This window comes from Pipistrellus hanaki, assembly GCF_964339955.1.
Source record: "Pipistrellus hanaki genome assembly, chromosome: 10".
In the NCBI taxonomy this organism is placed as follows: domain Eukaryota; kingdom Metazoa; phylum Chordata; class Mammalia; order Chiroptera; family Vespertilionidae; genus Pipistrellus; species Pipistrellus hanaki.
Window position 1 is genome coordinate 51,538,016 of NC_140512.1, and position 63,936 is coordinate 51,601,951.

The 63,936-nt window shown below is 42.7% G+C and overlaps 1 protein-coding gene across 1 annotated transcript; it reads left to right on the top strand.

Annotated features, from left to right (window-relative positions):
* Positions 1 to 9,719: 9,719 nt before the first annotated feature.
* On the top strand, positions 9,720 to 55,625 carry SLC35B4 (solute carrier family 35 member B4). The gene is made up of 10 exons (XM_084896601.1): positions 9,720 to 10,058; positions 21,137 to 21,250; positions 37,811 to 37,913; positions 39,728 to 39,777; positions 40,644 to 40,725; positions 40,902 to 40,962; positions 43,224 to 43,333; positions 44,731 to 44,806; positions 47,056 to 47,131; positions 47,936 to 55,625. Exons 1-10 carry the CDS (start codon positions 9,982 to 9,984, stop codon positions 48,180 to 48,182), a joined length of 996 nt encoding a protein of 331 aa, XP_084752727.1. The 5' UTR covers positions 9,720 to 9,981; the 3' UTR covers positions 48,183 to 55,625.
* The last annotated feature ends 8,311 nt before the right edge of the window (positions 55,626 to 63,936 follow it).

Genomic DNA, 63,936 nt, shown 5'->3' on the forward strand with positions numbered 1-63,936 from the left:
AGTTCCACCTTTTCCACTAAGTGGCAGAGCATACAAGTGTCCACAAGGGGGAGCCCTCAGTCCTTTTTTTCCTTTCACTTTTCCTTTCCTTTAATGGTTTTTGTTTTCTGGCTCTGAAGGAATTGTGCAAGGCAGGCTTCATGGGCATATAATGATATCCCTTCTGGATGTGGCCTTGCTAAAGAACCCGAGATCCAAGCTTAATTGTGTTGAGTCAGTGTGAGAAATAATAGCAGTAATAGTAATAACGGCATGATTGGAACAATCTTCTTGTGAGTGATGAGAAGGAATACGTCCAGCTTCCTAATGACTCTCCGTGCGTTCTCACACCGCTGATGGCTCTAACCCTGCAAGCCTACTTCTTCTCGGTTCACTCAGTGTCTTCCAACATTTGCATTTTCTCTCAGCCTGTCAGCATGACAAACTCTGGTGTACGATACCTTCAAGGCCAGCCTGGTACCTGCACAAAAACCGGTAAGACTGTTGTCTGTTGTATTACACTCAGTGGCAGACTCTTTCTCCCCTTGCGACAAGGCCCACTGCCCTGGCTGGGCGGACAGCCCTGCCCGTGGTCCATGTCCTCCCTCACGTCTGCAACCGCCAGAACCACACGTCTTCCCATTCCCAGTTGGTCTCCCCTGCCTGATACCCCCCGGACTTGTCTTTTCATAGATCACGTATCTGGGAAGCCTTAGAGAGATGGTGGAGGCTCTGTGGTGTTAACAACTCCCCATCGATCCCCATCTTCCTTAACGACCTTCTGTGACACGGCTTACAAACTAAGACACTACCAGACAGTCTTCGAGTCTTCTGTCAGGATTACTTTTGCCCGCTTCTTCTCTTTCCTTAGATCAGTGGTTGGCAAACTGTGGCTCTAGAGTAGGGGTGTCGAACTCAATCAGAGAAGGGGCCAAAATCTAAAATCCAGCCTAAATCGCGGGCCGAATGGTTTACTGAACAGTCATAAACTGACAATGTCATAAACTGACAGCAGAGTGCAGTGATGACAGCGCGGTGCGGGCCACATTGCAAGGCCTGGCGGGCTGGATTTGGCCCGCGGGCCTTGTGTTTGACACATGTGCTCTAGAGCCACCTTGAGTGTGGCTCTTCCACAAAATACCACGGCCTGGGCAAGTCTATTTTGAAAAAAGTGATGTTAGAAGAAGTTTAAAAAATGTGGCTCTCAAAAGAAATTTCAATCGTTGTACTGTTGATATTTGGTTCTGTGGACTAATGAGTTTGCCGACCCCTGTTAGATTGTTTCAAAGCAACCCACAAACAGTGCGTTCGCTCCAGGCCAGCTGCAGCCCCTCTGCTCTCTTCCCTGCCTCTCAGCGCATCCCAATTCTGCTGCCCCGGCTCAGGCGTCCGGCCGCACAGGCCAGTCCACCTGCAGGTTGCGCGCACCCACTGGGAAGTGGGTTGAGGGGCAGATCTTTGGAAAACAGACTCCACCGGCACGTGTTTGCCCTGGCAGGTGATGAATGAGGGTGATTAAACTTCCAGCGAGTGAGAGTGGTTAACACCACAGAGCCTCCCCCCAAAAAGAGGTTACTGCCTGGTTTTCCCCGGGGGTTTTCAAAAACAAAATGAACCTGCCTCAGATGACTTATGGGGATGGACAAGAAAACTTGGAAGTTCCTCCCCGACCAGAGTTTCTGCTGTTGGCCTCTCCGTGACTCTGTCTCTGGTGTCGTAAGCGGGAGTGTGTGACGTTGTGACAGTCGCACCCACCTGCGTTCTCTGTTGCCCCAGTTTTATCCGTGGGGTGAGGTGGGCTTCTTGTCCGAAGCACACTCTGCTGTGCATAGTCAATCTAGGAACCTGCTGGCCTTTTACGTCTTGTCCCTGAATAACCATTAGGCACCCGTGTCCTGGATTTGCTGATTTGCTGATTTGCTGATTTGCTTTGCCCACGTGCACCTTTCCACATTTTGCGTGAGTGGGCGCGCCTCGGAGGCACTGAACGTCTCCGGAGGAAGCATAAAGCCTGGAAGCTGTTTGCTGCAGACGGGAACCGAGCCCGGAAGCGTATTCCTGGGAAGCCTCCTGAGTTTAAAAGCCGAGGAGGGCTGACTCTCAGCAGCCCGCTCAGCACAGGTGTGCTGTGTGGGTTCTCTGCTCTTTTTCAGCAGGGCGACCAGGCACCGCCTCTGCCACTTGGCATTTAGGCGGAATCCTGAATGAGATGAGGCAGCCAAGTGGCTATGTGAGGAAGGAGCATTCCCTGCAGAAGGGAACGGGGCCATGCGAGGCTCACCATCACTCAGCATCCCACCATCGCTCAGCATCCCAGTCAGAGAGACAAAGACTTGGCTCTCGGGTAGAGGCTGAGAAAGCGGAGGGCCAGGGAGGTGGAGACCCCACCAGACTCCCGGGCTTTCGGGACGGGGACAGGAGCAGGAGGCCTGGCTATGGTCCCAGGGACTCTGATCAGGGAGCTGACAGCCCCAGACAAAGCTGTTGCCGCCTTCAGGGCTTTCTGAGACTTGCATTTCTCCGGCTGTGAAGATCCTTTGGCCTTTGCCTGTCAAATGGGCTTGGATTGTGTGTATGCACCTGGGAAATGTCTTCTCCGCCTACCCGGTGCCTGGGAGGGGGCCCCACCTTGGTGCACAGAGGGCCCGCTTCCCCGCACTAAGTACTGTTTTTGCACCGGCGTTCGCTGAATTGCAGGCCACTTTACAGCGTGCGGACGCCCCGCCGCAGTGTGTGTTTTCTACGGAGCCATAAAATGTTTTGAAGTTCCTGGGGATGGGAATAGGTATGAAATTACAGCCCATTATTATTATATATTTCTTTTCATTACTCTCCGTTATATTTCTCAGGTCTCGCCGAAATAACTCTTACTCCGCTGACTGTTTACAACCCGCAGCTGTAAGGAGCGGTCCCCGCGTTCCCTGCGGTCATCATTCACGGAGCTCCCCTTATCCAGCTCCTTCTTCTCTCTCCGTACATCCAGCTCCTCCTCCGTCGCTGTGGCTGCTTTTCCCCCAATGCTCCCTCCGTGTGTGTGTGTGTGTGTGTGTCTATGGCTGGAGGTGATTAGATGCTCGGAGCCCAGCACTGCCCCGCAGGTGGGGCTCAGCAGGGCTGTCCGCTCCTCCAGGTGCTGCTTAGCTGATCCTGCTTCCTCTGGGGACCCCATTTCACTCCAAACGGGAAGGAGAGCACGGATGGGGGGACAGCTCACATGTCACCCAGACCCCAAACACACCTCCTGGGAGGCAGGTGACAAAGCCCAGGAGCAGCCCCGAAAAGGTGGTGCGGCGAAGGCGGGGTCATTTTCTCCTCTCCGTCAGTGCCAAGGACCGAATGGGTCTTATTTACACCGCAGGAACATGTTGTCTTTAAATGGCATTAAAGCCGAAACCGGTTTGGCTCAGTGGATAGAGCATTGGCCTACGAACTCAAGAGTCCCAGGTTCAATTCTGGTCAAGGGCATGTACCTTGGTTGCGGGCACATCCCCAGTAGGGGCATCTCCTCCCATGTCACGCTGAGGACACAGCCTGCAATTGGCAGTTGCTCTAGCCCAGTGGTCGGCAAACTCATTAGTCAACAGAGCCAAATATCATCAGTACAACGACTGAAATTTCTTTTGGGAGCCACATTTTTTAAACTTAAACTTCTGCTAATGCCACGTCTTCAAAATAGACTCGCCCAGGCCATGGCATTTTGTGGAGGAGCCACACTCAAGGGGCCAAAGAGCCGCATGTGGCTTGTGAGCTGCAGTTTGCCAGCCAGGGCTCTAGCCTTGCTCCCCTCTGCACAGGCTCCTCCCTCCTCTGAGTTGCATTCAGCGCATTTCCTAGCGACTCACCGACCATGATGTGGGATTAATTCCTCTTTTCACAAGCCCATGTAGGGGAGGGTGGAAACCACCTCGCCAGATAGCTCCTATGAGCTCACCTGCACCAGGCACACTGCCTGTGCGGCGGTTCTGTTAGCTTCTCCGCATCTTGCATGCCCTCCCCACCATGTCCCACATTCATACGGAGTAGGCATCTGACAGACTTGGGAAATGGCCCACACAGTGCATTAGGGCCTGTTTTTATACAGCCCTGGGCTTGTTGCCTTGTTCTCCTATCAGCCATGTAATTCTGGGGAGGTTACTTGGCCATCCCGGGCCTCAGCTCTTCCTCAAACACAAGACAGAAGCATCTCATTGGGGGTTTGTGAAGCACAGTGAGAGTGGAGAGCATAAGCAAAATCCGAGGTACAGCATGCGATTATACAAGGTTAGTGTTCCTCCCCAGGAGGGAAAACCCTGTATGGTGCTGGCCTGGTAGACCTCACCGTCTCTCCTGCCACAAAGCTCCCGGTACCATCGCTATTGAGGGAAAGTTAGTGTTCGGAGGGAGGAAAATAAGTCCACATACACTTTAATCCGTTAGCGAGACAGCGCAGAAGTTTACAGCCTACCTTTGATTTGCAATTTGGAGAAGGCGGTCCCCAATACTTGAGGGATCATCTCTCCCCTTGATGTGATGTTGGAATTTAACTCCCATTAACGGTTACAGGCATAACAAGCCGGCATCCGGGGGGAAACATACCCTCTCGTGCTTAATGAACACAAAATAAAACAGTTCCTTTTATCTCCCACATCTACCAGGCTAATTTGAATAATGATATTCATATGCATGACTCATAAGACCCTTCCGCCAGCTCAGTGTTGTCACGAAGGCCCCTATGAAATGACGACAACTTCGCCGAGATCTTTTTGATGATATTGTGTTATGGAAGCTGCAGCTGTGGATGACTCCTGGGGTCACAGGTCAATAGGAGGCAAAGAACATTCTACAGTCCAGTTAGCTGATAGAGCACAGATCACCTTTGAGTGAGCAGAGACCCTCTGCCGCCGGATAGGATGAAAACAGGGCAGTGGCCATAATGAAGGCCGAAGGGTCTGCAGGGGCCCGGCTGGGGCTGGAAGGACACCTTGGGAGTGTAAAAAAAGACTGAGGCTGAAACCGGTTTGGCTCAGTGGATAGAGCGTCAGCCTGCAGAATGAAAGATCCCAGGTTCGATTCCGGTCAAGGGCATGTACCTTGGTTGCGGGCACCATCCCCAGTAGGGGGTGTGCAAGAGGCAGCTGATCGATGTTTCTAACACTCTATCCCTCTCAATTCCTCTCTGTAAAAATAAATCAATAAAATATATTTTAAAAAAGAAAGAAAACCTGTCTTTTGATGACACCCTTGAAGAAGCTAGATTTTACAAACCTATCCGTACACTGACTGGGGCGCTGCTTGAACATGACCCATGAAACAAGCAACAACCACCTTTGGCTTTGTCAGTACCGTCAGCTGTTCAGAGTGTTCCCTCCTTGTGCACAGCTCCAAGCACTTCACGGTTTATGCGACAGAGGGAGGAGAAAACCACCCTCATGTGATCGGTAAGGAAAACAAGTTTACAAACCTTAAATGACAGGTCTCTGTAGGGTTGTCAACATGAGGAGCCCTTTTAAGAGGTAACCCACGGGAGTCATCTCACTGAATTTTTTGGTCTGCAGCTTGGCTAGGTGGATTTTATAAACGATTCAAAATATGTCTCCGGGGCGAGAAGGAGAAGCAAGAAACCTTCACCGCGCCAGCTCGGGGCAAAGAGGAGGAACACTCTCAGAGCGATGGGTCCCTCCTCACGAGCAAAGGGCCCGTGCGAAGGTGTAAGCAGGGTGAGCCTGGCTGCTGTCTAAGGTGGTATTCACTCAAAGATGCTAGACGTTGGAGCTCAGGGAGAGGAGAAAGAACAAAGATGCCTGGGAGCTGAAGCCGTGCCTGTACTTCATAACGTTGGTTTTATGGAGAAACAAACTGCCGAAGTTGAAATGACCCCTCAAAACTGGCGTGTAAATTGACAACCGGGGTCTTCCAGTTTGCAGCCTTTCAGCTCCAGATCCACCCTTCACGGCCCTGCTTGGGATGCTGGAGCCGGACCCTGTGGACGCCTCCTCCGTCAGGGCGTGGTGTCAGGGAGCCGCGCTGCAGGAGCAGGACAGGAGGCGGCTTCTCTTCTGGGTTCTGGCGTGTTTCCTCTCTTCCTGTTGCTGCAGCACAGATGACCTGCTGTGGTGCTCACCTGAGTCAGCTCAGCAGCACCCTCACAGGTGGTTCCCAGGAGGGTCTAGAGCCCCAGCCAGCTTCCTACAGAGAAAGCACAAGGCCCCCCTCCGCCCCCCAGCAGCTTTCTGACAAGGTGGCCAGTGTCCCAGCTGGACCCCAAAGGTTCTCCTAGAGTTTGTCAGCACCTCATTGCTAGCAGAGGGCTATAGCCAGGCTGAATCTCCACTTTAAGGGGAGAAGATCCTTGTCCACATGTGTTCCTTCCCTGGGAGGTCTGTCTCAGTTCTAGGCAGTAGCTGCTCCTTGTGTCTGCTCTCCCTGTAATCTTGGGACTTTCTTAACCCCTCATAGTAACGAATCCTCTGCTACTAGTTAATAGTTCTTCCTATTATATTCTTCAAATTACTGGTCATTTCTGTTTTCAGTATCTTTTTAAAAAATATATTTTATTATTTTTTTTTACAGAGAGGAAGGGAGAGGGATAGTTAGAAACATCAAGGAGAAACATTGATCAGCTGCCTCCTGCACGCCCCCTACTGGGGATGTGCCCGCAACCAAGGTACATGCCCTTGACCAGAATAGAACCTGGGACCCTTCAGTCCACAGGTCGATGCTCTATCCACTGAGCCAAACCAGTCAGGGCTGTTTTTAGTATCTTGTCATTGATTGCAATACTCATATCCAACATGGATATGTTCACCAAAAAGCAAGTACAAGAAATTTCTTAGCCCTAGCTGGGTTGGCTCAGAGGATAGAGTATTGGCCTGTGGACCAAAGGGCCCTAGGTTCAATTCCAGTCAAGGGCAGGTACTTTGATTGCAGGCTACTCCCCAGCCCATGCCCTGGTAGGGGCTCATATAGGAGGCAACCAACTGATGTGTTTCTCTCACATTGATGCTACTCTCTTTCTTCCCCTCTCTCTTCCAATCTCCCTAAAAGTCAATGAAAAAATATTCTTGGGTGACACTTAACAAAGAAATTTCTTAGTGGCATTATTCATAAGAGCCCAAATCTCCATCACCAGAAGAAGTGACAAATAAAGTGAGGTGCATTCATACAAGGTACATTCATGTTAGTGCTATACAGCAATGCCAATGAATGAACTACAAATACATGTAACAACACAGATGAGCTGACAAATATAATGCTGAGTGAAAGCAGGAACCAAAGAAAACACTCTGTATGATTCCATTTATATAAAACTGCCCAAACAGGAAACACTAATCTCTAGTGCTAGAAGCAAAAAGCACTTACTCCCAGAGGGGATAGTGACTGGAAGGGACAAAGGCATTCTGAGAGGCTGGTAATGTTCTGTTTCCCGCCAGTGCCTTTTTGATGTTTGGATTAAAAAAAAAAAATCATCAGACTGAAAAATACTACACATTTATTGACTTTGTGAGGTGTGAATTATTTTACTCAAATAAGAAGACAAGCTCATTTATTTACTCAACAAAAAGTGTCTGTACATATTAGATACCAGTCACCATATATGATGCTAAGGATCTAGAGATGAATTAGTTATTCTTGATTCTGGTCCACCAAGGGGCTCGAGGGAGAGGAAGACTGACATGAAAACAGATAACTACAATGCAACCTGGTTCCTGGAATGGTTTAGGGGTGGATGGAGCGCTGGAGCTATAGAGGAAGAAACTGTGAACTGAAAAGCTACACACAGAAAGCTTTTGTGAGCAGACAGTTCTTCTCTTCAGACATCCCATTGTCGAAGATGTCAAATAGGCAGTTGGAAACTTTGATTTAAGATATGAGGAACATTGGGGCTGTACATATATGTGTGTATGTGTAGGTTCACAGTTACATATGGTGATGGTTGAAGTTGCAGAGATGAGATCACCAATAGACTGTGTTTGGGTTAAATAGGAAGGGACAGATGATAGAACTCTGAAAGGTGAATTCGAGTGGACAAAGAAGGAAAAGCCTTAAAAGAAAACTGAATAAAAGGTAAGTCAGAGAAGTAGAAAGAGAAAAAGGAGACTCGTGTCTTATGAGCAGAAGGACAAGAGAATGTCAGAGCATTGACTTTCATTGTCAAAAGCCATTTGCGAGACCAAGTAAGACTGGTACGGTACGTTCTCACTTAACATCATTGATAGGTTCTTGGAAACTGTGACTTTAAATGAAACAATGTATGTAATGGCACACACAAGCTAATTGGTAAAATTCTGTGGCACACCAAAAATATATATATATTTGCCAATCTGAGAAAAAAAGTATAATTTTGACTCATTCACATCACACAGCTATTGTGTTGGCTGTTGTCACTTTTTAAATTTTATAATCTGAAGGAAAAGAGGTGAGTGTCCTGACTAAATAGTCAGGTGTTGCACATTTTAAAAATTCTTGCAGCACACCAGTGTGCTTCTTGTGGCAAGTGGGCTGAAAATCGCTGCCCTAGGCCAGGGTCAGCAAACTCATTAGTCAACAGAGCCTAATATCAACAGTACAATGATTGACATTTCTTTCGAGAGCCAAATTTTTTAAACTTAAACTTCTTCTAATGCCACTTCTTCAAAATAGATTCGCCCAGGCTGAAAACCGACTTCTGCTCATTGGCCACGAAATTTCAATCACACTGTACGTGCGCGCCCACATGTGGTGTTATGTGGAAGAGCCTCACTCAAGGGGCCAAAGAGCCGCATGTGGCTTGCAAGCTGCAGTTTGCCGACCAGTACCCTAGGCTGATACAAGCAAGAAGTTGTAATGGCATCTTATAAACATTATAATTAAAAGACATTAAATGAAACAGTACTCGAAAAATTGCTGTATATGGTTTTGACAATTAAGAGGTCAGTATAACTCAAAATGAAACTATTTTAGAAAATCTGGCTGCTTTGATCAGAAAAGGCTGCGAATATAGATTAGTCTTTAAAGATATTTGGTAAAGTGAAGGAGAAAGAGAAATTACTTTGAGCATGACTGTAGGCTAAGGGGAAGGAGAAAAGGAACAGTAGGGTGGCAGGAGGTCCCAAAGTCAATGGGGTGGGGTAGAGAAGTCTCCAGAAACATTGTTTTGTAGGTATCTGCTCTTCTAAGTGAGGACCTCAGACGGGCAGCATCAGCAGCACCTGGGAACTTGTTAGCTATGCAGAATCTCAAGGCAAATTGCAGGTGTAATGGATCAGAATCCACATTTTAACAAGATCCCCGAGTGATCATAGCTTGTAATCCTCACAAGAGGTAAGATTGGCATTATTGCTAACTGGGCATTATTGCCCCCGTTTGTTTTTTTTTTGTTTGTTTTTTTTTTAGCAATAATGAGACTAAGGCTCGAAGAAGCTACCTGAGATAGCAGAGCTGATTAGCAGCTGAGCCAACATTCAATTCCAGCACTTTCTGATTCCAATGCTCCTTTCTAAAGGTAGAAAAGTAAGTTCAGAGGAATTTTTGCTTTCACTCAATTGTTTCAGATGCTAGAACGCCGCCAGCGACCAATCACCGGTCTGCAGCTCTCGTGCCGCCCCCTGTGTTTGTTGAGACAGTGACGCTCGCACCCCTCCCTGGGCCCTTGGCATACTCCCCGGAAACCACCTCGGCTGGGTTGGGAACTACACTTCCCAACAAACCCTGCGGCTTCCTATCGCGAGAGGCGTGACGATAACCTCGCTTCTCTCTCTCCTCTCTAGTGGAGGGTCCCAGCAGCGGCGGGGCACGTCCCAGCATGACGTAAGGGCGCGCGGCATCCTGGGATATGTAGTCTGGCTGGGACCAGAGCGCCCCCTCGAATGAATGGGGCCGGGGCTGGCAGTGAACTACAGCGCCTCTATCCCGGAGCGTTGGTGGCGGCGCCGCCGGGGAAGAGCCGCGCTCCGGGAAGGGACGATGTTCTGGGCCGCCGCCGCCGAGGTAGTGGTCTAGGCGGGCGCTTCCTCCGCGCGCTCGCTCCCCTTCCCAGCGCTGACCATGCGCCCGCTCTTCGCGGTGGGCCTGGTGTTCGCCGGCTGCTGCAGTAACGTGATCTTCCTGGAGCTGCTGGTCAGGTGAGTGACCCCGCGGCTCCCTGGGCTGCACCGAGGAAGCCGGAGGGGCGTCCCCACGCGTCACCCCCACGCCCCGCGGGTTCGGCCCTGCGCCGCCTGGGACCCTGAGAGCCCACTCCTCCATCCTGCGGAGGCTCCGTCCGCTGCCCCAGCAAATAGTTTCACAGCATCCCTCGCAGGAAACACTCGGGGTGTTGCTGGCATCACCCCTTTTTCACACACTTGAGCAATTGAGTCCGGGAGAATTTCTCACGTGACTGGGCAGAATCTTGTGGCCGCAGAACCCAAGGTTCCTCTAGCTCTTTTCTCCAACCGGGTAGTAATTAATGCCACGTTTGACTGGAGCACTGGACCAAAGCTTTTCGACTTATAATAATGCAGTCTGATTTTGTACACGCTGCAAAGAAAGAGTCACGTGTGTTAAAGTGCCTGCAGAGCATTTGTTTGTTACCGTTATAGAGGAGATGGCCATGGGTACTTTGCCCAAACATTACCTCTCAGTGATGTAGGTGAATCAGTTCTTATTTATGTATAAGGTCCGTCTAATGGACCCAAGAGAGCATTTCCAGCTTTAAGGCATTAGTCTTTAAACTGGGAGGCATGTGTTTTGGGACGTAACTTCGTGAATTTAAGATTGGGGGGCGTGGATAAAAACAGCTGTGGTGCATTTATATAATGGAATACTACTTGGCTGTAAAAAAAGAAAATCTTACCTTTTGCAACAGCATAGATGGACCTGGAGAGTATTATGCTAAGTCAAATGAGCCAGTCAGAGAGAGAGAAATACCATCTGATCTCAGGTGTATGTGGAATGGAATCAACGCAATCATTTGACAAACAAAATAGAAACAGAAGCATAGGTACATAACAGATTGACAGCTGTCAGAGGGAAGGAGAGTTGGGGGCTGGGTGAAAAAAGGTGAAGGGATTAAGAAAAACATAAATATATATGACACATAGGCAGGGTCAACAGTATGGTGATAGCCAGGTGGGATCCTAGGAGGGGTTTGGGAGGTGGAAGTGGGCAAAGAAGAGGTAAGTGGGAACAAATATACTGGGTGGTGAGCGCAGGGTGCAGATGATGTTTTTATTGAGTTGTACACTTGAAACCTGTATGGTTTTATTATATTAACCAGAGTCACCCCAATAAATTCAATAAAAGAAAAGAAAAGAATGGGGGTGACAAATGGAAGCTTCCAGTGGTGAGCAGGAGGTATTACACACAGATGTCAAATTTCATTGTTGCACACTTGAAACTTATGCAATGTTAGCTAAAAAAAAAAAAAAAAAAAAAAAAAAAAGAATGGCTTTACCGAAGTGAAACTAGGATGGCATGCAGATGATGTTGAGTAATAATGTGCAGCGTTCAATGGCTGCAAATTTACAGAAAAAACAACAGGTGTCCTGAAAAAGGCTCAGGACTGAAAATCTTGAAATTATGAACTTCAGCTGAAACCGTTTTGGCTCAGTGGATAGAGTATCGGCCTGTGGCCTGAAAGGTCCCAGGTTTGATTCTGGTCAAGGGCATGTACCTTGGTTGCGGGCACATCCCTAGTGCGGGGTGTGCAGGAGGCAGCTGATCGATGTTTCTGTCATCGATGTTTCTAGGTCTCTATCCCTCTCCCTTCCTCTCTTTAAAAAAATCAATAGAATATATATTTTTAAAAAATTATGAACTTCATTCTTGGCTTTGTCATATCCTGGTTTGGTGAGCTATTCAAATCATTTCTCTTCTCTGGACCTCCTCCTCCTGCTGTAAAACGCTATTTATGGCGCTATCTACCATCATGTTCCCAAGTCTACACGTTATCTCCATGGGTCATCAGGACAATCTGTGTCCAATATAGGTCAAGAATTAGAATATCTGTTTTCATGAAAATTGAATAGTTCCCAAGAAGTCAGATGTTCTTTTACTTCTTGTAAGTGGCAGAGACAAGACCAGAATCTAGGATATCTAAACTCCTGGTCTAATAACTCTTTTCAACCTCCCTGTTAATTTTGAACTTGAGCAGGTTATCGGTTTTGGTCACCCAGTTTCTCATGTGGTGCCCACTAGAAATGCCTTTTATTTTCCTGATCCCATGGGTTAAAGTCATTTTGAATCAACCAGTTTATTTAAGGTAAACTCTGGGTGGGGTTCATTTTTGCAGTAACTGAGCTTGAAATTTTGTTATACAGACAGTGTTGATAAAGATCTGTCATTTGTCATTCTTTTTTTTTTTTTTAAAGGATAAAGAACTTTTTTTTTTTTAAAGAATAGTTTATTGATTTTTAGAGAGAAAGGAAGAGAGAGGAACATCGATATGAAAGTGCAACATCGATCAGCTGCCTCTTGCATGCTCCCCACCGGGCATCCAGCCCGAAACCTGGGCATGTGCCTTGACCTAGAATCCAACGGGCAGCTTTGTGGTGCACACAGGGGAAGGCCCAACGAACTGAGCCACACTGGCCAGGGCCATTTGTCCTTCTTGAGAGCAGGTGGAGAGGGATATAGCAATGTATCCTGCTGTAAGCTGGTACGTTTTAAAGGAAGGTTACTTTAGAAATCTAATGATTTCTGTTCTTTTATTTATTTTTTTAAATTTACAGTTGAAAGTATTACACATGTCCCTCTTTTTTCCTCATGGACCCCCACCCCTATCTTCCTCTCCAGGCCTCCTCTGCACTATTGTCTGTGTCCATGGGTTATGCAGATATGCACAGAAGTTCTTTGGTTAATCTCTTCCCACCCCTAACCCCCTCTACCACCCAGCCTTCCTTCTGAGATTAGTCAGTCTGTTCATGCTTCTATGCCTCTGGATCTGTTTTGTTCATCAGTTTATTTTGTTCATTAGATTCCACATATGAGTGAGATCATGTGATGCTTGTCTTTCTCTGACTGGCTTATTTGGCTTAGTATCATACTCTCCAGGTCCCTCCATGCTATCTCAAAGGGTAAGAAATCTTTCTTTTTTACTGCTGCATAGTATTAGTATTCCATGGTGTAAATGTAATGAGTGGATAAAAAAAAGCTTTTTTTTTTTTTTATCCGCTCATCTAACTTGGGCTGTTTTCCAGATCTTAAGCTATTGTAAATTGTGCTGCTATAACAAAGGGGTACGTAAATTCTTTCTGATTGGTGTTCTGGGTTTCTAGGATATATTCCTAAAAGTAGGATCACTGGGTCAAATGGCAGTTCCATTTTTAATTTTTTTGAGGAAACTCCATACTGTTTTCCACAGTGGCTGCACCAGTCTGCATTCCCACCAGCAGTGTATTAGGGCCATAGTCGGCAAACTGCCACATGCGGCTCTTTGGCCCCTTGAGTAGGGCTCTTCCACAAAATACCATGGCCTGGGCGAGTCTATTTTAAAGAAGTGGCGTTAGAAGGGGTTTAAGGTTAAAAAATTTGGCTCTCCAAAGAAATTTCAATCGTTGTACTGTTGATATTTGGCTCTGTGGACTAAAGAGTTTGCCAACCACTGTACTAGGGGTCCCTTTTTCTCCCATCCTCAGCACCACTTGTTCTTTGTTGATTTGTTAATGATAGCCATTCTGACAGGTGTGAGGTGATACCTCATTCTCATTTTAATTTGCATCTCTCTGATGATTAGTGACTAGCATTTTTTCGTATGTCTCTTAGCCAGCTGTATGTCCTTTTTGGAGAAGTGTCTATTTAGGTCTTTGCCCATTTTTTATTTTATTTTATTATTATTATTTTTTAAAAATATATTTTATTGATTTTGTACAGAGAGGAAGGGAGAGAGATAGAAAGCTAGAAACATCGATGAGAGAGAGTCATCGATCAGCTGCCTCTTGCACACCCCCTACTGGGGATATGCCCGCAACCAAGGTACATGCCCTTGACCGGAATCGAACCCTGGTCCCTTCAGTCCCCAAGCCGACGCTCTATCCATTGAGCCAAACCGGTCTCGGCATCTTTGCCCATTTTTAAATCGGATTGTTTGTAAGCAATTTATGAATTTAATGCAATTCTTTCAAAATCCCAATGGCATATTTCACTGATCCAGAACAAATATTTTGAAATTTATATGGAACCAACCATATAAATTTATATGGCAGCAATCTTGAGAAAGAAGAACAAAGTGGTAGGGATCACAGTACCAGATATCAAGTTATATTACAGAGCCACCTAATCAGAACAGCCTGGTCCCGGCACAAGAACAGGTATATAGATTAGTGGAACAGAACAGAGAACCCAGAGATTGACCCAAGCCATTATGCTCGATTCATAATTGACAAAGGAGACAAGAGCATACAGTAGAGTAACAGTCTCTTTAATAATTGGTGTTGGAAAAATTGGACAAATACATGCAAAAAAAATGAAACTAGGCCACTAACTTACACCATACACAAGAATAAACTCAAAATGGATAAAAAAACTTAAATGTAAGTCATAGAACCATAAAAATTCCACAAGAATCCATAGGCAGCAAAATCCAAGACACCTCTCATAGCAGTATGTTTGCTGATAGATCTCTTAAGGCAAGGGAAACATGGGAAAAAATAAACAAATGGGACTACATCAAAATAAAAAGCTTCTTATACAACTAAATAAAAGGAAGATGAATGATCCAATTAAAAAATGGGCAATGGACCTAAATAGAATATTTTCAAAAGAAGACAGAAGGAAGGCCAAAAAGCACATGAAAACATGCTCAAAGTCACTAATTATCCGAGAGATACAAATCAAAACAACAATGCGGTATCATCTCACACCTGTCAGAATGGCCAACATCAACAAATCAACAAACGACAAGTGTTGGCGAGGTTGCGGAGAAAAAGGAACCCTCGTGCACTGCTGGTGGGAGTGCAGACTGGTGCAACCACTGTGGAGAACAGTGTGGAGTTTCCTCAAAAAACTGAAAATGGAACTCCCATTCGACCCAGTAATCCCACTTCTAGGAATATATCCCAAGAAACTAGAAACACCAATCAGAAAGGATATATGCACCCCTATGTTCATAGCAGCACAATCTACAATAGCCAGAATTTGGAAACAGCCGAAGTGTCCGTCAGCAGATGATTGGATCCAAAAACTATGGTACATCTACACAATGGAATACTATGCTGCCATAAAAAAGAAGGATTTCTCATCATTTGCAGCAACCTGGATGGAATTGGAGAACATCATGCTGAGTGAAACAAGCCAATCAATGAAAGAGAAACACCACAGGACCTCACTCATTTGTGGATAATAAAGAACATTATAAACTGATGATCCATAAGATAGATATAGTGACAGTATATCAACAAGTAGACTGTCAAATTACAGTGGGGAGGGGAGGAAGATCTGGGGGAGATAATAGATCAACGAAGGACTTGTATACATGCATATAAGTGCAACCAATGGACACAAAACTCTGGGGAGGGAGGGGATGTGTGGGAGGGAGGAAGGGGGGCAAAAAAAAATCAATAAAATATATTTAAAAAAAAATAATTTAAACAGAAAAAAAAATAAAAAAAATAAAAAAATAAAAAAATAAAAAGCTTCTGCCCAGTAAAAGAAACCATCAACAAATGAAAAGGGAGCCCACTGTATGGGAGAGCATATTTGCCACAGATATATCTAATAAAGGGTTAATTTTCAAAATATATAAGGACTCAACTAATACAACTTAAGAAATGAAAATTGACTTTAAAATATAAAAACGTGATAAAATCAGGCCAGCCAAATAGAGGTCAGAGAATAATAGTGTCTCATTTGTGTTGAATATACCATTACATCAAATCTTCTGAAAGGTGGTGTGATGTCTGTTATGCTGGCAGCTGAAGGCCCTCTTACTAGTTATGAGCACTCAGCTAAATTTCTTTCTTGATCTCCCCAGTCTGTTTGCTCAACAGTAAAAGTGGGGCGGGCGGTGATAGTGCCACTTGCCTCACGCGGATCTGAAGGAGATTCGTGTGCAAAGCCTGACACACATTCAGGCTTCCCCTCCCCTCTGACAACTTCTATTTCAGTGCAGGTCTGCCTTGTTTTATGGGTTCGTTCCTGAGAGGTTGTGGATAAATGTAACTTTACAGAACGTTTTCATGCATTATGGAAGCTTCTCCTTAGAAGGCTTTGAATAATGTGTAAATAAATCGTCGCTCATTTATCCTTTTTGGTGAATCTAGATTTTTGCATACAGCAATGGGTTTCATAAGGAGAGGAGTACATTTATGGCTTAAATGAATGGGACAGCAGATGAATAGCAGCTTTTTCCTGATTTGCTTGGGCAACTCACCACTTCTCATGTTATAATAAAATAAGAGCTGGTTGGACTGGATGGTCTTTACAGTTCTTTCTAGTTTTGGCCTTCTCGGAATTTGTGACTCTGTCTTGGGACATCGCAGCTCATAAATCCTCATAGAGCAGGAACTGTGCGTTTTATATGGCTTCCTTGGAACCACTGGGTGCCGTCATAAGTGGCAAGTAGAAAAATGGAAATACTTAAGTGAATTGCAGGGAGAAGCGAACATTTTAAATCACTTTTCCCAAATTAGAAAACAAATTTAGGTTTTTGTTTCTGATGCTTATATCTATATTTAGGATCTAAGATGAAATCCAGGCCACAATGCAGTGCAAAGAGCAGATGTGAATGACAGGGGATAGGCATCAGCTAACTGATTAGGCAAGGTATTGTGTGTCTTACACGTTTACAATCTGAAACATTTTCTTTCTCCCATTTTATTCCAATCAAGTGCCTAGTACTGAATCAGATAGAATCGTTTCCTAAATCTAGAATATGAGATAGCAAAAGGCATGAAATATATGTCCAATTCTTTCTCTTCAAAGTTGCCTTTTAAAAAAACCAAAAATTTGTCCTGGCCAGTACAGCTTGGTTGGTAGGAGTGTTGTTCCATGCACTGAAGGGTTGTGGATCCAAGTCCTGGTCAGACACATACCCAGGTTGTGGGTTCGATCCCCAGTCAGGGGAGAGGCAACCAATAGATGTTTCTCTCTCATGTGTATGTCTCTTTCTAAAATTGATAAAAGTATATCCTCTGGTGAGGATTTTTAAAAATACTATATATTTTATTGATTTTTTTACAGAGAGGAAGAGAGAGGGATAGAGAGTTGGAAACATTGATGTGAGAGAATCATCATCAGCTGCCTCCTGCACACCCCATACTGGGGATGTGCCCGCAACCAAGGTACATGCCCTTGACCGGAATTGAACCTGGGACCTTTCAGTCCGCAGGCGGATGCTCTATCCACTGAGCCAAACCGGTTTCAGCTCTGGTGAGGATTTAAAAAAAAATTATATAAAAAATTAAAATGAAATGAAAAATTGATTCTTGCCAAAGAAACTTCAAAGTCAAAGAAATTGTTTTCAGTTATGATTATAAATCATATTTATAAATTATAAATGAATTTCAACAAAACAAGCGATTTAGGGAAAACGCTCTTAAGTTTTTAATGAATTATTTAAGTTAAAATAAATAATTGGTATCTACACAACAGTATAGATAATGTTCCTAAAAAGCTCTGTCAGCTCATTTTTTTTTTTTTTTAAGAAGAGGCAACCCTGCCTGGAGGAGTTGCCCTTCTGTTAAACTTTCTTTTCTTTTCTTTTTTAATATACTTTTATTGATTTTTTACAGAGAGGAAGGGAGAGAGATAGAGAGCTAGAAATGTCGATGAGAGAGAAACACCGACCAGCTGCCTCTTGCACACCCCCTACCGGAGATGTGCCCGCAACCAACGTACATGCCCCTGACTGGAATCAAACCTGGGACCTATCAGTCCGCAGGCCGACGCTCTACCACTGAGCCAAACCGGTTTCGGCATCATTTTTTTTTTTTTTTTTTTAATGGAATCATGTGAGTGCAGCAGGGACATTTAACAACCCTATGGAAATAGAGAACGGAGATTAGGGTTGTCAAGGGGCCAATAGGAAGTGACTCCTGATGGGTATGGGATTTCTCAGAGAATTCCTAAATCTAGGTCGTTGTTGCTTAAAGTGAGGCATCCCCACATTCATTCAGGTGCCTGAGTGAAGGCCAGACACTGCCCGGAGCGTGGGGGCACCTTCCTCTAGCCATCCCTCTGTGGCACTGAGTCCTTACTCTCTCCTACTCCTTCATCCTGTCATCCGGGGCAGGGATCTCATTCACATGGGCGTTTCCTGGCAGCTAGCCCCTAACTTTATGCACAGTAGGTGCTCCCTAATTTTTTTTTTTAATTCCTTTATTGATTATGGTATCACATAATTGTCCTCATCCCCCCATTCCCATCCCAAACCCCTTTCCACGTATGCCCTCCCCTGTTGTCCATGACCACTGGTTAGGCTTATATGCATGCGCACAAGTCCTTTGGTTGATCTCTGCCCTTTGCCCCCACCCTCCCCTACCTTCCCTCTGAGGTTTGACAGCTGCTTCTCTGTCTCCAGGTCTGTTTCTGTTCATCAATTTATTCCCTAATTGTTCTTTAGTTGAATTGGCCTAAGTTTTTGCAAAGAGAAATGGGAGGGAAAGCAAGGGAGTTTCTTGAGCCCTCAGGCTAAATCTTGGGTTTGGCATGTTATATATATTTTTTTCATCACATCCTCAGGACAAGGTTAAAAGCATGTCCCTTTTGATTTATAGGTGAGAAAAAAACGGTCAATATAAATAAATTTTAAAAGGTCACTATATTCAATTGAAGACCTTCTGGTATGCAAGATGTGACATTTTGGCATCCTAGAGTCCTCCTCTGCCTTTTTCCCTGCTTGGCAGAGGAAGTGGGAAGTGTGTTTAAGGGACTGGCTTATTTGCTCTGCAATAAAACCAGTGGGCTAGGCACACATACTGTTCCCATTTGAAAGATAAGGAAACTAGATGCAATCAACTTCCATGCCTCAGGGTGATGACAGCTGCCTCTTGCACCTCACTGTGAATTTTTAGCCGCTGGAGCGCAGTAATTCTCAACCCTGTGTCAGCACATAAAGATCACCTGTGCCTCTTAACGCCCACCCTCACCCCTCCCGGCCTTTCCCCCAGACCTACCTTAGGGTTCTCGGCCTTTGCACTTGAGACTCAAGTGGGAAGCTTTCAACAGTGCAGGACCCTACCCCAGGCCAATCCACTCGGAGCCGGGAGGGGACGCTCCCAGGGCACCTGGCTGTAACGAGCAGAGCAGCGAGGTGTGTAGACTGTGCCAAGAGCTGTCTAGAGCTCAGGTTCCTTCTCCTCTACACTCACAGTGAGGGCAATGGCTTTAATTGCTCCTTCAATGAGGTGCATGCCTTACATGATTATTTATGGGTTCCTGCAACCTTTAGCCCTGTCCCTGGAACAGAAGAGGGGCTAAAAGAAATCACTGAACTGAATATATAGCAGTAGTTTTTATAGGCAGTGGAGCCTAAAGAGTAGCAACAGTTCCGCCTCAGGTGTAAGCGTAGCTCCGGACAGGAAAGGCCTGTGCTCGGAGCTGTTTATTTTTATGCCTGATGCGTGTATTTTGGAATTTATGTACTTGTTACTGCTACTTAATATTAAAACCACTAACAGCCAAAACCTGTTTGGCTCAGTGGATGGAGCATCGGCCTGTGGACTGAAAGGTCCCAGGTTCGACTCTGGTCAAGGGCATGTACCTTGGTTGCGGCACATCTCCATTGGGGGTGTGCAAGAGGCAGCTGATTGATGTTTCTAACTCTATTCCTTTCTCTTCCTCTCTGTAAAAAATCAATAAAATATACTTAAAAAAAAATAAAACCACTAACAGAGGATGGAGTTTATTTTAATAAATAGCATTGTGCCCTGACTGGTTTAGCTCAGTGGATAGAGCGTCAGCCTGCAGACCGAAAGGTCCCAGGTTTGATTCCTGTCAAGGGCATGTACCTTGGTTGCAGGCACAACCCCAGTGGGAGGTGTGCAGGAGGCAGCTGATTGGTGTTTCTCTCTCATCAATGTTTCTAACTCTCTATTCCTCTCCCTTCCCCTCTGTAAAAAAAATTAAAAAAAAAAAATTAAATATCAATAATAAATAAATAAATAAATAAGTAGCATTGTATTAATACTTAGTAATATAATTACATTCCTCTATTCATTAGCCGTGGGTAAATGTGTTGGGTGAAGGTGCAGGATACGAAGGCTGAGTTTTGTAATGTGGGGATATGGATAGTATGGGTATCCGGGAAGTTCAGGAAAACAAAGGCAGCGAGCTGCTCACTGTGACCTTCCTCCAGTGACTGAGCAGAGCCTCATGGAGGACAAGCTCAAGAAAACCACAAACGGTTTTGGTAACTCCTTTTCAGAGTGCCGCAGGAGGGATGCCAGAAAGAATTCTCCTCTTGTTACACTTTCCCTAAGTCACCATGAAAGATTCCCCATCCCCTACGTAGATCACCGAAGAGCTTCGATGGAATTTCATAAGCATTCATTGAGTGCCTGATATATTTGTGTTAACGGTTGTGGAGAATAGTAGACTATAGCAGTGTAGACTATAGACTATAGCCCTCATTCTTTTCATTATTGCTTCTTACCCCTCCTCCTACCCCCATCTAAAACCCCTTTTTAGACGTTTTTTTCCCTAGTCATCCACCCCCAGACACACTATATATGGGTTTATGTGCTGTACATATATCTGTGCTCTATCATTACAAAATAATAAGCTTTCCATACCCTGAGAACCAGTTTTTGCCCCTGTGAGGGAGCTAAGGCAATGTCCCCGGGTATGGGTCTGGTTGACAGTAGTCTTGAAGATTCCTGGTCAGGAGGATATATGGACATTTCTAGGAGACCTGAGCATACGCTGCGTAGGCTGACTAGGATCCTGAATAAAGTCCTCTTGGTTAAATGAAGATCTCAAAAAGAACATCTCACCGTCCAGTTCCTACAGTTTACCAGGAAGGTTGTGTCATAGTTCCAGGGAGCGTGTATCAGAGTGGTCCTTCCTGATGGCCTGCTGTACCTACAGAGGAGTGAAATAAGGCTTGGCATTCTTCTCTGTGAGGTATATTGCTAAATGTATGTGATCCGTGGGACATGGGAACTGAGAGGACAGTGGGTGATGGAAATCTATCTCCCTGTTACTCTGAACTGTCAATATAACAAGTCATAGTGCCTTTATCTCAGTTTTTTGTGCCTTTTTCTTTTTGTCCCCCACTATGCAGGAAGCATCCAGGATGTGGGAACATTGTGACATTTGCACAATTTTTCTTTATTGCTGTGGAAGGCTTCCTCTTTGAAGTCAATTTTGGGAGGAAGCAGCCAGCTATCCCAATAAGGTATGTACACTGAAGTATCTTTTAGACTTTCTTTGTCTTTTAAAATAACATCTCCTAAGAATCCAGAAACACCAGTCGGAAAGACTATATCTACCCATTTGTTCATAGCAGTGCAATTTACAGTAGCTAAGATTTGGAAACAGCCCAAGTGCCCATCAGTGAATGAGTGGATAAAAAAGCTGTGATACCTTTACACAATGGAATGCTACACAGTTGTAAAACAAACAAACACAACTCACCATTTGCAATAGTGGGCATGAACCTGAAGAGTATTATGCTAATCTAAATAAGCCAGTCAGAGAAAGATAAGTATCAAATTATCTCACTGATTTGTGGGATCTAATGATCAAAATAAACTGATGAATAAAATAGATTCAGAGGCAAAGCATGCAACAGGCTGAAAGGGGAAGGTTATGGGGTGGGAGGGGAGGATTAACGGGAACTTATATGCATAACCCTATATGTATTACCCAAGAACACAGGCAATAGGGGTGGTGAAAACCTGGGAGAGATGGGTACCAGTTGGAGGGAGTCAATGGGGAAAACAAAAAAACACAAACAGGACATCTGTAATACTTTTAACGATAGATAAATATTTTTAAAAATTAAGAGTTTTTCTGGTACTTATGCAAAAGGAATATGAGACATCCAATTATAAGATTTGTATCAAAGATATAGTAGAGTTTATATTCATTTTCTAAATTTAATATGTTGTGAAACTCCAGGAGTCTGTCCTAATATATAAAAAGCCAGGGACCGTCACAACCAAACAACCTGATGGATGACCAAACAGTAGGCTGTCAGGGGGGTTAGTGAGGGATGATCAAATGACTGAACAGAAGGCTGTGTGGGGCGACCAGGCCGGTGGGGGCGGTGGGCAGTTGGGGGCGACCAGGCTGAGGGGGGAGGCAGTTGGGAGTGATCCGGCCAGCAGGCAGAGACGGTTAGGTGTGATCAGGCTGGTGGGTGGGGGTAGTGGGGCATTAGGGGTGATCAGGCAGGCCAGCAGGTGAGCAGTTAGGAACGTTTTCCCAGATTGTGAGAGGGATGTCCGACTGCTGGCAGGATTGTGCCTAAACCAGCATTTGCACATCCCCCGCGGGGTCCTGGATTGGAGAGGGTGCAGGCTGGGCTGAGGGATGACCACCACCCCCATGCATGAATTTCATGCACTGGGTCTCTAGTATTTAGAATAAAATTCCCATCGCAACACTTTAAATAACTGTGATGGAGACAACAGTGTGTGTGTGTGTGTGTGTGTGTTTGTCTGAGTCTGAGTGGTAGGTGATCAGTTAAAGGCCTAGTGTGATCTCACCAATTTTTTAAATAGTTATGTGTGCTATCCTCATGTTATCACATACAGTAAGAGTGTTATCATTTTTCCTTTTAAGAAATGAATTCCTTTTGGAAATAGAGGTGGTAGTTGTGCAATATTGAGAATGAACTAAGTGCCCCTGAATTGTTCACTTTTTTAAAAATGGTTGATTTTATGTTATGTGAATTCCACCTCAATTAAAAGAAAGTGATTGGCAAACTAAGGCAAAATTGTTGATTCCAAACCTCTATCCATTAGTCTATATTTACATAGTTGTACTCATCGGGCCAAATAGCAATTCTTATAATAAACAATGTATTGAAAATGTATTCTTGCTGTCAGAGATCTGAAATAAATATGTAATCCACCTAGTATTTAATAGGATAGTGTCACTTCTTCCCTTTGAGGGGGTCCTTCTGGTATGAATGTATGCGGGGACTGGTTAAGGCTTGTTGTTGGCATTATTTTGCAGCATTCCTGAGTAATCTTACTATAGAAAACCTAGCCGAATTTTGTTATTAATATCGTATTTTAAAATTCCCAATGTGAAGCTAAATATTTTGAATACATTTTTGTTTGTTTTTGTTGGCTTTCAAATCTGCATAAAATTCTTTGCTCTCAAGTCCAGTATGACATCATGGGGAGCTCCAGCATTTTTTATTTCTTTGACCCTTTCTCTGTTTCCATTCTGGCTGCCAGCGTAGTTCAGGAACCTATTCATTTTCCTCATAACTTTTATAACAGTTCTAGATTTTAGAGGCCCAATGCACAACATTCGTGCACTTGAGGGGGTGCTCCCTTAGCCCAGCCTGCACCCTTTTGCAGTCTGAGAGCCCTTGAGGGATGGCAGTTGGACATCCTTATTGCTGCCACGAGGTGGGAGCGGCTCCCACCACCACTGCTGCGCTTGCCAGCTGTGAGCCCGGCTTCTGGCTGAGCGGCACTCCCCTGTGGAGCCCACTGACCACCAGGGGGTAGCTCCTGTGGTGAGCGTCTGCCCCCTGGTGGTCATTGTGCGACATAGTGACTGGTTGTTCCTGTTCGGTCGATTTGCATATTACCCTTTTATTATATAGAATCCTTCTTGCACGGCCTTTGGCCAGTTACCTCCTCATCTCACATGTCAGCTTCTTACCTTTGTAGTGTGGCACCCTCTCTCACAAGTGCTCAGGGGTCACCATTAGGGTCAGAATAAAGCCCAAACTCCCTAACCTGCCCTTGGAGGCTCACCATAACCCTTCCCTAACAACCATGCTCCATGTGTCCCATTTGTGCTGGCTTTTTATTTCCTACCTATGACGCTTTAATGAAAATCTTGCTCCTGTCATTCATTCCTGTGAACGATTTCTGGGCAGTGCTATGTTGGCAACAATGTGGAATATAGTTGGAATTAGTTTCCTGAAAGACCTTAATGAACTCATTTTATCTTTAGACGGCATCTTTTCAAGACAGGGACTAAGAAAATTTGGCAAGTCACCAGTGGTATATGACTTAAAGCAGGGACACAGCTATTGCCAGTAGTTTTTTCATAGGTGTGATACTGTTTTTGCATTGATAGGGAAGATAGCTCAGACTTGGTGCCGTCGCATTCTTCAGACGCGCAAAGATGAAGGATGAGATCCCGTCCTTCAAAGATGAGGATTTTGTGACGAACACGGAACTCCTTATTTACCTTTCCCCTGCATTCTTTAGCCATTTATTTTAAACTAGAGGTCTGGTGCATGGGGGAGAGTAGGAAATACCTCAGCCTGGTTTGCGCCCTCTTGCAATCCAGGACAACTTGGGGGATGTCCCGACTGCCGGTTTAGGCCCAATCCCCGCAGGAGGCCTATGGGGATCGGGCCTAAACCGGCAGTCAGACATCCCCCGAGGGATGTAGCAGTGTGCCAAGCGGCCGGTGGCCAGGGAGGAGCTCGAGCCAGGGCCTGGCGCCATTCGCGCCCATCCCAGCCCGCTGTGCCTGCCTCTGCCTCTTGGTAGTGCTGCCACGGAGTCGGGAGATTCTCCTGCCGTCGTAGCTGTGCTTGCCAGCGGTGAGCCTGGCTTCTGGCTGAGCGGCCCTACCCCTGTGGGAACACACTGACCACCAGGGGGCAGCTCCTACATTGAGTGTCTGCCCCCTGCTGGACGGTGTGCTTCATATAGCGACTGGTCGACCAGTCGTTCTGGTCATTTGGTCATAATGGTTCCTTAGGCTTTTATATATATACTAGGGGTCCAGTGCGTGAAATCGCATGAGACCCAGGACTCAGAATCTCGTGGCTCAGCGGGACCCAGAAAGAGTCCTGCGGCTGTGCCACTGCCACCACCGTGGGAGGCAGGACCCAGATAGAGTCCCTCTGCCTCTGCCACCGCAGCCACCACAGGAGGCGGGACCCAGAAACCTGCCTGCCACCCTGGTGGGACCCAGAACCCACCCGCTCCTCCGGTCAAGTCCTCCAGAGTCAGGTTCCCCCCACCTGCATGGGCCTCTGGTGTACACAGCCCCGCCAGCCCCGAGCACGCACCTCCTGCTGATCAGTCATTACAGCATGATGGCATGACGACCCCAGGCTTTTTATATAATAGATGTGTGTGTGTGTGTGTGTGTGTGTGTGTGTCTGTGTATTGCTTTTTCTCCTATTGAATGTATTAGATTGAATAAGATGAAATTACTGACCTATAAACTTTTTGACCTATAAAAGTATGGTAGTTTCATGTGGTTGAATGTGATATGTATCAAAGGCATCTTAATTTTATTTGGCTCAACCTGGTATGTGTGAGAGGCATTGTAAAAGTATTTTGTAGTTCAAAGTGGGGGCATATGAATGTAAAATCAATTCATTTGTTCATTTGTATTTATTTCTTTATCTAAGGTACTAGGGTTACTGCATTTTTTTTTAAATTTTTTATTTTTTGTGTTGTTTTTTATTTAAAGACCCTGGGGCCCTGGTTTTTAAATACAAATTTGTACAAGTTAAATGATGTCCTCATTAATCGGGAGGCCAATCCAAGTGTGGGATAATTATTAACAGTTGCTAGGCTGAAAGTAACCTTGGACTTAGCAAATATTTTCTTTAGAAATAGTGAAAATTAATAGTATAAACAAGTGTATAGATGTAGTATTTGAGAGAATTGACCATTTTTAAGTTCTTTAGAGGTATATGAAAATTAAAGAACTGATACAATAATAAAAATTCACTTTTGTTTTATTTTAAAAATGAAATATATTGAGGTAGCAATAAATTTGTTATTAATTAACTAGAGGCCCGGTACATGAAATTCGTGGACGGAGGCGGGGGTGTGTCCCTCAGCCCAGCCTGCACTCTCCAATCTGGGATCCCTCTCACAATCTAGGACTGCTGGCTCCCAACTGCTTGCCTGCCTTCCTGATTGCCCCTAACCGCGTCTGCCTGCCAGCCTGATCACTCTAACCACTCCCATGCCAGCCTGATTGATGTCTAACTGCTCCCCTGCCAGCCTGTTTGCCCCCAACTTCCCTCCTCTGCTGGCCTGATTACCCCTAACTGCCCTCCCCTACAGGCTTGATCACCCCCACTGCCCTCCCTTGCAGGCCTGGTCCCTCTCAACTGCCCTCCTCTTCAGTTTTTTGGAACAGGTTGAGAAGGATTAGTAGTAAATCTTTGAGTGTTACTGTTTCATTTCCCTTACTAGTGTTCACTCTTTCAGGTTTTCCAATTCATGGTTCAGTCTATATTGGTTGTATAATATATTTCTAAGAACTTTACCATTTTTTTCTAGGTTTATAGAATTTGTTGGTGTGTAGGCTTTCATAGTGTTTTTGTGTAATGATTTATATTTCTGTGATGTCCACTGTAACTTCTCTTTCATTTCTGATTTTGAGTCTGTTTTCATTTTTTGGTTAGTGCGTCTAACCAGAAGTTTGTTGGTTTTGTTTATCTTTTCAACATACCAGCTGTTTGTTTCATTAATTTTTTTTCTGTGTTTTTTTGTTCTGTTTCATTTATTTCTGCTCTGGCTATTATTTTTGTCCTTCTAATGACTTTGAGCTTTATTTGTTCTTTTTCTAAATGTTTTTCCTACTTGTTGAGATAAATTTAATTTTTATTTTGAGATAGGCCTGTAATGTTCTAAACTTCTCTCTTAATATTGCTTTTGCTGCATCCCCAAAATTTTGGTATGTTGAATTTTCATTTTAATTTGTCTCTGTGCATCTTCTGATCTCTTGCTTTTTCTTTCTTTGACCCAGTAGTTGTTCAATAGCATGTTGGTTTTTTTTAATTTAGTTTTTAAAAATTATTTATATCCCCCTCCCACCACTACTCCAAACCCCATTTGATAACTATCAGCTTGTTCTCTATATTTATAGGTCTGTTTGTATTGTTTTGTTCATTCATTTGGTGTTGTTTGTTTTTAGATTTCACGTACAAGCGAAGTGATACAGTATTTGTCTTTCTCTTATTTTACTTAGCATAGTACATTCTGGGTTCCTCTATGTTGTTGAAATGGCAAGATGTTATTTTTTATTGCCGACTAATATATCATTGTATATATTCACTATGTATTTTTTTTTTGGTCCATTCATCTATTGATGGCCATCTAGGTTGCTTCTATATTGGCTGTTACTAATAATGCTGCAGTGAACATAGAGGTGCATATGTCTTTAAAATTAGTGATATTGTTTTCTTTGGATAAATGACTCCCCCCCAAAAAGCAATTTATAAGTCTTATGGCAGTTCTACTTTTAATCTCCTGAGGAATTGCCATACCATTTTTTATATTGTTTACATTAATTTATAATCCCACCAGCAGTGCATCTCCACATCGTCACTAGTACTTATTTGTTGATTTATTGATGATAGCCATTCTAATAGGTGTGAGGTGGTATTTCATTGTGGTTTTAATTTGCATTTCCCTGATTGGTGGGTTTTTGAGCATCTTTCCATATATCTGTTGGCCATCTATCTGTATGTCCTCTTTGGAGAAATGTCTTCAGGTCCTCTGCCCATTTTTAAATTGGATTAGGGCTTTTTCTGTTTGTTTGTTTGTTTTGTTTTGGTGCTATGAGTTCCTTATGGACAGTATTTTGGATATTAATTTCTGATAGGATGTATCACTTGCGAATATCTTCCTCCATTCAGTAGGTTGCCTTTTTGTTTTGTGGATGGTTTCCTTCTCTGTGCATACATTTTTAGTTTGATGTAGTCATATTTGTTTATTGTTTATTTTGTTTTCCTTGCCTGAGGAAACACATCTAAAAAGAAATTGCTAAAATAAATGTTAAAGCGTTCCCTGCCTATGTTTTCTTCTAGCGTTTCATTGTTTCAGGACTGATAGCTAAATCTTTAATCCATTTTGAGTTATTTTTGTATATGGTATAAAGAAGTGGTTTAGGGTGTGGGTTTTTTTTGTTTGTTTGTTTTTATGTGTTCAGTTTTCCTGATAACTTATTGAAGTGACTGTCTTTACCCCATTGTAAATTCTTGCCTCTTTTGTTGTAGATTAAGTGATCATATAAGCAAGGATTTATTACTGGTTGCTCTATTATAATCCATTGATCTATATTTGTTTTTATGCCAGTACCATACTGTTTTGAGCATTATAGCTTAATAATATAGTTTGATATCAGGTAGTGTGATACCTCCTACTTTGTTCTTTCTCGGAATTTCTTTGGCTGTTTGCAATCTTTTCTGGTTCCATATAAATTTTATGATTAGTTTTAATTCTGAAAAAATGCCATTAATATTTTAATATGGGTTACACTGAACCTGTATATTCTTTTAATAATATAATATTTTAACAATTTAATCCTTTCATTCCATGAACAAGGTATATTCTTCCATTTATTTGCTCTTCAATTTTTTTCCTCCAGTGTCTTATAGTTTTCACAATACAGGTTTTAGTTAAATTTATTCCTAGGTATTTTATGCTTTTGATGAATTGTGAATGGAATTGTTTTCTTAGTTTCTCCTTTTGATCATTTGTTATTGGTGTATAGAAACCCAACTGATTTCTGTGTATTGATTCTATGCTGTGACTCTATTGAATTCACTTATTAATTCTAATCATTTTTTTCTTTTAGTCTTTATGGTTATGTCATCTGCAAATAATGAGTGTTTTACTTCCTTTTCTATGTAGATGTTTCTTATTTCTTTTTCTTTTTTTTTTTTTTTTACTGTTAAGTTTCTGGTTTATTGTCTTTATATTTCTTTTTATACTAATTCTGTATAAAACATATATATTAATATGGGTATATGTATACACACAAACATAGGTGATAATAAACTTAGTCTTGTATAACTCTTACAATAACTTTCATTTAAAAAAATTAGACTATATGGTAAAGGTCTTTCTATACTAATAAGTATATATATGTGTAGTTCTTATTTATTTTTCTTGTCTGATTGCTGTAGATAGGAGTTCCAATACTATGTTGAATAGAACTAGTGATAGTGAGCATCATTGTCCTATTCCTGATCTTAGAGGAAAAGCTTTAAGCTTTTTACCAATGAGTATTATATTACCTATAGGTTCGATCACATATAGCCTATGTTTCTTCTATACTAACTTTTTGAGAGTCTTTTGTTGAATTTGGTCAAATGCTTTTGCTGCATCTATTAAGATGATTATATGGTTTTAACCCTTTATTTTGTCAATGTGTTGTATCATGATGATCGACTTATGGGTGTTGACTCATCCTTGCATTGCTGGGATAAATCTCACTTGATAAATAAATCCTTTTAATGTATTGTTGAATCTAGTTTGCTGATAATTTTGTTGAGAATTTGTGCATCTGTGTTCATAAAATATATTAGCCTGTAATTTTCTTTCTTTCTTTCTTTCTTTCTTTCTTTCTTTCTTTCTTTCTTTCTTTCTTTCTTTCTTTTTTCTTTTTTTTGTAATGTCTTTGAGTTTGTTAATCAGGATAATGCTGGTTTCATAGAATGAGTTTGGAAGCATTCCTTCCTCTTCAATTTTTTGGTAAAATTCACCTATGAAGCCAACTGGTCCTAGACTTTTATTTGTTTGAATTTTTTTTATATTATTGTTTGTTCCATTGCTAGTAATCAGTTTGTTTAGATTTTGCATTTATTCCTGATTCAGGCTTGGAAGGTGATATATTTCTGGAAAATTCGTCCATTTCTTCTATTTTGTTGAATTCGTTGCCAATTGTCTTATTTTTTAATGAGTTTTTATATGTCAGTGGTATTACTTGTAAATTCTCTTTCATTTGTGATTTTATTTATTTGGGCTCTCTTTTCTTGATGAGTTTGGCTAAGGGTTTGCAATTTTGTTTATCTTTTCAGAATCAGTGTTTTAGTTTATTATCTTTTCAATTTATAAAATATGTATTTGTTTTTTCTTCTGTGATCTTCACTGTTCCCTTGCTTCTGTTTACTTTGGGTGTTGTTTTTTTCCCCCCTAGTTCCTGTATGTGTGGACTTAAATTGTTTATTTGGGATTTTTTTTTTTTTGAGGTAGGTCTGCATAGCTATGAACTTTCTTCTATAACTGATTTTAATGTATCCCATAAATTTTGAAAAGTTTTTTTTTTTTTTTAATTTTCATTTGTTTTATGGTAGTTTTTGATGTTCTATTTGACTTCCTTTTTGATACATTCCAGTTTTTGGGTTGGAATTGATTTCTAGTTTCATGTTATTGTGGTCAGAAAAGATGCTTAACATGATTTCAGTCTTCTTGAATTAATTAAGGCTTATATTGTGGCCTAATATGTGATCTATTTTAGAGATTGTTCCATGTACACTTTAAAAATGTGTATTCTGCAGTTTTTGTATGACATATTCTAAAAACAATATTAAGTCAATCTGGATTAATGTGACATTTAAGGCCATTATTTCCATATTAGAAGCCCGGTGTACAAAATTCATGCATGGGGTGGGGGTGGAGGGTGATCTCTCAGCCCGACCTGCACCCTCTCTAATCTGGGAGCCTTCAGGGGATTCTTACTGACGGCTTAGGCCTTCTTCCCATGGTTCTCTGCTCTCTGGGACCTGCCTGCTTTACACCACCACAGGCCCTGGTGTCTGCTCTCTGTGGGAGCCTGCTTGCCTTTAGCCATCGGGGCCAGGGACAATCAGGGCCCTGTTCTCTGCTCGCTCCTGCAGGTTGAGAACCGCTGCTGTAGAGCCTAAGACCATCGGAAAACACAGATATTTACATTACGATTCGTAACGGTAGCAAAATTACCATTATGAAGAAGCAACAAAAATAATTTTATGATTGGGGGTCACCACAACATGAGGACTGTACTAAAGGGTCACGGCATTAGAAAGGTTGAGAACCACTGGTGTAGATGATTGTTACATCCTTTTCTTGGACGAACCCTTTATAATTATATAACGTCCTTTTTTGTATTCTTAAAAAATTTTTTTGTTTGTTTTAAAGTATATTTTGTCTGATATTGCTACTCCATCTTTCTTTTCATTTCTGTTTGCATGGAATATCTTTCGATTTGCAGTAAGTCTCTTATAAGCAGCATATAGACGGGCCTTGTTTTTAAATCCATTCAGCCACCCAATTTATTTTTATTGGAGTATTTAATCTATTTACATTTAAAATAATTGCTGAGACGTATGTATTTGTTGCTGTTTGTTAATTGTTTTCATAGTTCTCTGTATCTTCTCTTGATCTCTTTCTTGTGGTTTGCTGGTTTTCAGTAGTTAGACTTTTTTCGTTGTATATCTTTTGTGGGTTTTTGGATTGTGGCTCACATCAGGTCTATGTATATCTATAACAGTCTGTTTTAAGTTGATAGGTGTTTAAGGGTGAATATACTCTAGAAGGACTACATTTTACTACCCCATCCGTGCTGTATGCTATTGATGTTGTGTTTTGTATATCCTGGCTACTTATTGTTTGAGTTGTGTTTGATGCTTCTTTCTTTTGATCTTAGTAGTGTTTTCAATGTCTGATTCACTGTATTTATTTAATATTTGGCTTTACCTGTGAGATTTCCCCCTTTAATATATATATATATATATATATATATATATATATATATATATATATATATATTCTTATTTCTGGATATGGCCTGTCCTTTTCTGCTTAAAGAAGTCCCTTTAACATTATTTTTGTAAAGCTGGTTTAACGGTGATGAACTTCGTTAGTTTTTGCTTGTTTGGTAACTATCTCTTCTTCAATTCTGAATGATAATCTTGCTGGGTAAATTATTGTGTAGTTTCCTTTATTTCAGAACTTTAAAGATGTCCTGCCACTTCCTCTAACTAGCTGGTAAAGTTGCTGAGCAATCAGCTGATAACCTTAAGGAATTTCCTTTGTATGTAATTCAGTTTTCCTCTTGTTTCCTTCAAGATTGTGTCTGTACCTTAAACCTTGGCCATGTTAGTTACAATATGTCTTGGTGTAAGTCTCTTGGGTTTATCTTTGTTTGGAACTTCTTGTGCTTTATGGACCCGGGTGTCTTTTCCTTTTCCCAGGAATTCAGCTGTAAATGTAGTTTCTGTTCCTTCTCTCTTCTCCTTCTGCGATCCCCATAATGCTAATACTTGGGTTCTTGATGTTATCCCAGAGATCCCTTAAACGGTCTTCGTTTTTTAAAATTCTTTTTCTGTTTTCTGTTCTGATTGGTTGATCCCCATTGTCTGTCTTCAGAGTCCCTTCTTCTGTATTAGCTAATTCCTCCTAATGTGTTTTTCATTTCAGTTATTGCATTCTTCAGACCTGGTTGGTTCTTTATTATACTTTCTACCTCTTTGTTGAAGTTCTCCCTATGTTTTTCTGTCACTCTCAAGTTTGGTGAGCATCTTTATGACCATTTCTTTGAATTCTTTATTAGGCAAATTATTTATATCCATTTCCTTGGGTTTTTCTTCTTTTTGCAGTTTTTTTTTTTTTTGTTGTTGTTCTTTCATTTGAGAGATAATTCTTGCTTCGTTTCATTTAGTTTAAGTGTCTATGTTTGTTATATGAATTCGATAAAATAGGCATCTCTCCCAGTCTTTAAAACCTAGTCTTATGTATCAGGGTCCTTGGTGTAGGCCAGTGGTCGGCAAACCGTGGCTCACGAGCTGCGATTTGCCGCTCTGTTGACTAATGAGTTTGCCGACCACTGGGGTAGTCTGTGTTTGTCAGGTGACTTTGGTCAGCCAGAGGAGCCCAGCAGGTGCAAAGTGTCCTGGACACTGGCCCACTGAGCTGAAATGGCTCCAGGTGGGAAGGCTGTGTGCATGTAGTAATGGCCTGTCCTGTTTGCTCCCGTTGTTTGGAACTGAAATGGGTTTGGGTGATGTGTCAGGTACACTCTGCAGTTGCCTTGCGGGTAGGCCAGAGCCCCTGGGTGGAGCCCCGCCCACGCTATGGAGGCAGAGGGGGGTGTAAGCCATGGTGCTCATTGGCACCTCCAACCAGGGATAGTTCTCAGTCTCCAGAGAGCTCCAGAGACTTCTCTCTAGAGTCTCTCTCTTGTTTGTTGTACAGAAAGTGGTCTTATGTAGAAGTGACCTCTGAGCAGGCTTTGCTGCCAACTTGGAGCCCAGCAGGGAGGCCAGGTCTGTACCACCCAGCTGTTGCCGCTTGCTCCCTTTGCTGGAGGCAAAAGGATTGGGTAGCAGAGCTGGGAAAGCTGCTGTGATTTGCAGGCAAGCCAAAGCGCCTGAACAGAGATCCGCCTGCCCTAAGGCGTTCACAGGCGCCTCCAGCCCATAGAGTTCCTGCAGCTCCCAGGGGGCTCCTGGGGCTTTCCCAGCCTTCTCCATTCCTTTGTTGTTGTTGAGAAACTCTTCATTAAGGAGTAATTATTCTATATATGTGTGTGTGTGTGTGTGTGTGTGTGTGTGTGTGTGTGTGTACTAGTATATTTGAGTTTGCTCATGGGAGGGGTTGAGTTCAGACCTATGCTGCCACCATTTTGGACTTTTTCCTTAAACGTGTAATGCTAAGTGGTTTATTTGAGATTTTGTTTGTTTCTTGAAGTAGACCTGTAATGCTCTAAGCTTCCCCCTTTGTATTGCTTTTGCTGCATCCCCCCAAATTTTGGTATATTGTATTTTTATTTTTATTTGTCTTTATGTTTCTTTTGATCTCTTATTTCTTCTTTGACCCAGTAGTTGTTTAATGGCATGTTGTTTAATCTCCGCATATTTGTGATTTTCCCAGAAAGTATGTTTGGTATGATATCAGTCTTCCTAAATTTATCTAGATTAGTTTCATTATCCAACATATGGTCTTTCCTTGAGAATACTTTGTGTGCATTTGAAAAGAATGTGTATTCTGGCATTTTGGGATGTAAAATTCTATAAATATTAACTTCATTTAACCTGATGTGTCATCTAAGGCCCATATTTCCTTATTGACTTTCTGTCTGGTCTATTCATTGCTGTCAATGGGGGATTCATGTCGCCTACTATAATTGTATTTTTGTCAGTTTCTCCCTTTAGGTCTGCTAGTAATTGTTTCATGTATCTTGATACTTCCAGGTGCATATATATTAATAAGTGGTATGTCTTCTTAATGAATTGTCTCCTTTATCATTATAAAATGTCTATCTTTGTCTCTTGTTACCTCTTTTTTTTTTTTTTTTTTTAAATCTTAAACTCTGTTTTGTCTCATAAGTAAGGCTACACCCACTCCTCTCTGGGTGCCATTTGTTTGAAGCATCATCTTTGCCCCTTCACTTTGAACCTGTGTTTGTCTTTGTAATTAAGTAGAGTCTCCTGCAGGCAACATGTAGTTGAGTCTTGTTTTATAATCCATACCTCTACTTTTGCCTTTTGATTTGTGAGTTCAATCCATTTATAATTAGGGTTTTTAATGATAAATGAAGATTTACCACAGTTATTTTATTTATTTATTTTTTTTAATATATTGATTCTTTACAGAGAGAAAGGGAGATGGATAGAGAATTAGAAACATTGATGAGGGAGAAATATCAATCAGCTGCCTCCTGCACACTTCCCACTGGGGATGTGCCTGCAAACAAGGTACAAGTCCTTGACTGGAATTGAACCTGGGACCCTTGAGTCCATAGGTTGACACTTAAGAATTTTTTCTTTGTCATTAATTTTTGACAGTTTGAATAAAATGAGAACTGAAGGTCTTTTTTTTTTTTTCATTGATAGAATGAGGTATTCTGTTATCTTCCTCTATTCTAACATCTAGTTCTTTGCATAGGCTTGGAAATTCTTGTCAATTATTTCTTTAAGTAGGATCTCTGTTTCCTTCTCTCTCTTCTCTTTCTGGTATACCCTACCTATTATCCTTATGTTGCTCTTTCTAATGTAGTCAGAGAGCTTTTTTTTTTTTTTTTTTTTTTTTTTTTAATTTTAGTTTTCTCTATTCTTCATGGGGCATTTCTAGGTTTCTCTCTTCAAGTTCCCTAATTTTTTTAAAGTTTATTTTTGTAGATTTCAGAGAAGAAGGGAGAGATAGAAACCTCAATGATGAGAAAGAATCATTGATCAGCTGCTTCCTGTACATCCCCCACTAGGAATCGAGCCTGTAACCTGGGCATGTGCCCTGACTGGGAATAGGTTGAGCCATGCTGGTTGGGCAAGTTCCTAATTCTTTTTTCTGTCTAGTCTGCTCTGTTTCTAGTGCCCTCTAGTGCATTCTTTATCTCATTTATTGAGTTCTTCAGCTCTAGAATGTGTTTCTTTTATTTTAGTTTGAATCTCTTTGGTAAAGTACTGCTTTTGCTCATTAATTTCATTCCTGAATGTATTGAATTGCCTTTCTGAGTTTTCTTGTATATTGTTGAGTTTCTTTATAATTGCAGTCTTGAATTCTCTGTCATGTAAACCACAGTACAGTCTTCGATGCCTTTGAGTTTGGTTTCTGGAGATTTTTCATTTTCTTCCAGTTACCCTGGTTGGTCATGGCATTTAAAAAAAATTAATTTCTTTATTGATTAAGGTATCACATATTTGTCCTCAACCCCCATTCCAATTCGTTCATGGCAATTGATGGATTGTTCCTCTGTGTGTGCATTTGAGGTAGAGATCTCATGGCTCTGCTCCCTCCCCCACCCCCCTTACAGTAATGGCTCCCCAGGCTCCTCTAAGCCCAGCTCCGCTGCAGTGGGGAGGGCAGAAGGGAGATGCCTTTTCTAGGAAGGAAACTGCTTTTACCCTCTGCCCTCCACGTTGTAGCGTGAGGGCTGCAGCCGACTGCTCCCCTGCTATTGTGCTCCTTGCTCTCTGAGCCAGGGTGGGCACCAAACCGCATCTGTGGCCACCGTCCCCGTCCTCCCCATCCCACCTCCCCTCCTGTCACCCCCATCCCACCTCCCCTCCTGTCCCCCCCATCCCACCTCCCCTCCTGTCCCCCCCATCCCACCTCCCCTCCTGTCCTCCCCATCCCACCTCCCCTCCTGTCCTCCCCATCCCACCTCCCCTCCTGTCCCCCCATCCCACCTCCCCTCCTGTCCTCCCCATCCCACCTCCCCTCCTGTCCCCCCCATCCCACCTCCCCTCCTGTCCTCCCCATCCCACCTCCCCTCCTGTCCTCCCCATCCCACCTCCCCTCCTGTCCTCCCATCCCACCTCCCCTCCTGTCCTCCCATCCCACCTCCCCTCCTGTCCCCCCCATCCCACCTCCCCTCCTGTCCTCCCATCCCACCTCCCCTCCTGTCCTCCCCATCCCACCTCCCCTCCTGTCCCCCCATCCCACCTCCCCTCTGTCCTCCCATCCCACCTCCCCTCCTGTCCCCCATCCCACCTCCCCTCCTGTCCCCCCATCCCACCTCCCCTCCTGTCCTCCCCATCCCACCTCCCCTCCTGCCCCCCATCCCACCTCCCCTCCTGTCCCCCCCATCCCACCTCCCCTCCTGTCCCCCATCCCACCTCCCCTCTGTCCTCCCATCCCACCTCCCCTCCTGTCCTTCCCCATCCCACCTCCCCTCCTGTCCTTCCTCATCCCACCTCCCCTCCTGTCCCCCCATCCCACCTCCCCTCCTGTCCTCCCCATCCCACCTCCCCTCTGTCCTCCCATCCCACCTCCCCTCCTGTCCCCCCCATCCCACCTCCCCTCCTGTCCCCCCATCCCACCTCCCCTCCTGTCCCCCCATCCCACCTCCCCTCCTGTCCTCCCATCCCACCTCCCCTCCTGTCCCCCCATCCCACCTCCCCTCCTGTCCTTCCTCATCCCACCTCCCCTCCTGTCCCCCCCATCCCACCTCCCCTCCTGTCCTCCCCATCCCACCTCCCCTCTGTCCTCCCATCCCACCTCCCCTCCTGTCCTCCCCATTCCACCTCCCCTCCTGTCCTCCCCATCCCACCTCCCCTCCTGTCCCCCCATCCCACCTCCCCTCCTGTCCCCCCCATCCCACCTCCCCTCCTGTCCTCCCCATCCCACCTCCCCTCCTGTCCCCCCCATCCCACCTCCCCTCCTGTCCCCCCATCCCACCTCCCCTCCTGTCCTTCCCCATCCCACCTCCCCTCCTGTCCTTCCTCATCCCACCTCCCCTCCTGTCCCCCATCCCACCTCCCCTCCTGTCCCCCCCATCCCACCTCCCCTCCTGTCCCCCCCATCCCACCTCCCCTCCTGTCCCCCCCATCCCACCTCCCCTCCTGTCCTCCCATCCCACCTCCCCTCCTGTCCCCCCCATCCCACCTCCCCTCCTGTCCCCCCCATCCCACCTCCCCTCCTGTCCCCCATCCCACCTCCCCTCCTGTCCTCCCCATCCCACCTCCCCTCCTGTCCCCCCATCCCACCTCCCCTCCTGTCCTTCCCCATCCCACCTCCCCTCCTGTCCTTCCTCATCCCACCTCCCCTCCTGTCCCCCCATCCCACCTCCCCTCCTGTCCCCCCATCCCACCTCCCCTCCTGTCCTCTCATTTCAGCATGCCCACCTTCAGCTGTGCTAATGCATGACTCTTTCAGGCCTGTTTGTGTGTTGAGCAGATCTTTGTTGAGTTATAATTATCTTAAGCTAAATTTAAGAGGAGAAGCTAATGGAGTCTTCTCACTCTGCCATGTTACCTCTCCCCATTTACTTCAAAAAACCTATCGCTATCTATTAGGTAACAGTTTTTGAAGCCTAGTTTTTGTTGCTATCTATTCTTGAAGCATATTAAAATAGTGTTTCTTGAAACATACTGTATAATTTAAACTTTTTCCACATTAGTGGCTTGTACAGTATTTTTATAAGTACTTATTATTTAACTCAAATTATAATAGTGATACAATTTTAATAAAGAGAAAATAAGCAAAATAATTTTAACTAAAGGTACTTATTTCCTTCCATATTTGGTTTTCCTGAACTAGTAGACTCTGTGTGGTGAGCCTCTCCCTCTGCGTTTCAGGTACTACGCCGTCATGGTGACCATGTTCTTCACGGTCAGCGTGGTGAACAACTACGCCCTGAACCTCAACATCGCCATGCCCCTGCACATGATATTCCGATCGGTGAGTACTGCAGCAGGAGTGTGCTCAGACCAGTGAGCAGAGGCTGGCTGTTACCTGAGGAGGCAAAAAGAGAGAAATGTGAAAGTGGATGGTTTACTTTTATTTTTCTCAGGTCTTATGGGCGATTAATAAAAGGAAAGTTAACATTTTCTAGAGAAACAGATTTTAACTTTTTTTTTTTAAAAATATATTTTATTGATTTTGTACAGAGAGGAAAGGAGAGAGATAGAGCGTCAGAAACATCGATGAGAGAGAGTCATCGATCAGCTGCCTCTTGCACACCCCCCACTGGGGATATGCCCGAAACCAAGGTACATGCCCTTGACCGGAATCGAACCCGGGACCCTTCAGTCCCCAAGCCGACGCTCTATCCATTAAGCCAAACCGGTCTCGGCAGATTTTAACTTTTAATTTCCTTCATCTGGTTGATTTTATATTCAAACTTGCTATGAATATCCTTTAACTTATTTCTCGTCACTTTTTCTTTCTTACATAAAATTAGTTTACTTATAGTAAATGAAGCAGACCCTTCTTTCATATCTGTGTGTGTGTTGTTAATCCTCACCTGAGGATATTTTTCATCAATTTTTAGAGAGAGTTGAAGGGAGGGAGGGAGTGAAAGAGAGAAACATCGATATGAGAGAGACACACCGTTGGTTGCCTCTCTGTATGTGCCCCAACCATGGCCGGGGATTGAACCTGCAACCCACTTATGTGCCCTTGATCAGGAATCAAATGCACAATCCTTCAGTGTTCGGTCCCACACTCTAGCCATTGAGAGCACAGGCCAGGGCCAGACCCTTCTCCTTTCTGATTTTTTTTTTTTTTTTTTTTTAAATCAGAGACTTGAGATAATGAAATAAAGGACAATTCTTTTTTCTTTTTTTTTTTTTTTAAATATGTTTTATTGAATTTTTACAGAGAGGAAGGGAGAGAGATAGAGAGCCAGAAACGTCGATGAGAGAGAAACATCGACCAGCTGCCTCCTGCACACCCCCCACCGGGGATGTGCCCGCAACCAACGTACATGCCCTTGACTGGAATCGAACCCGGGACCCTTCAGTCCACAGGCCAACGCTCTACCACTGAGCCAAACTGGTTTCGGCTAAAGGACAATTCTTGATGGAGGCATGCTTCTTCCAAAGCAGCAGAGGATTTCTCTTTGCCTCATGGATGGGAGAGATTTGTGCTCAGTATACATACAAGAACAGTGTTCCCTGGAGGGCAGAAAAGACTTGGAGGGAAATAGAGTAAGGGTTGCAGAAGAATACAGAATGAGTGAGGATTAGAATTGTAACATTTTGGTGTGCTCTGAGATTTTTGTGAGATCAGATGTGTTATTTCTAAAAGCACTTTCCAGGGCTAATTATAATGATTAAGATGGACCCTCAAAGTATTGAGACATAGACTTTCAATAAGCACTTGATGATGGACAGACACCCTTCCAGAGAAGAGAGAGACCTCTGTACAACTTTTTCATTAAAATGAGGGGGGAGGAGCAACATAGTAAAAGCTCTTATACATTAGCTGGAAAAGTTGTCAAAAATAAGCCTGTAGTAAGCTTCAGCTATGAGTAGTTATTGAGAATCGATCATTTTTATCTTCCTCGTCATCTTTGAAAAGGCATAATTATTTTGCAAGATAGATTTTTATGGCTTATACTTGTTGCCATCATAAGAACACCTGGTCCTTACTAATTACTCATACTAATCTCCTCCTGCCCAGCTGGTTTTCCCCTCTTAATGTTCATTTTTACCTTGAATTATGTTGTCTTTCCTTAGTGCACTAAAACTTTCTCTCGTCTCCTTTTACAGGGTTCTCTAATTGCCAACATGATTCTAGGAATTATCATTTTGAAGAAAAGGTAAACGATGCACTTTTATAATTTATGCATAGGAAGCATATCGACCCCATCTATTGGCTAGGCATGTAGATTCCTTTTCTCCTACTGGAGAGAACGCGCTTCTGGCCCTCTGTTTCCGAGTCCTCTCTGTGGCAGTGACGTGCATTTCCCAAAGAAGCTGACCAGGCAGGGGACCCACCTGTGCAGCAGTGTTCTCTCATTCCAATTAGCTCTGATCATCATTGAATCCTTCGATCCATTCTAACCTCTGAAGCCAGTCGATTGAGAACTTCACTGTCCCATGTGGTCACCAGAAGCCACATGTGACGATTCACATTTAACATTTAAATTATTTAAACACGGAGTTTCTCAGTCTCACTGGTCAGAATTTAATTGCCCAATAGCCGCATGTGGCTGGTGGTGACCGTATGGGAGAGCCCAGTATGGGGCATTTTTAGCCTCATGATTGTGTGGGACAGTGCTGTCACAGAAGGTGTTCATCAGAGCAACACAATGAGCGAAGGACTATCGTGCTTAGTACAAAGAAAATTCTGAATAAAGCCCAATGGCCAGGAAAATAGAATGAAAAGTGTCAGAACTTCTTTGTGACTGTTATCAATGGAATACCAAGTCTGGTCTTTTTTTTTTTTTCTTTTTTTTTTTTCCTAATGAAACAATCTGTTGGTCCACAAACATGTACAATAGAAACTATTTTAAGCAACACCAAGAAAGGGTGTACATAGCAACCAGTGGCACCCTGACCCTTGCACATGCCGACTTACTTGGGCTCTGCTGGTGGTTTGTACTCTCAGGCACCATCTACTGAAAACATCCTGTGGAATTGGTACCTGTGCCTTCCTAATGTGTCCTTGTTCTTATTTCTGCAGATACAGTATATTCAAATATGCTTCCATTGCCCTGGTGTCTGTGGGGATATTTATTTGCACTTACATGTCAGCAAAGCAGGTGGTAAGTATTGGTTTACAAATCATTTATATTCACTGCTTGCCATGGGGCCCGGGTACCAGTACTTATTAATGATATGAAGAGGGGAGGGATAAAGGTAGCAAACATTTCCCTTGTGTCCAGGCCCATGGCTCGTGGTTCTGGTCTCTGTACTTAGTATTTTTTTTCTTATTCCCTAGACGTCCCATTCCAGCTTGAGTGAGAATGAAGGATTCCAGGCATTTACATGGTGGTTACTAGGCAAGTATGCTAATTACAATAATGATAATTGCCTCTGCAGTTCTGTTTGCTGAGCTTTCTCCTAAGGGACATGTTTCTTGGCAAAAAGTGTTAGCTAAACAAATGATGCCACAGGAGAGAGGCACCTGGGATCATAATTCTGAACCGCAGTGTTCACTAAGTGACAGAAAGGAAACATCGAAGTCATGGTGATGTGTTCTGTGACATGGACCCATGTTTCTCTTGGTTGCCGCTGATCGAGGAAGAAAAGTGCCTCCCTGCTTGCCCAGCGCACTGTGAGTGCTTGGCTGTCATCCATCTCTTTATGACCCACTAGTAGCCCTGTGCACCAGTCTGTGCACCAATCTGCGCACCAGCAGCTCTCTGCGGGGCCTGGCTGCTCTGCGCCCGCTGCCCAGAGGCCCATCCACAGCTGGGCGTGGAACGCTTGCCTCTTTGCTGGGGCAACAAGCATTCTGCCCCTTCACCAGCCACTCTGTGCCCGCCAGGCTGCTCACGCTGCCCGCTCTCAGCGGCTGTTCCCCGGGGACTGGGGGACTCCGGCGGGGCTGAGAGGACTGGGCACCAGCATCTTATGGCTATGGGCACTGCCATCTTTGTGATGGAGTGATGGTTAATTTTCATATTACCCTTTTATTAGATAGGATTACTGAGCACAGGCTTCTTCAGAAGGGCACTTGTAGCAGTGGACTCTTAAGTCTCCAAGGGACCCATTTCTAAATCTCAGATGTATTTTCTTCAGAAGTTAGCTGTTCCACGTGGCAGTGTTCCCAGACTTGACTGGTCAGCAGAACCTCTGGAATTGTATCTCTTTGTGAAAGCAGTGAGGCAATTCCTGTAGGGTAGGGGTGTCGAACTCAATCAGAGAAGGGGCCAAAATCTAAAATCCAGCCTAAATCGTGGGCCGAATGGTTTACTGAACAGTCATAAACTGACAATGTCATAAACTGACAGCGGAGTGCAGTGATGACAGCGCGGTGCGGGCCACATTGCAAGGCCTGGCGGGCTGGATTTGGCCCGCGGGCCTTGTGTTTGACACGTGTGCTGTAGGGCTTGGCCCTCCCATCGTGAGACACAGGGGGGAAGCTCTTCCCAGCTGCTTTCAGGGCTAGCAATGTCAGGTTGAGACTGATCTGGCGAAAGAGAAATAGCAGGGGAGGAACTGGATTCTCCTTGCTTCTTGGATTTGAAACTTTACCCCCTTTCGGATTGCTATTCCTAACACAGAAAGATCTTTACGAGCTATTAGAAGAATACTTCATCTATTAGGAGAAATTTGCAAAGGATTTGAACCTACCATTTATGGAGGAAAATATTAAATGTCCTATAATTTTATGTTCAGCCTCTAACTAGTCTAATAATCAAAGAAATGCAACTTGAATTCAAAATGCAGTATCTTTTATTTTTGATTCATTATAATGGCAAGATAATAAATGATTATTCTCCTTGCTGCTGAGGGTGCAATAGGACAATTATTTTTACATAAACTGTTTACATTATAAATTGACATGCCTTTCTGGAAAAAAAAAGTGTATGTATTGAGTTTTTAAAAAATATATTTTATTGATTTTGTACAGAGAGGAAGGGAGAGAGAGTTAGAAACATCGATGAGAGAGAGTCATCGATCAGCCGCCTCTTGCACACCCCCCACTGGGGACATGCCCGCAACCAAGGTACATGCCCTTGACCGGAATCGAACCCGGGACCCTTCAGTCCCCAAGCCGACGCTCTATCCGTTGAGCCAAACCGGTCCCGGCTGTATTGAGTTTTTTAAAATGCCTACAATTTTTGACTCAGTAACTCCACTTATGAGAGTTCATACTAAGGAAATAACGTTTTAAAGATTTACATATATGGATGTACAGTGATTTTAATGAAGAAATATAATAATTGGAAGTAATCTTAACTATTCTCATATTGTAAGACAGTTAAGTACATCCATATGAGAAGAGCAGTATGTAGCCATTAAATCGCACTTTTGAAAAAATTTTAATGAATGACCTGAAGGAAAATCCAGAAAAAGATCACGAAAAAAGCAAGACATAAAACTCTGTACTCATTATGATCCTGGCTTAGAGAGATGTAGAACGCTATCAAGGACTGGATGGTAATGTTTCGTGGATTTTTATTTCTTTTTACATTTTTGTGCATATTCTACAGTTGTGATATTTGTAGGACATGCACACAGTCCGTAAATGCTGTGTGACGGAGTATCTGGAAAGCGCGCTGCAGGTGTCCTGTAACCGGCCTTTGTTTCGTAGGTATCGGGGCGCTGTCGTTCGCGCTCCTGATGTCCGCGAGGATGGGCATCTTCCAAGAGACTCTGTACAAACGGTTTGGCAAGCACTCCAAGGAGGCTTTGTTTTACAACGTAAGCAGTTTCTTGAACCCGGGAGGATAAAGGTTACTGAGTTATGTTATTGTACTGTGTGATTTCACATGTAACATGGCAATGCTGAGGTAGCTGACGGGTCAGTTTATCATCCGGTGAAGGGCTTTGGGCCCACAGGCTGATGTGCATCTGAGCCACAGCCCTCTGCACAGGTGGTCACGGCCAGTCTGTGTGAACTTGCCGGGAGCCACCGTGCAGACCAGGAACCTGACCCCCGTTCCGGCAGACGCACCCAGCTTCGGACTGATCTGGAAACGGAAACGAAGCTGCAAACCCTGCATGCCCAGCGGAATATGTGCAGGCAGGCCTTGGAGAGGGTTGGGGAAGACGGGCGAGAGGAGGCCCACAGGTGGGCTTCAGTCATTTTATGGAGAGTTTAAATAGCAATAATATATGCTTCGGCTTCTGTGGTTTAAACTGCTGGTCTAGAGCCTCCTCTCCTTCCTCCTCCCTCTCTCCTGTTGCGATAATGCCCAGAGCAAAGCCCCTCAAGGTCAGGGTGAGGTTCGGTAACTCGGATTTCCTCACTGCCAACTCTTTGTACTGTAGCTGCAGACAAGCAGTTTGGCTTACTAGTTGGAGCTAGAGTACCTGCTGGAATGTAAAAATAACCACTCCATGTGGTTCACAGCTTTCTTTTAGAACAGTAAGTGGCACATGGTGGCTTCTGAGTAAACGTTAGCCGTGATTCCTTATTCAGTTATTGTGGTGGTGGGTTGGTGTCAAGTACATTAATCTTTGCTTATGTGTTGTTTCCTCTTCTTCTTCAACCTCTTTTCATTCTTCATTTATTTTTTTTCCTGACATTGTATTGTTCTCCAGTCTCTTTTCCTACTACTGTTCTAAACAATCTGAACTCTGCCTCCACATTCCTTTTGTTGTTAATCCTCACCGGAGGATATTTTCCCCCCCATTGCTTGTTAAAGAAAGTGAAAGGGGGAGGGGGGAGAGACATCAGTATGAGAGACAAACATCAGTTCCTCCTGCACCTACCCCAACTGGGGCAGGTATCAAACCTGCAACCTAAGTACATGCCCTTGACTGGAAATCGAGGTGCTCGGGCCATTGCTCTAATCATTGAGCCACACCAGCTGGGACCAGCCCCAGGTTCTTTATAATTTTTAAACCCATTGCATTTGCTTAACTATTCTCAAAATTAGTAAAACATAACAAATCTTTGGACACAATGACCGTGTGTATTCCCTTTTGTTGTGTTTGTGTTATTGTGCCAGACAGTGTCAGGTCGTTAGAAGCACTGGATACATTTAACTTAGTCTTATTTGCTTTTCTTGATTGCTTGTCAAACAACTTATAAAATTACTCATTATTCTGTCCGGTGTTGCATTTCAATTTATGTGAAATATTTCTTTCCCTAGCATGCCCTTCCACTGCCTGGATTCATCTTCTTGACTTCTGACATCTATGACCACGCAGTTCTTTTCAATAAGTCTGGTGAGTTTGCAGTGACTCGGTAGAATTGCCTGAGAGCTTCCAAGGCAAGTTTCAGTTTTCCCCTGGACTTGCCACTGATGTTTTTAGGCAAATCCACAGGCCCCCTTAAACCCTCCCCGTTCTACCTTCCCGGCATAGAGTGCCATTCATCGTTGCAGCAGCAAAAGCGTTTGCAGGTGTTTCTCAATGATTTGCAAGAGAAGTATCTTCAAATTTTCTGTTTTGCTTTGGAATTGTGTGTTTGCATTTGAATGCAGAAGGTTTGCTTCAAATAAATAGTCCTAGCACACAGCAGAGATGGGAGCCTTGGGAAGAGGAAGCAAAAATGGTGACAGGTTAGAGCTTGCAGGAATAAGCAAAATTAATTCAAAAGTCTACAGTATTAGTTAGCTATTACTTTTTAAAGTGACTCATAATATCAATTGCCAGTTAACTTGAAAGAAATTACTTATATGATCTGATTAGCTACTGAAAGACAGTGTTATATAGACAAGTGAACAAATAAACATGTTATAAGGCTTGATGTGCTCACCTCTAAAAGTGTACTGTGTAGGATGGTGGGAGGCGCCCAGTAAACATTGGCTTGCTCTGAGCATGAGCTGTGAGGTTGTACTGCTCTGAGTTTGCAATGTGGCCTCTCCCCCCAAAAAAATACTTGTGTGAGAAAGTTTTTAAGGTTCTGAATTACCCATTTCCGATTTTTTTATTGAGGTGTGATTGACATACAGCTGATTTTTGACACATGGTTTTCAGAGTTTCTGACAGTCCCCACATAGCAAAGAGCCATTTGAGTAAACACACTATCAAATTCATTTTGATTTGATTACTAGAATGCTTCTTCCAAAAGTTGCAGTGCTGGGCACCTATACATTTTTCATGTTTAGAATCTGCCTTTAACTTTAGAATCATCCCTAAGTTAAATATACATGTTTTTCTCTTCTTGAGTTTTAGCATCTGGAACCTATTATTCTTGATTTTTTTCTACGAGTGTTGAATATCCATCTAAATGTTTTATATCATACTGATTGTTTCTTTCCTCAGCAAATTGATACAGAGGATCTCTGAAGTTATTAAACAGTAATAACATTTGTTAACTTTTTCATTTCAGTACTTGCTGAGTGTTTCAAAGACAATAGAATCCCAGATTATTGGGATTTCTCACTAGTTGGGACATAGAGTTATCTCTTTATCTAGATGGCTTTTAAATTTTTTGCAAAAGAATATTAATGTTCTTTTCCTATCCAGAACTCCTCATCACTTTTGGTATTTCCTAAGTTATGCTGTATATTTTAAACTCCAAAAACAAATTAGCAATATAAAAGAAGTGACCCTGAGAGGGTTGTTATGTCCTTATTAATCTTGGGCGTTTTGTTTCCTCCCAGATGTTCACTGTACAAACCTAAATGTATAAAACATAAGAATGTATTTAAAAGATTTACTTCCATCATCTTACACATCAGCTAATTCCATCTTACCAGTTTCCTTCCAGACACTATTTACATAAATTCTTATATCATTGTAACCCTTGTATAGATAAAATTTATACTTCCTTTTTTTTTTGACTATGTATAATCCTTATATTTTAAATCTAATGTATAGACAGTGCCTCATCTAGTCAGAGCAACTTTGCTTACCCACACATTGCTCTATCATTGGACATTTAGATTCAGAGTTTTTCCTAAGAATGAGTATCAATACTTTTATGCCCCCTTAATAAGAATTGTGAAATTGATTTTTAAAAAGTCAATTTATACTTCCACCAACTGAATGGTTGCCAATTCCATGTTTACCTTGCCAGATTAGAATATTATTTGTAAATTTTCAGTTGCTAGTTTAATAGATATAAAATGTGACAGCCTAGTTTAATTTAGAATTATTTGATTACCAGTAGGATTGACAGCATTTCCAAATGGCATTTAGTGACTGGTTGCCTTTTCTGTGTGGAGATGTTAAGCCCATATCATTTGAACTTCTCTGTGATTCACAGCCTTACTCTGTAAAGTGGAGTCCTGTTTAGGCAAATGGTAAAGAGTTTATTTTAAACTTAAGAGAAATTCTCATTTAAGATAGCATTGCAAGGTCTCTTGAGGCTGATATAGCCTGGAATCAAGGCAAGTAAAGTGGTGTTTGGTCCAAATCTATTTGCAAGGGAAATAACATGGTTATCCCTGTTATGTCCAGTTTGTTCAAAAAGATGAAAACTTCAGCTGTCAAAGTAATACACCTATCTCCCCTCTTAATCTTTGCAGAATTATACGAAGTTCCGGTTGTTGGTGTGGCAATGCCCATCATGTGGTTCTACCTCCTCATGAATGTCATCACTCAGTATCCTTCGCACTCCTCTTCGCGTGGTCTTCTCTGGCACGGCATTGTTCATTCCTCTGACAGTTCAGTGACATGAGTTGCATTTCCGCTTTGATCTGTTCCGCAGTAGAAGAAAGGCCTATCCATTGAGCTCCCTGTGGAGGGCCCAAGAGATAGGAGTGGGTGCCGAGGTCAGCAGGCCACAGGGCACTGTGAAGGAGGTGCTCGGGGTGCAGGCGTAGAAGTCAGTGGGTGATGGAGAATTAATATAGGACATGTATGCTCTATGATTTCTACATGGAGTCTTCTAGTATCCTGGGACATTTCACAAGCTGAAATTCTGAAATTCCAAATGAATTAAAACTAAAATAATGCTTCTTTTGAACGACCTTAAGTCCATTATAAAAACTGTAAAGTCCTTGGAACTGATGAGATTGACTTCATTCCTCTCACTTCACCTCATAGATTTGCCCTACAGAGAAGGGGGGTGGAAGGACTGGGGACCAGATCAAGTAAATATAGGTGTGATGACTGTTACTGAGATTGTTACCCTCTGTCATTCCTTGGGTGATGGCCTTCACCGTGGGAAGGATCCAGAATAAGACTAATGGGAGGTTTTCGGCAGTTTGAGTTGGGACCCACAATTGGAATGGCAGAACAGGAATCTGCAGAATGTTCTACCAAGGAGCCTCAGAGCCGCCATAGCCAACCCCCGAGTTTTCTGGTTCTTAGAATATGAACATGTAAGCCAAGAGCCATGCCAGAGAGTGCTCCCCCTGCTGACTTCTCAGTAGTCAGAAAACTACCTTAACCCTGTCTCTCCAGGTACGTGTGCATTCGGGGTGTCTTTATTCTCACCACGGAGTGCACCTCCCTCACCGTCACACTCGTCGTGACGCTACGCAAGTTTGTGAGCCTCATCGTCTCCATCCTGTACTTCCAGAACCCTTTCACTGTGTGGCACTGGCTGGGCACCTTGTTTGTCTTCATTGGGACCCTCATGTACACAGAGGTGTGGAACAACCTGGGCATCACCAGAAGCCAGCCTCCGAAGGAGGACAAGAAGAACTGAGCCTGCCTGGGAGACCAGGCTCTGGCTAAGGTCTGGCTGCCATTTCTCTCTTGTTAATGAGAATCACCCCTAGCACTGAACCACCACGTACCAGAGAATCCTCAGAGGAGGGGACTTCTCAGATTTCACATGGCTTCACAGACCAACATGTGTGGACTCCGAACAAAAACCTCTCAACCCTGAATTAGAAAAAAGAATAGTTATCTACTATGGAACCACCATTTGTTTACCAAAATATACAGTACTGTACTTGTTTATCGAGTCCCAAAGCTACTCGTTTTATATCCGTGGTCTTGCACAAGACTATCCATTTTGTTGTTGTTCTGATTGTTCTCTGCCATCACCACCATTATCTCGTGCTGTCACCTTCCACTTTTCAGTCAGTCAGATGTTCATGGCATCATCGTCAGGAACAACTGAGTGACCAGGTGAAGTGAGACACTGGTGACACGGGCTGGACTTCCTCGTCGTGTTGGGAATGAGGCGGTGGTCTCTGTGAGCTGAGCCCCTGGGGACAATGGAGCAGGACTAGTGGGAACCCTTTCCAAGTGGTAGCTGAGCCCCTGGTGACAAAGGCTTTTTAAGCAAGAAGGTTGAACTCTGCCTGGCAGTTCTGGTAGAGTCATAGGCTAGTCCTAGACTCTCGAGTCCAATAATTACAGGCTATTGTTGTTCCTTGTGATTAAGCCCCAAGACCAGTGGTCGGAAAACTCTAGTCAACAGAGCTGCAGTTTTCCGACCACTGGGCTAGGGAGTAGACTAAAGTATGATGTAGGTGTATAAATTCAGGTCAAATCACAACTAAAATGAAAAGTTTTCCTTTTTCTATAAGGTATCTTAATGGGTATGTGTGTGTGTTGGGGAGGGGGGCAGTGTATGTGTTTCATTACATGCAGAAAGGTGCCTCCCTCTTTTTCTAACCTGGTTTTTCTCCCATGGCATAATTTTGAGGCAGAGGAGCCATGTCAGCGTGGTGTGTGTAGGTAAGTGTGATAATTTTGAGAGAATAGCATGAACGTCAGAGTTCTTTCATTTCCTCTGTCTTCACTTAGCCGTGGACCTTAGTTGACCTCATAGAAGCACATGCTCTTCTGTAGGTGGTTAAACTTACCAGGCACTCCCTTTTTGCACACACAGCCTTTTTTCTTTTCTGGATATAGATTATATTCGTAAATCGACGTGGCTGTACGGGTCCCCTGGGTTCACGCATGGTGGAGTATGTATATTCTAATACCTGGAGTTAGTCTATGGTGGGGCCTGAGATAATTGTCCTCGAACAACTGAGTTACTTAGGGGAAGTCACCATAGTGGCAGGATAAGGGGCCGCTGAGCTTGCTCCTCCCATAAACACAATGAATGCACATCTAAATTTCAAGTAGTTGTCTCTAAGAGATAACTGAACAGCTTCTGCACAACAAAGAAGAGGGGGAGAGGCCACCTGGAGAAGACTGGAACTACAGGAGCTGTCCAGAATCAGAGAGCATCATTGTTCGCATTCTCCTTACACTTGGGTAGCAGTGGTGAGAGCTCTGGCCAACCTGCAAGGCCACAGTAGGGCATCCCCAGTCACCCCTCCTGTAGGAAGGGGAGTATAGCAAGCATACACAGCCCCTGCCCCCTACACACCAATCCAGAGTTAGAGCCACTGCTGTGCACACCCACTGGCTAGCCCCACCTGGAGTGGAAGGGACTCAGCAGGGCATCACTGTGTTCCTGCCCAGGGGGAAGTCCAGCTCAGACCTCCATGTCAATCAGTCAAAGCAATAGGACACACCTATGAGTGCACAGAGAGGGACCCCAGAGTGAGCCGTGCACATAGAGGAAGGGAGCTGGCAGAGTGCACCCCAACCCAGGCTGGCAGCAGTCAATCAAACCACAAGGTGAGCCGTGCACAGCAGGAAGCTATGCCTGGAGTAGGAGGGAAACAGTGCTGCGGTGCCTGTGATCAGGTATTCTCAGACCAGCAGCAGTTATTCAAAACAATGGTATGCTCCATTGTACACCAGGCAGCCCCTCCAGGATCAAGAGCAGAACCAGCAGGGCTCTATAGCACACACACAAGTGCAGCTGTGAACAGCCAAAACAACAAGACACCCAACCTGCTCCTTCTGGCCAGATAGCACCCTGGGCACTGCACATGCCCGCCCCAATTGAAGCCTGCCAAAGCTATCTAGTCTACACAGATGCCATTTTACACAAGACCAATTTTTCAAGCTCAGGGGAGAGAGCTATTTCATCTAACTCTTAGAAACAGACACAAAGTCAAATGAAATGGAGGAACAAGAGAAAACCTAATGAAGTGGAGAAAATTAATTTGATAAAAAATTCAAAGAAACTGTCAAAAGGATGCTCAGTAAATTTGAGAATAGAAAATAAATCAGGGACAACTTCAAAAAAGAAATTATAATAAAGAACCAATAAGAGGTGAAGATGGAATTAACAACAGATTGGTTAATACAGAAGAATGGATCAGCAACCAGGAAGAATAGTGAAAATCACCCAATCATAATAACAACAACAAAAAAAAGAATTTAAGAAAATAAGGGTAGTATGAGGGCCCTATGGGACAGCATTATAGGAATGCCAGAAGGAGAAGCAAGGGACAGAAAGTTCATTTTAAGAAATAATGGCCGAAAACGAGGGAAGGAAGCAGACACCCACATTAGAGAATTCCAAATAAGATGAACCCAAAGAGGTCCACACCAAGATATACTGTAATTAAATGGGAAAAAATATTTTTAAAAATCTTGAAGGAAACAAGGGGAAAACATTGAATTACATTAAAAGGAACCCCCCCCAAAAAACTAACAGTTAATTTCTCAGAACTTTTACAAGCCAGAAGAGAATGGCAGTAAATATTTAAAGTGCTGAAAGAAAGGAACCTACAACCTACAATCTGGTATATTATACCTGGCAAGGTTGTCATTCAGAATTGAAGGAAAGATAAAGATTTCCCCGGATAAGCAAAAACAAGAAGTTCGCCACTAAACAGACTTAACATGAAATGTTAAGCAGTCTTTATGCAGAAAAGGCTATGCCAAAAATAAGAAAACACGGGGGTGAGGGTGAGAGTGGGGAATCACAGATAAAGGCAAATATAGAATTAACACAGAATCAGCCACTCAAAAATCCAATATGAAGATTAAAAGAAGTAGCAAAATTAACTATAGCTATAATAGGAGCTTCTCAAAGCAAAAAAGATATAAAATATGTAAAAAATAAAGTGTGGGGAGGCAATGAAAATGTAGTGCTTTTAGAGTGTGTTTAAACTCAAATGCCTGTCAGTTTAAATTAGACTGCTACAGATATGAAAAGGACCCCAACAAAACATTAAAGGAAACCAGCAAAGCAATCAAGAAAAGAACAAAATGGCAATAAGTAGATACCTATCAATAATTACTTTAAATGTAAATGGACTGAATTCTCCAATCAAAAGTTATAGGAAGGCAGGATGTATTTAAACACAAGACCCATCTCTCTGCTGCCTACAAAAGACTCACTTTTGAGTGAAAGACCTACAGACTGAAAGTGAGTGGATGGGAAAAATTTTCCTACAAATAGAAATGAGAAAGCTGGAGGTAGCAATAATATCAGACTAGGTTTTAAAACAATGTAAAATGAGACAAAGCAAGGACATTACATAATGATAAAGGGGTCAATCTAAGAAAAGAATTTTACAATCATAAATATTTACACACCCAACATAGGAACATCTGTCTATAAAGCAAATATTAGTGGATTTAAAGGCAAAAATTAACATTAATGCAATAATAGTTGGGGACTTTACTGTCCCACTTACCTCAATGGATAGATCATTCAGGCAGAAAATTAATAAAGTAATTTTAGAATAGATTAATAAACATTGTTAGGACACTTTATCAAAACTGTGGATTATACATTTTTCTCAAATGCACATGGAACATTTTTCAGGATAGACCACAAAAGAAACCTAAATAAATTCAAGAAGACTGAATTTTTATCAAGTATATTTTCCAATCAGAATGGCATGAAACTAGAAACCAACTATAGGAAGAAAACGGGAAATAACACAATATGGAGATTAAATAGTTGCTACTAAACAACCACTGGATCAAAGGAAATAACTACTTAGAGACATGAAAATGAAGGAGGAAAGTTCATAGCTTTGCAGGCCTATCTCAAGAAGGAGGATTTTTTAATATAATTTAACTTTACACCTAAAGGAACTAGAAAAAAAGAATAAACAAAGTCCAAAGTAAGAAGGGGAGGAAAATAATAAAGATCAGAGTGGAAATACAAAAACTATAAAAAAAAAAAAAGGCCAATGAAATTAAGAGCTGGTTCTTTGAAAGGGTAAATAAAATTGACAAACCTCTAGTAAGACTTATACCAAGAAAAAAAAGAGAGCCTAATAAAATCAGAAATGAAATAGAGAAATACAAAAATACAAAGGATCATTAAAGAATACTACGAAGGCAGCCCTGGGCATGAGCAGGGCAGGACTAGAGGCATTGGCTGTCTCCATGCTACTCGGCTGCAAGCCCAGGAAGGGGAAACCCTTTAAGCTCCCAGGAATTTTCGATTTTGAGAGTATTTCTTGTGCCTGGGACTCAGTATTATATGGTTCATAAGGATCTGTTGGGGCTGGCCTTGGACATTTTTTGTTAACTAGAATTAGGAGATCTTAGGGTGCTAGAGTTGAAGGATTTATCTTGGTAGTTTTAGGATGCTGGTTCCATCATAGGTATAATTATGTAACGCTAAAGATCTGAAGAAGAAATAAAAAATAAGATATATGAAACTACCCACCTTGATCCTGAAAGAAAACAAGCGGCAACAGCAGCAATTGCAACTACAACTCCCTGAAGTCAATGTGAACAAAATTAAGGTCAAGGATGTAAAACATTCTATGTATCATAAGAAAACTTTCAATCAAGTAAATTAAAGACTTTTGTATACTTGTATGAATATTAGTGAACTTGTAGCTCTGTATCTACATTACAGTATATAGTAGACTTGCCATATTTAAACAAAAATATGAATTATGTCAAGAAATTGGACAATCTAGAAAGGACAAATTTCTAGAAATATACAACCTTCCAAGACTAAACCAGGAAGAAACAGAGAATCTGAAGAAATCTATTATTAGTAATGAGATTGAACTAGTAATAAAAAAACACACACACCTGAATAAACAAAAGCCCAGGACCAAATTCCTTCCTTCACAGGTGAATTCTACCCAACCTTTAAAAAATTAATACATCTCCAACTATCCCAAAAAGTTGAAGAGGAGGGAAAGCTCTCAAATATTCTTGAAGGCCAGCATTACTCTGATACCAGAACCAGAAAAAGATACTGCAACAAAGTATACAGGCCAATATTCCTGATGAACTTGGAAATATTCTCAACAAAAATACTAGCAATTCAAAATCAATACATTAAAAGGCTTATACATCATGACCAAATGGTATCTATACCATGGATGCAAAGGTGGTTCAACATTCACGAAACAATGTGATTCATCACATCAACAAAACCCAATAGTAAAAATCATATGATCTCAATAGATATAGAAAAAGCTTGTGATAAAAATATCCATTTACAATAAAAGTTCTCAACAATGTGGTTATAGAAGAACTTACTGCAACATCATAAGGACTGTACATGATAAGCCCACAGCTAACATCATACTCAATGGTGTAAAGCTGAACATTTTCCCTCTAAGATCAGGAATAAGACAAAGATGCCCATTCTCACCTCTACTATTCAATATATTATTCAATATGGAGGGGATGCAATGGTGTAATGGATTATTTTCATTCTTCATGCAACCATTGCTAGAGTTCTTGTAGGGGGCTTTAAATATTTGATTATACAGAACACCAAAAGCCTGACAGTGAAATATATTGAACAAATTAGAATAACGAGTAAAACAATTTTCAACCCAGACTTCATAATATCACCAAACCAGTTGGGAAGTCAGCTAAAACCATCAGAGAATTTAAAACATAACCAGCCAGTGGTGCTTGAGGCAAAACTGGAACATCTCTTAAGAGAGTTTGCAAGTTTAAGGTGTTTTCAAGTTCGGTTGTTTCTAATTCTACATGAGAAGAGTTATTCAACCAGGTACAGCTGGAGGTATTGGCTATGGCAAAAAACAAAACAAACAAAAAGCTTCTCCCTGGGTGGCAAGCAAATAATCAAGCAATCCTGGTGGTAAGCACTACTCAAGTTTAGGAATCTTAATCTGTTTCTTGAGCTTGAATGGCTTTAGTGGCTAGATGGGTTATTCTATTAATGGTTCTGCTAAGATTTCACAAGTCTGAGGGGGGTACCAAGGTCAGCTAGTGTTGAAGTTGAAAAGGACCATCTACATGCACAGAAGTACCAGAATCATACTTAGATTTCCATGCAGTGTTTACCGTGCAATTACTTGTTTGTGAAATTTGTAATGGTTACTAGAACAATATCTTTTTCTGCCCAACTGGTGTGGCACAGTGGTTGAGTGTTGACCCATGAGCCAGGAGTTTGTGGTCCGATGCCCTGTTAGGGCACATGCCTAGGTTACAGCGTCAATCCCCAGTAGGGGGCATGCAGGAAGCAGCCACTCAATGATTCTCATCATTGATGTTTCTATCTCTTCCTCTCCCTTCTCTTTTTTATTATAAAATAAAAATATATTTAAAAATTTTTGTGTGAGTACATTTATTAAGGCTGGGGACAATAAAACAAAGAGGAATAGTTTAGGACAGAAAAAGCAACAGGAGAGAGCCTAGGCTGGGCTGCTTTGGCTCACTGAGAAATCAGCAAAAAGGGAGCGTAGGAGATAGGTTCAGGGGATTAGTCCAGGACAAACCGCCACTGCCCATTCCACCCCTGGTTGCCAGTCTCATGGGTCCCTTAGAGTTTAGGAGATGCACACCTGAGGAAAGGCATAGGCATGGAAGGGAGAGTGCACCTAATAGGACAAAATCTTAATGAACGTTGTACTAATGTGTGACACATTACACGAATTAAGTAAGAAGCTCAAATTTATAAGGTTAAAGACCCGATATCCCCAAATTTTCAAGCATACATCTCAGCGTTATCTTGGATTCACCTAAATGTTACCCTACTGGGAGAGAGATTTAAATATTCCTCCCCTTCAATACATCATCCTTTCTGAGAGGGAAAGGGAACACTTCAATTTCTTCACCGTTTCCACCCCTAATCTCATGAATCTGATAATAATATTGTTGTTACAGTGCTTGCATTAAGTTGTAAAGGGTCCATATACATTTTTTATATACATGGAGCACATGGAATCACTTTAAAGGATCCAATGAATTATTTTCTAGGTCCCAAATATTTGTTATTAAACAATAAACATGTCTTCTAGAAAATCATGTCTGGTTGAAACATTTCCTGAATCAATGATTGTGGAGTTAAAACCAACTGCCAATAAAGACGGTTCCCTGTCAAAAACAGTTTGTTCTTTTTTATCAAAGATTCCACAGAAAACCAATTAGAATTGACAAATTCAGTAAAGTATCAGGGTACAAAATAAATATCCAGGAAAAGGGAAACTAAGAAAACAATCCTATTTACAATTGCATTAAAAAAAAATACCTAGAAATAAATTTAACCAAGGATGTAAAAAAAAACCTGTACTCAGAAATTATAAGACCCCAAAGAAAGAAATTGAAGATAGTAATAAGTGAAAGTAAATAATGTGATCATGGACACAAAGAATTAGCATCATTAACATGTCCATACTACCCAAAGCAATTTATAGATTCAGTGCAATTTCTTTCAATCAACTCAATCGATACAGAAAAAGCATGTGACAAAATTCATGCATTTACTATAAAAATTCTCAACAATGTGGATATAAAAGGAACTTACCTCAAAATCAATAGGACTATATAGGACAAGCCCACAGCCAATATCACTCAGTGGTGAAAAGCTGAAAGATTTTCCTCTAAGATCAGGAACAAGAAAATTATGTATTTCACAGAACTAGAACAACTATTCCAGAAATGTACATGGAACCACAAAAGACCCACAATAGCTACAGCAATCTTGAGAAAGAAAACCAAAGTTGGAGAAATCATGCTACCTGCAATCAAACTATACTACAGAGTAACCAAAACAACATGATACTGCCATAAAAACAGACATATAGATCAATGAAACAGAAGAGAGGACTCAGAAATAAACCCATGTCTTTATGGTCAATTAATATTTGACAAAGAGGCAAAACATACAATGGGGTAAAGATAACCTACTCAATAAAGGTGGCTCGGTTGGAGTGTTGTCCCATATGCCAAAAGGTTATAGGTTCAATTCCTGGTCAGGGCACATACCTAGGTAGTGGGTTTAATCCATGATGGGACATCCATGGGTGGCAGGCAATCAATGCTTCTCACATTGATGTTTTTCTCTCTAAAATTCAATAAAAACATCCTCAAGTTAGGATTAATAATAAAATGATGCCAAAAATAAAAGTAGACCACCTTCTTACACCTTACACAAGAATAAACTCAAAATGAATTCCAGACTTAAATGTTAGACTCAAACCATAAAGATCCAAGAAGAAAACATAGGTAGTAAAATCTCAGACATCTCTTGTAGCAACATTTTTGTCAAAATATATTCTTGGACAAGGTAAACAGAAAAAATAAATATCAAACTAAAAAGTTTTTGCAAAACAAAGGAGACCGTCAACAAGATGAAAGACAGCCCACTGAATGGGGGGGACATATTCACCAATGATACATCAGATAAGGGGTTAATATACAAAGTTTATAAAGAAATTGTGAAACTGAATACCAAGAAAACAATGCAATTAAAAAATGGGCAAAGGACCTGAATAGACACTTCTCCAAGGAGGACATATAGATGGCGACTGAAAAGGTGCTCAACATCACTAATCATCATAGAGATGCATATTAAAACCACCATGAGGTACTACCTCACACCTATCAGAATGGCTATCATTGACACTAATAAAAGAGTAAGATGCAAATTGACCGTGCCTTCACAATGTCCACAAGCAAATCAGGAGTATGCAAATTAACCCAACAAAGATGGCTAGTTATTTTGTATACAAAGGTGCCGAGCGGCCAGGGGCAGGGCATTCTGCACTGCCCCAGCTGCTCCAGGCCTCTGGGCATCATGGGAAGAGCGAAGGTGGTGCCGGCAGCCAGGGGGAGGAAGGTCCATTCTTGCATGAATCTTGGTGCATCGGGCCAATGATTATCTGGCATCATTGATGCTTCTATCTCCCTCCCTCCCTCTCTCTGAAATGAATAAAAACATATTTAAAAAACAAAAAACACATGAAAAACTTCTTAAAAATTCTTCTAGGAAGATGAAAGGAATGATTCACATTTAAAACTATGTATTGTACTTTCCTAAACTGTATTCTACTGCATTCAATTTGACTTCATTGGCTGATCAGAAACAAGTTCCTGTACAAGGGAAATGTACAAAGCTATAATTTTTCCTTAATAACTAATTATTTCCCCACTAGGTGGTGTCTGAAACTACTGGAACATCAGCTTCGATGGTGGAGAGGCAAGGCACTGCATAGTGCTCTAGAGGGGGCTTTATAAAATCAACCTGAATCATCAGTTTTACCAAACGTAGAGGCATACACCCGATGATAAATCCTGCATTCCAGCCAGGTCCCTGAAGAAGCTAAGGCTTGAAGATATTGTACTATAATAAAGGGTGCCCCCCAAAATGTATACACACACTTTGAGAAATTATAACAGCATATAAAATATACTTCATTTTCAAAATTGAGTTATCAGATGTTAAAGTGTGCATACATTTTTTTGGGAAACAATGTATTTCTACACCAAGGTGCCCCATACAAGGATTAAAGCAGTAAAAAGTAGGGTGTACTGAACAGTCTAGAGCAAACTCATTTTTCAACAGAGCGGCAAACTGCGGCTCTCGAGCCACAGGTGGCTCCCAAGCTGCAGTTTGCCGACCCACTGGTCTAGGGTTAATGATGTGGAATAACTAGATCAGGTAAGGTGACCACAAGAAAAGAAGATTATTAATACACTCCGGAATATAATCATCATGATGAAATGAAATAAGCATAGGATTTTGCATGGTGGGATGTGACTTTACTGGCCTGGTCCTGATCTTGGGAAAGGTCATCTGCTTCTCGTCTGAGTGGTTGTCCGCTTTGGATGACTTGAACTTGAGGTCGCCTATAGGGTGGGATGTTCAGTCAGGTGAATGAGGTAGAAGTGTGGAAGCCTTTTTAAATAATAAACAGGAATTCAGAGTTAATACCTTTAACTTTACAGTGCAGGGATTAGTTAGCCATAGCTGGCACAGAGGCCTTGTTGAGAGGTCTTCTGATGGGCCTGTATCCAGGTTGGGTGCCCATGATTTTCAATGTCCTCATCTTCTGGGAGTGTGCTGTGGAAAGATTGCTCTACACTCTGTGAATTCATTTCAAGGGCGTTTATAAGTCCTTTGCAATAAGTCAGAAGGTCTCCTTAAGGCAGGCTCATACATTCCTTGATCTAGCCTCATGTTTCCAAAAACGATTTTAAAAGGGGACAATGGACATTTACCAAAGGGAGTAGATCTTACATTAAGCAACACCAAGTCAAGGGCTTTAGGCCAAGGTAGACTAAAAGATTCAACCACATTTCATCAACTGAATTTTGACTACCTCACATGTTTGTGCTGTAACACCAGAAGGCTGGGGATGATATGCTGCACTATTGGCCAAAGCTTGCACCCCTGCTGTAGGCTTTGTCTTGGAAAGTGGGTTCCCTGGTCACAATGGAGCTCCATGGTGATTTTCCAAGCAAGGGAAAAACAAACAAACAAACAGAACAAAACAAAAAAAACTACCTCTTTCTGCAAGTATTTTAATAATTTTTTCAACTGTAGCCTTTTAAGGTGGGAATGCTTCTACCTACCCAATGAGAATGCACATAAATGATCACTGGAGCACCTTTATCCTTGGGAAGGGTCAATTGGATTAAAATCCACTTTCCAAACTTCAGAATTTTAGCATATCGAATAGGCCTAATTAGTTTCATCTCTCCTTTTTTATAAAGAAATTTCTTTACTTTAGTTATCCATTTCATCATCCATTTAAAGACTTAACAAGCAATTATAGAAAGTTAAGTCACTAGGAGCAAAATTGAACTCTTAAAATGAAGAAGGCTGGGTTACCTAAGCAATCAAAGACCAGATCATACAGAACGTAGGAGATTATCTTACCAAACACAAAATCCTTTCTGTCCCTTTGTTATCCCTACCAAGAGCACACATCAGTGCAAGAAAACTTGTTCTTTTTAACAGAGAAAACCCCAAATTTCAATTCCGTAGCAGGGGACTTTTGAAATCAAAGAGAGTTCACTTAAATAAACCCATTTCAATCCTAGCCAATCAGACCCATACATAGGATTTCAAGATTCCTTTTCCATCAACTTCCATAAGCCTTTCTGCTTTTGTTTTTTTTTTTCCTTTCTTCCTCTAGAAAAATCATTTTAGTCCTGGACAAAATTATTCTTTCCTTCTACAAAATGTGTCTTCATTCCTCATACCTTCTCCTCCCAAGCACGCATCTCTTAGTTTCATGTGAAATCCTTTTCTGTCACTGTAACATCCCGATCAGGTTTTGTCATAAGCGAGCCAAGATTTACTGGAAACTGACAAAATTTCACCTAAAAACTTATCCCACTTATTTCATTTGCCTTAAAAATTACTTTTAAATTACTTCTTGAAGGCTTCATGAGACCTCAAAGCGATTAGCCATTCTCTCTAAAGACATGCCTGTTTTAATTAAACCAACAACATTAAGCTGCTCCATTCACTGAAGACTCATGCTAGATCACACGTGTTAGGAAGTGACTGGGTTCATGTCTGTTCTCTCTGTTTCATATAAGTGCTCATTTGTTTTAAGCCGATTGGGTAAGTTTCTTTACAACCTAAATCTGCAATTATAGTTCAGTCTTGACAATACCATCCACCTGTAGAAATATACCATATCTACAACATAAATACATAGACAGACATAAACATACAGATCACCACAGACCACGCTTTCCTTTCATTTAAAAATGCTAGCTTATGTGTCCCAGGCACAGAGATACAAAATTCAAAAACAAACAAACAAACAAACAAACAAACGAACAAACAAGAAAAAAAAAACAAAAACTGTATCCGAATTACATTTCTATCAGATGGACTAAGTTCATGTTTTGCTCTGATGCCCAGAGTATTTGTATGCTATAAGGAATCCTTTAGAGCTGTTTTTAAAATCAAAGATACATTTTCTTGTCTTTGAGAGCAAGGATCAAATAGATGACACCAGCTAAAAAATGTAGTGTGTGTGTGTGCACACATACCTGTGTGCCCATTGAGCCACTTGACCAGGGTTATAGGTAAGGTAACAGGAGAAAACGGTGGATATCTGAATTACATTAACGTAATGTCTACATATCCTTTACCAAAATTCTATTATCACATTATAAATGCTAACTTTCCCATTTTTATTCGTAACCTTTGATCCTTTATTTTCTTTTTCATCCAACTAAAACTGCCATTAATGCACTTGATAAGTTTCTATCAAGTTCAAAAGTATTTAGCCACAATCCAAAATTTCTTTTCTTCATCCTGCTCTGTTATCCAAGCTGAAATTCTACAGAACTTTAGTTTGGTCAGAGCTATGAGCGAGGAAAGATCGTGAAAGCTGAGTTGATCCGAGGCAACCACAACACACCGCTTCTTCTGGGAAGATTACCTGCCACTTTCTTATTCTAATAAATCTCTTCCTCCCTCTGCCCATTTTGTTGTTGTTATTGGTGGGGGTTTTGTTTGTTTTGTGTTTGTTTACTTTCTGCCCCCCCCCCCTTTTTTAATGCTTTTTCACCCCCACCTCCATTCACTTGTGTGGTTTTCTACTGAACAACACCTATAATATAATAGTCTATCAGTTCATGTCTCCATTATTTGGGGGTCCTGGATGTTTTGTGAATTTCCACAGAGCATTTGTATGGGTGGAGCACGTAATTTGTTACACATTGTTATGGGCGTCGGCAGTAGGAGTGAGAGTATTAGGTAGAGGGTATGAAGGTATGTGTAGGTGAGTGTGACCATGAAGAGCTAATGCAAAAATGTTTATATACTGTTACAGCTCTGAAGGGGTTGAGAATCTTTACCACCATTCTGTCTATATTTGGAAAACGATTCTCATGTCCCTCTTTTTACCCTGCCTCTAGCTGACTTGACGCTACAGTGTCAAATGCCCCTGAGAGAATGCATTAACTCAGGGATGATTCTAAACCGATGAAGGAGCTCGGGCTGGGGGTGCCCCTCATGGGCCCACGGACACACCAGAGAATATGCAAAGACCGGAGCAGATACACAAACACACATGAGAAGAACCACGTCACAGAGTCTGACATCGAGATACTACGTTTGCTGGAGCTGGTTTCTCTTTGGCTTAGAGCAGTAGTCGGCAAACCGCGGCTCTTTGGCCCCTTGAGTGTGGCTCTTCCACAAAATACCACGGCCTGGGCGAGTCTATTTTGAAGAAGTGGCGTTAGGAGAGGTTTAAGTTTAAAAAATTTGGCTCTCCAAAGAAATTTCAATCGTTGTACTGTTGATATTTGGCTCTGTTGACTAATGAGTTTGCCGACCAGGGGCTTGGAGTAAAGAGAATTGGAGTAAGTCCGCCCCAATTTGATAGGCAAAGCATTTGGGTCTCAACAGCTGCATCCTGAAAAGTGTGAGTGGGACTTACCTATGGTGGTTTGTTCTTGGGTAGAAAGAACTGTCAAAAGAGAAAAAAGTCCATTATGATCACCGGTGTGACCCTTGAGAACAGCATAAACAATATTTGTAAGTAAAAGAACCAGCCCTAGGCATGGGGATGTGCTCAGCGCGTGCCAAACGGGAGGGAGACTCGGTAGGGGGTGCTCCTTCCAGCAGCTTCCCTGCAGTAGACATGCTGAGGGGGATCAGGATCCTGTCTCACCCAGTTCAGCACTGCCGGTCCCCGCGGTGTCTGACCTGTGATACATGAATGAATGCACGCTCGCCACGCTAGCTTATTCCCTCAGTGTCTGAGAAATCTTCTGATGGTCCCTGATACCTGTGCCCACTCTCCACCAGCTGTTGGCAGAGAGGCAATTAAGAGGAGACACTCCTAAGATCCACGCCAGAGAAGGAACGCAGGGCTGGAGGAGGACCCACCAGGGAGATCAGCTCTGGCTTTTTGCTCCCTGATAGTGGGCGGGAAGAACATTATATATTTAGCACCTCGCATCCTGTGATGCTCCCTGCAAAGGGATACCAGCCAGGCAGCATGAAAGTTTCTTAAGGGCTTTGGAAGCAAGCTGTCTCCATCGCTGGGGTTTGTACTGATTGCTGCCCAGAGCTCACTGTGCGAGTATATCAGGTCCCAGGAACTTTACCTACTTAAATCGCTAACCATCCTACCACCTTTCTCCAACTTTAATCAAGTAAGGCAAGGTGCAAGGTAGCCAACAGAGGTGGGGGGAAAGCTTGCGTTACAGTTGGAAGAAATAAGACTCATACTTTTGAAGAAAAAAGAGGCTGTGATTCTTCCTTGGGCACACTGGATTATTTATGTGGTCGGAGATGTAGAGAAGACTCCCGTCAGCCACGAGGGGAGCTGCGGTCACTCCCCAGGGCAGTAAAAATGTCTGTGCGGCCCCTGCAACCACAAGTCATTTCTCTGCTGGCTGCTTTCATTCCAGGGAGCAGCCTCTGCCCAAAAGGCGGATGGTTTTTGAAGTAGGATTTCCTGACTAATCCTGGAGGGGCTGGGGCGGGACTGCGAGGGTTTGATTTATCCAGCTCTGATCACTTCCCTCAGTGCTACATTTTAAGAACCGAGTTTGGGGGAGGAGGGAACTGGAGAGCAGGAGGTGGAACAGCAAAAAGACATTAGCAGGCACTCAAATTCTGAGCTGTGTAAATATCAAACACCAGCGCCCAGCCTGCAGAGCTGGGCAGAGTGGAGGAGGGAGGAAAGGGAGGTTTCGTGAATAAAATGTCTTGCCAAACTGAGTCTTTTTACCGTGATTTCCGATAAAGAGCAATTTTCTACCTTCTGAAACAACTCGGCAGACGCTGGTTTTTATCTCGGATTGTGCAATCACTGTTACTTAATAAAAGCGATCCATTTCCTGCAGGTGTTTCCAATCACCACTACCTGTCAAGGGCCCGGGCGCAGCTTCAGGAGCTCTGGGCGTGGCCTCGGGGGGCAGTGCTGGTGTGTTTCACGGCAAACGGTGACCAGCAGCCTGTCCCCCTGCGCCCAGCAGCCGGATCCATCACAAACCACCTCGCAGGCGCAGGCCTGCTTCCTCCTCAGACGCTTACAGAGGGTTCAGAGGTTCGGGGCAGCGCGTTTCTGCAGCCAATCTCCCGAAACCTCTTTGCCTTAGTAGAAGCACTGACTTCTGCAGTGGACAGTGCTCTTTATCGCTGGCCTATTGCTTTGAAAGAAAGCCACTTTCAAAGCCGTTTACCACACCCGTCTATTGTAACCATACCACTCAGCAGGCCCGGACACTGAAAGGAGAAAACAAAGGAGAGGTTTTGCACTAAGTACAGCAGCATTAAAACTAACCTCTTTAAAACTCAAGGCGCCGATTTATCAGAACAGAGCCCGCTATTCTTCAGCTGCCCCAAGGCCGTGACTGCAGCTGGGATGGTCCTGGCTGCTCCGAGCCCCACACTCTCTTCACTGGCAGGGGGCGGTGGACTTGAGATGCTGTGA

Coding starts and splice junctions, on each gene's coding strand:
- SLC35B4 (XM_084896601.1), top strand. CDS start 9,982: ATGCGCCCGCTCTTCGCGGTGGGCCTGGTGTTCGCCGGCTGCTGCAGT. Junction 21,251..37,810: donor CAGCCAGCTATCCCAATAAG/GTATGTACACTG, acceptor TCTGCGTTTCAG/GTACTACGCCGTCATGGTGA. Junction 47,132..47,935: donor CTCATGAATGTCATCACTCA/GTATCCTTCGCA, acceptor CTGTCTCTCCAG/GTACGTGTGCATTCGGGGTG.